General features: G+C 35.3%; 5 protein-coding genes, 2 long non-coding RNA genes and 1 other non-coding gene across 9 annotated transcripts; 4 read left to right on the top strand and 4 right to left on the bottom strand.

Moving 5' to 3' along the window:
• Positions 1 to 4,789: 4,789 nt before the first annotated feature.
• On the top strand, positions 4,790 to 7,391 carry LOC120284155 (protein FAR-RED IMPAIRED RESPONSE 1-like). Its single transcript, XM_039290950.1, has 4 exons — positions 4,790 to 5,812; positions 7,040 to 7,111; positions 7,188 to 7,274; positions 7,383 to 7,391. The coding sequence occupies exons 1-4, from the start codon at positions 4,790 to 4,792 to the stop codon at positions 7,389 to 7,391; spliced, it is 1,191 nt and encodes a 396-aa protein (XP_039146884.1).
• A 2,334-nt stretch (positions 7,392 to 9,725) lies between these two features.
• LOC120283515 (probable protein phosphatase 2C 47) lies at positions 9,726 to 11,585 on the top strand. The gene is made up of 4 exons (XM_039290212.1): positions 9,726 to 9,805; positions 10,000 to 10,458; positions 10,547 to 10,741; positions 10,818 to 11,585. Exons 2-4 carry the CDS (start codon positions 10,264 to 10,266, stop codon positions 11,580 to 11,582), a joined length of 1,155 nt encoding a protein of 384 aa, XP_039146146.1. The 5' UTR covers positions 9,726 to 9,805; positions 10,000 to 10,263; the 3' UTR covers positions 11,583 to 11,585.
• Positions 11,586 to 18,289: 6,704 nt separating this feature from the next.
• On the top strand, positions 18,290 to 19,328 carry LOC120283373. The gene is made up of 2 exons (XR_005543249.1): positions 18,290 to 18,791; positions 18,946 to 19,328. It is a non-coding gene; the product is annotated as an uncharacterized LOC120283373 (long non-coding RNA).
• On the bottom strand, positions 18,621 to 23,424 carry LOC120283371 (uncharacterized protein At4g15970). Of its 2 annotated transcripts, XM_039290041.1 has the most exons (6): positions 23,105 to 23,424; positions 21,579 to 21,678; positions 21,313 to 21,431; positions 19,824 to 20,305; positions 19,597 to 19,715; positions 18,621 to 19,397 (listed from the first exon to the last, which is right to left on the bottom strand). In XM_039290041.1, exons 1-5 carry the CDS (start codon positions 23,354 to 23,356, stop codon positions 19,682 to 19,684), a joined length of 987 nt encoding a protein of 328 aa, XP_039145975.1. In that variant the 5' UTR covers positions 23,357 to 23,424; the 3' UTR covers positions 18,621 to 19,397; positions 19,597 to 19,681. The 2 variants fall into 2 exon arrangements, with proteins under 2 accessions (XP_039145975.1, XP_039145974.1); XM_039290040.1 differs by having other exon boundaries at positions 21,313 to 21,678.
• A 3,878-nt stretch (positions 23,425 to 27,302) lies between these two features.
• LOC120283301 (NADH dehydrogenase [ubiquinone] 1 beta subcomplex subunit 7) lies at positions 27,303 to 30,268 on the bottom strand. Its single transcript, XM_039289944.1, has 2 exons — positions 29,873 to 30,268; positions 27,303 to 27,617 (listed from the first exon to the last, which is right to left on the bottom strand). The coding sequence occupies exon 1, from the start codon at positions 30,208 to 30,210 to the stop codon at positions 29,878 to 29,880; it is 333 nt and encodes a 110-aa protein (XP_039145878.1). The 5' UTR covers positions 30,211 to 30,268; the 3' UTR covers positions 27,303 to 27,617; positions 29,873 to 29,877.
• Positions 30,269 to 31,169: 901 nt separating this feature from the next.
• On the bottom strand, positions 31,170 to 35,260 carry LOC120250652. The gene is made up of 3 exons (XR_005533051.1): positions 33,414 to 35,260; positions 33,086 to 33,315; positions 31,170 to 31,855 (listed from the first exon to the last, which is right to left on the bottom strand). It is a non-coding gene; the product is annotated as an uncharacterized LOC120250652 (long non-coding RNA).
• Positions 35,261 to 38,061: 2,801 nt separating this feature from the next.
• On the top strand, positions 38,062 to 41,887 carry LOC120250674 (protein SET DOMAIN GROUP 40). Its single transcript, XM_039259504.1, has 6 exons — positions 38,062 to 38,252; positions 38,327 to 38,477; positions 39,669 to 39,800; positions 39,884 to 40,024; positions 40,110 to 40,367; positions 40,983 to 41,887. The coding sequence occupies exons 1-6, from the start codon at positions 38,107 to 38,109 to the stop codon at positions 41,601 to 41,603; spliced, it is 1,449 nt and encodes a 482-aa protein (XP_039115438.1). The 5' UTR covers positions 38,062 to 38,106; the 3' UTR covers positions 41,604 to 41,887.
• Positions 41,888 to 43,566: 1,679 nt separating this feature from the next.
• Positions 43,567 to 43,692, bottom strand: LOC120250962. The gene has a single exon (XR_005533289.1). It is a non-coding gene; the product is annotated as a small nucleolar RNA SNORD14 (small nucleolar RNA).
• Positions 43,693 to 56,097: the final 12,405 nt, after the last annotated feature.

The following is a 56,097-nucleotide window of genomic DNA, read 5'->3' as shown; positions in this document are numbered from 1 at the left end:
GCACATGTATTGCTTGGAGACTTATAATTACAGATTTTTCCCAACGCTTATCCAATTTTATTTCTTTGTAGTGCTTGTTGTCATCTCCAACAAGAAATGAGTCACAAACATAATCCATATGTATTATTCCTAAGAATACATCATCAATTCCCTATCGGAAATAGGAGGCACCTCTCCTGAAATGTAAATCAAACCGCCAGATCCAAAGAATCTAATCAAATGCTGATACTATATTAAGGGGTTTAGTGACCTATGGGATTTATACTCTAACAAAATAATAAAACTTTTATTAATTTTAAACAATATAAATTAAATCAAATATTTTCAAGAACTTCAAACATATAATGATGAAGAAGAAAAGGAAATGTTTGATGAAGACTAATAGAGAGAAATTAAAAGAAATTGAAGTTATATTTTAATGGAATTAAATTAGGAAAAGCTGATATTTTTACTTTTAGCCTCAGAAAATTTAAATTTATTATATATATATATATATATTTATATATATAACTCTTTAAATTGATTAGATTAAAAGATTTAAATTTTTATGTATTTTAGCCCTTGTAAATTTGTGAATTTATTAATATAAATGTATAACTCTTAAAAGATTAGATTGGTGAATTTAGATTTTTTAATTTCAATCCATGTTTTAAATTTATTTAATATATAGTATATATATATATATAAGAGTATTGAAAACCGATATTCAAATTTAGCATTGTATCAATTCCAATATGAAAAAATCAGGTCCAACATGAGACTAATTTTAATAATCGCGATGATACAAAATTAGCACTTAATTAAAAAAAGATTAGAATCAATATGATGAATTAATTAAGGTACTAGAATACAACTGGTGGACGTACAACATTATGAATTAATTCTCACCTTCTGCCTATCAGTGAAGTGCCTGCCTGTGGTTGCCAACAACTCTAGATCTTGTGTAAGCAGCCAGAGGAACCTACAGTTCTATGTTCTCTTGTTGACTACAATCAGGCAGTCGGGATAGATGCAATCATTTTGTGACCATCCCAACAGCTGTCAAGAGCTGCCCCCATGAGTTCCTTTCTTTCAGCACTCCCATCAAGGGCACCAAATGCTCACAACCTGCTTACAAGAAATAAAGCTCTCAATGGAGCAAGACAGAGATGCAGCGACCTTGATAGGAGAGACAGAGGGAAAATCAGTTTTGATGGTTTAGGTTAATCTCATAATTAAAGATACATATAGAAAATTAAATAACAATTGATGATCAACATGATACTAATACATACCTTGGAAGACCCCTTCATCAGCAAGAATGATAAATGCGGAATTTTGATGTGTCCTCATTATCTCTAGCGTGTAATCATGCAGTCTGGTTATTTGTGACTCCTCATCACCATCTATGATCCTGTTCAATACACATAAAACACAAAAATTCATAATTAAGCACACTCAAGTTGCATAACAAAGAACAATGAAAGGAACACATTTAATTTACCTAACTGCAATACATTTTGCCTTGTAAGCTTTTAATCTATTGATGTTCACTTTGATTGATTCTTCACAGCTTGTACATACTAACAATTTTCCAATTGCGGCTTCACCCTAAATTGCTCAAATGTCTAGCTATCCAATATGCACTCACATGTCTATTGCTATGATCCCTAGCACATTCATGCTTCAAGACACTTACCTTTATCTGTATTGTATTTTTTGTCATCAACTCATAGGTGATGCCCACAAATAGAATGGGCATCCCTTCACAAAAATACCTTGCATCTTGTCTTAGTGTAGGCCTAAAATCTCATCACATACATGTTCTTTATACTATAATTTTTCACTGCATCCTTAACCTGCTTGAAGCTTCCGAATTTCATCCCAATTTTAAATTGTGCGTTCTTCATGTCAACCTCTTCATTAAACTCAATGTATCTAGGTCTAGGAGGGGCCAAACCATCTTCATCTGTTGAAGAACAGGAATTAAAACCCTCAGAATCAGCATAATCAGATTCGATAATGTCTTCTTCTTCACTAACATTTGCAACTTCACCATCACTAACAACATTTGGGCTTGATCCACCAACATTAAACAACTCCTCTTCTTCATACTTATCACTGAAATTATAGTCTGAGTCTTCAAAATCACACTCTTCATCTACATTATGCCTTCTGCCATGTCCACTAACTAGAATGTCTTCCAAATTCTCAACAGGTGCAACATCTTCTTCCTCATCAACAACAGGTTTTAAAAGTGCTATCCTACTGCATTCACCTATCCCCACACCTTCATTAGTCAAAGGAGTACAGCCAAAGTCACAGGCTACTGGTTGGCCACTACTAGGGAGTTCCACACAAACATAAATCTCCCTACTATGACCTACTGAAAATGCCATTTTGAGGGCATCTAGGTCAGTTCTAACCTCCTTGTAACCACTATCATGGCTTGATGTGTCTAACCACCATACTGCAACAACCCCCAACCTCCAAATTTAACTCTCTCTGGCCATGGATATTATATCTTTTGATATTTGGTCAAGAAAACAATAGTCAATATATCTCGCCATGCCTCTATTTCATCAACTTTGTAATGCATCCTTATGATAAATAACTCAGCATCAGGCACTTTTTGGAAAATAACTAAAGGTCAAGTGGTTGTGTAGGACTAGCTAGGCTATACAAAATCAAATACTAAGGCCCCAGTTACAAGGAATTCTCATGGAAATTAATACATGACATGGTTGTAAATGCATCCTAATTTTATTTTGTTGTCCAATGTTATGAGACAACATGTACATTACTACAAATTGGAGATATGAAATATTAAAAGGAAGTAAATAACAAATACCATCTCATGAACAACATTAAAAAAACAAACAAACAAACAAATACTATACATGTATAGAACTGCAGATTGGAGACTTGAAATTCACAACCAAACAACTAATTTATGTATTAATTGGCCATCAAGATTGAACATTTAACTTGGTTCCACCCATTTAAACATCTAAATTTGTTCCAACCAATAAAAAAAATTGGTTCAAACCAATTAAAAAGAAAACCAAGGATTATTGAACAACAATAAAAATAAATAAATAACAATTACTGTACATGTATAGTACTGCAGATTGGAGACTTGAAATTTACAACCAAACAACTAATTTATGTATTGATTGCCCAATAGGATTAAACATCTAAATTGGTTCCACCCATTTAAACATCTAAATTGGTTCAAACCAATTAAAAAGGAAACCAAGGATGATTGAACAACAATAAAAATAAATAAATAACAATTACTGTACATGTATAGTATTGTAGATTTGAGACTTGAAATTTACAACCAAACCATAATTTATGTATAAATTGTCAACTACACTAAGTGATGAAAAAAACAACGAGGATTGAACAACAATTAAAAAGGAAATAAATAACAAATGGCATCTGCATGTTTACCAACAAAACCAAGTAGGATTGAACATCTAAATTGGTTCCACCCACTTAAACCAAGTAGGATTAAACATCTAAATTGGTTCCAACCAATAAAAAAAACTAGTTTCAACCAATGAAAAAGAAAACAAAGTATGATTGAACAACAATAAAAAAAAAATATAAATATATACGCAAAACTATTGAAGAATGGCACAACAACCAAACATATCTCCATCCAGACAAGGATATAAAAATCCCAATAAAAGATGCATAATTAAAACCACATAACAACCAAAATAGGGAACACCATGGAGTATTCATTCATCAGGGAGGAAACTTAAAGGCAAAAGTAAAAAAGAAAGAGCAACGATATATGCACCAAATTCAATTTCCCGAATTCGGTGTACGAATGGCGTGGCATCCACTTTTTTTTTAATAAAATAATAAGTAAAGTAATGTTATAGTAAAGTCATCTTGTCCCACGTGACAACCATTTGTTTCTTTTTTTTTAATAAAATAATTATTAAATTAATGTTATAGTCAAGTCATCTTGCCACGTGACAGCCATTTGTTTCTTTTTTTTAATAAAATAATTAGTAAATTAATGTTATCTCTTTGAAAGAGAGAGTCTGAAGCAAGTCATCAAAATCGCCGACCGTCTCCCCCACTTTTATTTTTTATTTTTTTAAAACAAAATATTCAGTAAAGCTTCATGCTTCTTTCAAAGCCAACATCACTCGAATTCATTGCCAACCCCGATCTTTTGTTTTCCTAATTCTTTGCTAACCCATCCTCACCTGAGGTTAAGAAGGGCTTCCATCATTAGCTGGTGAGTAGCTTTTGGTTTCTTTTGATCCATTGTGGTGAGATTTTATTTGTATTTTAGCTGTTATTATGGATTTTTTTTTTCTATTTTTTGGGGATGAATGATGTATTTGTCTTGGTTGTCTCTTGAGAAGATGTGATTTTGGTATTTTGATGAATGATGGAGATAATTCTTTGTTGTTTAAGATTTTGATTCCTTTAATTTCATATTAAATTAGATTATGCAAGATCATCTATCACCATAGCAACTTTTTGGTGCTTGAGTGACTCTCTTATGGATCTGCATTGTTGATCAGTGTCGTTGTTCAATAATCTGAACAAGTTTCAAAGTTATGGAACTCTTTTACATCAATTTTCAAGTCTGCTACTCTTATTTTTGAGATAATTTTTTGACACTAGAATCTAAATAATCAATTCAGCCAATCAAGTTAGATATTAGGGAACACCATGAACAACACCAACAAATAATTCATGTATATGATTATTATTTTTTGGATCTCATCAAATATTTGGTTTGCATAGCCACGTAATCCAAAGTGGTGTTTGGTTAAATATGGCAGAGGCAGAATTTGAGCTTGGGTCTTCTAACCCAAGCAAGAATGGGATAGAAGGGTCTTCTAGTTTTGAAATATTAAATAAAGTGGTACACCTTGAAGATTCAATATGTGAAACAGTTATTCCCAAGGCCGGCATGACGCTTGACTCAGAAGAAGAAGTGTATAATTTTTATGTTGAATATGCTTGGCATGAAGGGTTTGGTATTACCAAAAGAACAACAAAATCCGGAGAGGATGGAAAGTTAAAGTATTACACACTTGCATGTGTAAGGGGTGGCAAAAGAAGAATATCTTCATCACAAAATTCCTTCAATCCAAGGCTATCCACCAAAACAAACTGTGAAGCAAAAATTAATGTTATTGTTGCCAATGATGGAAGGTATACTATATCTCGGGTCCATTTTGAGCACAATCATGCACTCAGTCCACAGAAATCTAGATTTCAAAAATGCAATAAAAAAATGGATGTGTATGTGAAGAGAAGACTTGAACTAAATGATCAAGCAGGTATAAGTTTGAGTAAAAATTTTCAGTCTTTAGCTGTTGAAAGTGGTGGGTACGAGAATTTGGCATATACAGAAAGAGATTGTCGGAACTATATTGCGAAAGCAAGGCAAATCAGGCTTGGTGTTGGGGATGCTGAGGCGCTTGGGATTTATTTCTCTCGCATGCAAAGGAGACATTCAAATTTTTTTTACTTGGTTGATATGGATGATAATGGCAGATTAAGAAATGTGTTTTTGGCTGATGCAAGGTCTAGAGCAGCTTATGAATCTTTTGATGATGTTATCTCTTTTGACACAACATACTTAACAAATAAGTATGATATGCCCTTTGCTCCTTTTGTTGGAGTAAATCATCATGGGCAAACAACATTATTTGGATGTGGTTTATTGTCAAAGGAGGATACCGAAAGCTATATTTGGTTGTTCAAAACTTGGTTGGAATGCATGTCGGGGAAGGCCCCAAAGGCGATAATTACATATCAATGCATGGCTATTCAAGGTGCAATTAGGATGGTTTTTCCTAATTCTCATCATCGCCTTTGTCTTTGGCATATTATGAAAAAAAATTCCTGAGAAGCTTGGAGGACTAACTCACTATAAAGCAATAAAAAAGATTTTGAAGAGCATTGTTTATGAGGCAATAGATGTGCAAGAATTCGAAGACACTTGGTTGAAGATGATAAATGATTATAATATTGAAAAGAATGAATGGCTGAATTTTTTGTATATAAATCGTCAGCGTTGGGCACCAATATATGTTAAAGGAGTTTTTTGGGCAGGAATGTCTACAACTCAAAGAAGTGAGAGCATAAATGCTTTTTTTGATAGCTATGTTGGACCAACGACATCTCTAAAATAATTTGTGGAGCAATATGATAATGCATTGAAAAGCAAAATTGAGAAGGAAAACAAAGCTAATTTTGCTTCTTTTAGCTCAAATTTCTCATTGCTAATTGATTGTCATTTTGAGAAGCAACTACATGAAGCTTATACAAATGAAATTTTTAAGTTATTTCAAGATGAGTTGAGAGGAATGTTATTTTGCAATCTAGCACTTATCAACTCAAATGGGCCAATACATACATTTCAAGTGACAGACATATTTAAAGGGAAAGATGGTAGATTCAGAAGGCAAGTTGTGTTTACTGTTTATCACAATGAGGATGAGTTTGACATCAAATGCTCATGTCGTTTATTTGAGTTCAGAGGAATTTTTTGTAGGCATATATGCAAACTTCTTATTGAGAGGAATGTGAAAGAGATTCCATCTCATTATATTTTACCTCGATGGAGAAAGGATATCAAACGCTGGCATACATATGTGATGAATTGTTATGATGACACACACACTAGTGAACAAAGTGTGCGCTACAACAAATTAAATTCTCATTTTGCTAAAATTGCTGAAATTAGAGTATCCTCTACTGAAAAATATTTATTCTTGATGAAAACCATGGATGAGGCAATGAAGAAGCTCATGGATAATTGTTGGGAGACTAGTTCTAATCAAGTTATATCCCCGATGCTTTTAAATGAAGATCATGAGCAACATCAAACGATGTCTTCAACCGCGAAGTTCCTAACACCTTTAAAGGTGCGTAACAAGGGCCGGCCACTATCCAAAAGAAAGAAGTCAAAAGTTGAAGAAATTATTACTATAAATAAAAAAAAGGTATTCATTTTTAATATCATTTTATTTTCAATTTTATCTTTCTATCTAAATAATGTTAATTATTTCAGAAATCTCAAACGAAGGGTAATGTTCAAACTCATAATGAAACACAAGCAAAACTTTGTACTCAAGAAAGTGTGGTAATGTTATGTCAATTAATATTTATATTTGTTATGATCTTGCATAAAATTTTAATATAAAATTCTTTCCTCTTAGGTCAATTCGAATTCCCTCCCTCATATGCCAAATATGCATGTTGATAGCTCCACAATGCAAACTATTGGCAATGATTTTTCATCCAAGGTAATATACATTTCATGGTTGAAAAATAAACGGTTATGATTATAAGTATATCCATTTTTTTAGGTTTTTTTTATTGTGTGGTGACGCATGTTGAAATTTGTGTTTCAGGGATGCTGAAGGCATTTGTAATGCGGTTGAATTCGTGCTTCAAAATTTCATTAAAATATGAAATAGGAAGCTACCGGTTCCAATTGGTTGTTTAGTCGGAGCATTGAAGTTGTTTTGGTGATATATCACTCAATTTGTTGTAGTTTGTTTCAGTTTGTTGTATTTTGTTTGTTGTAATTTTTTTTGCAATTTGTTGTAGTTCTTTGTGATATATATTCCGTGGTTTATTATGTTGTTTTTGTGAAATTTGAGTGGTTTTGATATCACTCAATTGTGGTTTTCTGATATATATTCTGTTGTTTATTAGGTTGTTTGTTGTGGTTTTGTATATATATCACTCAATTGTGGTTTGCAATATGTTTATGTCGTTTATTAGGTTGTTTTTGTGATATAAATTCTAGGGTTTTGATGATTGCTGGAAAATGTGTTTTTTTGATATACAAGAATGATACTGCAGAATCAAGATTTTTGGGTGTGAATATAGTTTCCAGGTTATATAAAGCCTAAACCTGGAGAATATATGAAGCCTAAGATCCTTTAAAATGATACATACTGAAATTTTAGAATATATTACTCAAAACATGATGCCTCATTTCTCTTCCAAAGCCTGATTGAACTCATCCATATAAAATCAACTTGCATACTGAAATTTCAAAATATATTACTCAAAAAATGATACATACTGAAATTTCAGAATCTATACAAAATCTGAAATAAATTGGTGAATATCAAATTGAACTCATCCATAAGCCTCATTTCTCTTCCACAACAATCAGCTTGCATCTTTTCATGAATCCAATTAATCGCCTGCCACATTTACACACAGACACACATAAAGATAACAATCAATCTATCCAAACTATGTTTGCTGCTCTAATAAAATTCAATGTGAGAATGAATTCAGATTCACATACAAAATAAGCACCTTTAACACAAAAATAAAACAGTAGATTCTAAAATTCAAAAACTGAATAACAAATTCAAGGGGAAAAAAAATCAATTTCCATTTGACATGAACTAGCTATTATGAAATTTCTGATGCTAATCACACCCCAAGCCATGTTTGTAAAAAAAAAAAATTGAGATTCAAATTTCCGAGTTGCCAGACCCTGCCATTGTTTTCGGCCACGAGGGAAGAATAAAGCGGGGTGAGCGACGAGTAACCCGACCTTACCGTCATCTTCGGCCGCGAGGGAACGTAGCGGGGGAAAGGTGCGCTAACTCATTATCGGTGGATGGGAAAAAAGGAGAAGAGGGGAAGAGAGAGAGAAGAGAGAGGAGAGCAACCACCGCCGTTGGAAACAGGAAGATCGGCGACCTTGGCGGCGGCAACATTGGCAAAAGAAGCCATGGAACCTGCTGTACACCTAACTACTCTCTTTAAAAGAGATAAAATTAATTTACTAATTATTTTATTAAAAAAAAAGAAACAAATGGCTGTCACGTGGGGCAAGATGACTTTACTATAACATTATTTTACTTATTATTTTATTTTTAAAAAAAAAGTGGTTGCCACGTCATTCGTGCACCGAATTCGGGAAATCGAATTCGGTGCATATATCGTTGCTCAAAAAGAAAATAACATGACAACCAAAATAGTAAACCACAACAAGCATATTTAATTTTGACCATTAGATGGGACAATTACAAAGTATTTCTCCATATGGGGAAAGGACTTTAAAATAGCATAACAACTCATAATTAAACAATCACAAAAGAACTTCATGATCTATACACACAAAAATAAAAAACATACAAACAATGTTATCGTTAAAAGGCACAGTTAAACTTAGATTTCAGCCTCCATTTGAAGTAAACAAACACTAGAATAGCAACATGCGAAGGGGCCAGAAGAGGGTACTACAATACTCTGGCACATCATCCCACTCTCGTTATACCTCTTAGTTTACCGCTATTTTCACCAAGAAGATCTTCCTCTCCTTTTCCGGCTGCGAAGACCTTCCCTTCAATCTCACCCTCACAGAGAAGTTTGGAAAACACGACCAAAACCCTCTTCTCCTCTCCATCCCTATCCCGTCACTTCATTGCAATCATCATTTCATCAAAACTCTATCCATGAATGGCCAATAGGGTTGCTCAGAATCCTGTCACTGGATCCAACAACCCCAAAAGACGAAATCTCAACCGTCCAAATCAAATCTTATGTCAAGAATCCAATGGTCAAGCATCTCCCCAAAGCCCCCGCTAGCACAAAAACCGTAAACCACGTGGCCTCAACCTGTCAACAGGGAATTCCACCACTAATATTACGCCACGTGTTCTAACGACCAAAGTTTTTTTTTTTTTTAAGTGATGGCTTCTTTCTTTAGAGAAAAAGGTGGGATTTTGATTGGAGGCAATTGATTCCAATCCCTTTTTTATTTACTTCTTTTGCTTGATGTGTAGAATTTGAAGCTAATTTGGTTTGAATCTTGTTCCCATTCTGCCTTTTTTTAATATTTTTCTTTTCTTTTTTTCTTAGTTTCTTTTTTTTTATCAAACTATGGTTTCAATTGGCTCATGAATTCATCATTTTTGGTGGTTCAATGCTGAAATTTTTCTGTTAGATTTGATGCATTTCTTGCAACCTTAACCTAAAGGTTTGATTTTGATGCAGGTTTCATCTGATTGAGGATTGAATGCATGGAATTCTTTGATTTGATTCAAATGGTAGAATGATTCCAATCTTATTCCCAATTCTTGAAATTGATAAAACTTGTTTGAATTGTGAATGTTATTGTTTTGATATGAAACATTTTGTTGTTGAAGAAGAGCTCTCTAATTGAAACTAGACATCCAATTAAGGCCTAGATTGATAGATAGATAGATTGATTGATAGATAGATAGATACTTTGTAATTTGTTCATGTGTACATCAAGAAATGGCAACCAGTGCTTTTGTGATACTAGACAATGGATTTAGAACCAAAGATAATAATGTATCTTCAATCAATCGGGAAGAACCCGGTAAGCCAGAAGGTTTGAAGAAAACGTCGGCAATTGGAAGGCCTCCTCGGCATCTCCCTGATCTCCGGCATTGCAGGAGCTCTAACCAGTTGCCAACTTTATCTGATTTTGTATGTGTTATTCCACCATTGATTTGTTATGTGCTAGTAGTACATTGATTAATTAATTCTCTTTCACTTGTGAAATTCTTTGTTTTAGGATTCTGGTTTTCGAAGCCCTGGTTTGATATCGCCGTCTGATGCACGGAAAAATTTCTTGCCTGTGTATCGGTCGGGGAGTTGTTCGGAGATTGGGCCGAAACAACATATGGAAGATGAGCACATTTGTATTGATAATCTTGTTGAACATCTCAGAGGAGACATGGATTTTCCTTCTCCTGGTGCTTTCTATGGGGTAAATTCTATTCTGATGCACAATATATATTGAATCAATACTGATTCACATAACAATGTAGTGAGATTGATTGCAGGTATTTGATGGGCATGGTGGAACAGATGCAGCATCATTTGTGAGAAAAAACATACTAAAGTTCATACTGGAAGACAAAGATTTTCCGACAAGCATAGAAAAGGCTATGCAAAGTGCATATGTTAAAGCAGACCATGCATTTGCTGATCACCCTCATTTGGATTGCTCCTCTGGAACAACTGCACTCACTGTTCTCATCTTCGACAGGAAAATGCTCATAGCCAATGCCGGTGACTGTCGAGCGGTACTAGGAAAGCGCGGTCGTGCGATCGAGCTTTCCAAAGATCATAAACCAAATTGCATGAGTGAAAAACTGCGAATTGAGAAGCTAGGTGGTACTGTGACAGATGAATATCTGAATGGGCAGTTATCGGTGGCACGAGCCATCGGTGATTGGCACATAAAGGGATCGAAAGGATCGGTATGTCCGTTGAGCGCGGAACCTGAGTTGCAGGAATTAACATTGACAGAAGAAGATGAGTTCTTGATAATTGGATGTGATGGATTGTGGGATGTGATGAGTAGTCAATGTGCAGTGACATTGGCAAGGAAAGAGCTGATGTTTCACAATGATCCTGCAAGGTGTTCTAGAGAGCTTGTTAGGGAGGCTATGAGGAGGAATACTTGTGATAATTTGACTGTGGTTGTGGTGTGTTTCTCTCTGGATCCACCAATTAGGATTCAGGTCAGTAGGTCCAGAGTTAGGAAGAGTCTTTCTATGGAGGGATTGCATGTTCTTAAAGGAGCTCTGGATTGTGATTTCTGAGAGGGTTTTGATAAATACTATTTTTTTTTTATGAGTTTCTTTTGAGGCTGTAGGTTAATTTTGTATATTTGAGGGCACAATTGGTTTTTTTTTTTTTTTTGAGGGAAAGAGCCACCATGGTAGCTATTTTATTAATAATCAAAAAAGGTTCATACAAACAGACAGGTACAAACCACCAATCAAACAAAAACAAAACAATCTAGAAAACAGAAAGAAAAACAAATACACCCAGAACTAAAAAAGAAATCATGTAGCAAAACCAGATTGATGAAATAACTTCATTAGTCATTTTGGCTTTTTCATACCCATATGAAAGAGAGAAAGTTGAGAAGCATGCATCCCATGGCCAGCCAAAACAGTAGTAACCCGATTCCAGTGATGAGGTATAACTTCGATCTGAGGCTGATTCAAGTGGCGAAGAAGCCGAAGCAGACAATCCATAGAAGCACCCTGACGCCAAGAGACCAAGTCCTCATTACAATTAATCTTCCTCCAAAGGTCCTCTGAGCTGATGTAAATGTTAGAACAGCAATCCTTTGATTCGATGATATAATCAAAAGCCCAGCAGAGTGCCTTCAAGTTCATATCCAGACTGTCGGCCAGATTAATAGGGCAAAGACCTACACCACAAACAGTAACGTTAAAATTGATAATCATAAAGCCCATACCACCCTTACATGTAGCGAGATTCCAAGCCGCAGCAGAGAAAACACCCAAAGCACCAAGGCGAGGTCTGTTGTTCATCATATAATTCCCCATCAAATGGTTATTAGTGCTGATAGAAAAATCCTTAACATGAAGTATCACCAGATTAGCAATCTTGTAGATATCCGGATTATCTTGCCTGAAGATCCTGTTATATCTGCTTTTCCAAATTTGCCAAAGAGTAGCAGCAATAATAAAGGCCAAAAATAAAGAGTTACCATTGGAACTGAAGTCAAGCCAATCACCACCAGTAACCAAATTGAGAAGATTAACTTTAATATCAGCAAGAATTTCAACTGTCTTCCAAATCCGAACACTAACATGGCAAGATTTAAAGAGATGATCAAAGCTTTCTAAGACCAAACCACAAAACACACATGGATCAGGAGGACCAAGGTTTAGCCGATACATATATTCATAAGTTTTAAGTTTGTCATGCAACAACATCCAGATGAAAGTTTTAGTTTTAGGAGCAACTCTAAGTTTCCAGATATTAGACCAACCAATCCACTGCTGCTCAATCAATAAGTTCTTGTTAAGAAACTTGTAAATGTTAGAAGAGAGCTTAGTACCTTGCGATTCAGGAGACCAGACCCAGTGAGTGACTCCATCAAAACTAATCTTACCATGCGATATGATTGGAGAGTTCCAATTGAAGCCAAAAATAAGATTAAGAGCTGCCACATTCCAATTGCAGTTAATTAACAAGTCACAAATTCTAAGATCCTTAGTAGACATATCCATGTTAAGGAACACAGGTTTGAAGGCAGTAGGAATGTCAAAATTCCAAGGATGATATAAAAAAGAAGTAACAGTTGGGTTAAGACAGTTAATCCACGAGAAAGGTTTAAGAACATTAGCATTACCGCAAAGACCTCGGAAGAAAGCCAAAGCAGTTCTGGGGAGGTTTCATGGTCCAAAAATTATGATCCCCATACTTTAAATATAAGATATCAACCCAGAGAGCATCCTGCTTATTGAGAAAGTTAAGAAGATTCTTAGCCATAAGCGAGTGTTTAACCTTAAGAAGATTGCGAATGCCTAATCCCCCTCAGATTTACTCAAAGTAATAGTATCCCAATTCACCATGGGCATCCCATGACCATGATCATAATTAGCCCACAAGAATCTCCTAGCAATCTTGGATAACTTATTAAGGACAGTGTCAGGAATAGGGTACACCGCAAGATAATAAATAGGGATAGCCATAAGAATACTGTTAATCAAGACTGACTTACCAGCCTTAGAGAGTTTAGATTTACCCCAGTTGACCACGGTAGCATTAAGCCGGTTAACCATGAAATCAAAGTGAGCAATAGCAAGACATTTAGGGAAAATGAGCACACCCAAGTAAGTGAAAGGAGTTTTACCTAACTTAAACTTGAGAATAGTGCAGATACGAGTCGACACTCTTTTACTGAACCAATGAGGAAGGAAAACCTCAGATTTATTCTGATTCGGAACCTGGCCAGAAAGTTGAGCATAAAGACTTAAGCAAAAAACAATATTTCTAGCAGTCTTTCTAGAAGCAGTTGTGATCAAAATCAGGTCGTCAGCATACATAAAATGATTAAAATTATGAGTCAAAAAAATTGAGTAACAGGGGATAAGACCAAGAGATTGAGCATGGTTCATAATAGCAATAAGATTTTGAGCAACCAAAATGAAAATGTAGGGTGAAAGAGGGTCCCCTTGCCTAACCCCACGAGAAGGACTGAACCAACAAGAAGGTTTCCCATTCAAAAGAATAGAAAATGAAGTAGCTTCAAGACAAGCCTTAATGTAAGAAACCCAGATGCTAGGAAAATTCATTTTAGTTAACGTGGCTAGAATGATGTTCCAATTTAGGGTATCATAGGCCTTCTCAATGTCCACGTTGATAATCATCCTAGGGGGGAAGGTCCTCTCCTGATTAATAGAGTGAATTATCTCCTGAACCGCAATAATGTTGTCAACAGGAGAGCGACCAGGCACAAAACCACATTGCTCTTTACCAAGCAAGCAAGCAATAACATTTTTGTTACGATTGGCCAGAATCTTAGTAACAATCTTATAAGCAACATTGCACAAAGAGATCGGGCGATAATCAGAAGTAAATTTAGGGTGCTCTTTCTTAGGGATTAAAGTAATATAGGTTCTACCCCAAGCTCTAGGCATCACAGCTTTCTGAAAAAAAATACTCAATAGCAGGAACCAGATGATTCTCAATGTCAGTCCAAAAAATTTATAAAATTCAACATTCATGCCATCAGGACCGGGAGATTTACCATCAGGAAGGGAAAGAAGGGTAGAATAAATTTCATCTTTGGTAACAATCCAAGTTAAAGAAATCATCTGATCATTAGAAGTGTAGGCAAATCTGGAGGCATTGCTTCCAAAACCAAATCAATAGACCTGGAAACAGAAGAATTCCAAAGATTGGAAAAATGATCCATAAAAGCAGTTTCAATTTGGTGAGAATCACTAAGGCACCTACCATTGGAATCAGAAATGGTTAAATTGGCATTATGGTGTCTACGAACCCTAACATTTCTGTGAAAGAAAGACGAGTTCATATCCCCACTCATAACCCAATTTAACCTAGATTTTTAAGCCCACCTGCTATGATACTGTCTCAACAAAGCTCTGTATCTGTTCTATAAACCCCTGAAAGATATCGGGTCAAAATTGGAGCTTAATCTATCATCAACTTCTAGAGCTTGGAGTTGACCCTCAATAATCTTAATCTCCCTATCAAGAGCACCCAGACCCAAATGCCTAATCGCACAAACACTACGTCTAACCTGAACCAATATATGATAAAAGACATGCATAGGATTGGAGTGGGCAATGCTAGATAAAGCTTTACGGATTTCCGAAATATAATTAGCATGCTCCAACCAATAATTCTCAAAGCGAAAGATACCACGAGGAATATGATTAGCATCAGCAATATTAATAAGCATAGGCAAATGATCAGAGAAGATCTTAGGCGAGTATTTAATATGAATAGAGTTAGAACAAGCTAACCAAAGGTCATTGACCAGGCATCTGTCAAGACGAGCCCACCGCCTCGCAAGACCTTGTTGCCCATTACACCAAGAAAACGAAGCACCAGAAAAACTAACATCAAGCAAGGCATTATCAGAGATAAATTTAGAGAAGAAAAAAGCCTTTCTAGCATAGTAGTTAAATTTACTTCCCTTATGCTCAGACGATGAAGTAATAGCGTTGAAATCTCCCAAAACAATCCAAGGAAGATCAAGTTTCGGGAGCAGCGCGAGTTCCTTCCAAAATTTTCGTTGGATCGCAACATGCTGAGCATTATACACCACCGAAAAAATCCAAGGATGATCTGCAGAAGAAGAATATATTAAATGCAGGGCACGGTGAGAATGAGCTACAGGAGAAATCCTGCCAAGTGTTTTATGCCAGAAAATAATAATCCCGCCAGAATAGCCAAAAGCTGGAATTGCAACCCAATTCCAAAGCTTAGCAAATTGGCTACAAAGGCGGTAAACACGATCTTCATTAGCCCTCGTTTCCACAAGTGCAAAGATGTCCACATGATTCTCTTTCATGATCCTTCGAATCCTGTTAATCTTGTCTTTACCCGTAGAACCTCTACAATTCCAACCTATAATATTAAGTTTAACAGTCATGAGAAACAAAGACATCAAAAGAAAACTCAAACAATGATCAGGAAGCAAGAAACAGAACAGGCCAAAGAGGCAAAAACGAAGACAAAGGTTAAGAGATAGGAGAAGCGTTGTGGGAGATCCGAATAGGGTCTCCATCATCGATGTCCCCGTGTCTTCCTTTCTTTGGAGATATCGTCTGAGAGGAGCTTGCTTTCCGAACCAGATTTTCTTTCCTTAAACCCTCTTGAAATTGCCCAAGAGTTGTGGAATCGTCAATATCATTATTCATTACAATATCCTCATCAATGTCCTCCGAGTCTGCCATTGAATCACCAGAATCCTCATAACTTCATCTTCTGATAAAATGGCTTCTAGACTCTCCACCATCCTTCGATGTTTATCACAGTCACCCGCAGTCATAGCCAACGGCTCCTCAATGCCCAGGAGAAAGGTAGGTGACGACTCGGGAACAGCTAGGTGGAGTACGGAGCCCCGTGCCTTCTCTTTCTTCAAAGATTGAACCGTGGAAAGAAGCTGGCCTGCAACCGATCCCGAGCCTTGTATTAATGCTTTTTTGCCTTTTTTGTCCTTCATCGAAGGGCCAGGGATATCAAGAGATTCCAACCGAGAACCATCGTCACACTCCAGCAAAAGAGATGCCTCATTAGTATCAAAAGCAGCTGGCAGAACGTTCGAAATAGCAGGGGCAGGCGAACGGTCAAAGGCATGACGTGAAAGGCTACCACGACCCCCACCGCGTGCCCTGAAGCCGCCACATGCCCCACCCTCTCTGCCTCTGCTTTCCACGTGTCGCGTCTCCTGCACAGCATCGGGGAGAGACGCCTCGTGATTCAATCGTGCGATTGGGAAATCGTGCAGTTGGGAGAGCATCGTCCCTGTCCTCCTGATGCACGTGAGAGCCACGTGTCGAGGAAAAACCAGCACCTCCACAGCCCCGGCCTCTGTATCGCCGACGGGTAGCGATCATCCAAGACCCAAAGTCCGTCGACTAGTCCTCCTTTTGAAAACCACCATGATCCATGGTCTCCGCAGACCGAGCAGCTACTGACCTGACCTGTGATCCCTCCGGAAGAACGTCAGTTGACGCCTGGGGGTCACCTCTGGAACCAACCGCGGCATCCTCCATCATCTGGTCCTCCGGTGAACCTCCAGGTCGGCGGCTGCAACTGGTAGTGGCATGACCAATCAAACCACAGTGGTAACAAAAAGTAGGCAAGCGCTCATATAAAATCACCACAAACACTCTAGATTCACTATCTACAAGACAAAAGCCCCATTTTAGGGGTTGAGATAAATCAAGCTCAAGGCAAACTCTAGCATAACGGGCCCTGGAAAGAGACAGAGTGAATTCATCAATTTTTAAAAGTTTTCCGATAGGTTCAGTAATAGACTCCAAGGTTTCGCCATCCCAGAACTCAATCGGGAGATTGTGGAGCTGGAGCCAAACCATGGCTCTTGAGAGTTTAGTATGAGCAGGTTCGAAGTAAGGTTGCCAGGGAACTAGCTGCAGGGTGAGGCCCGTCTAGGGACCATTGAACAGAAGATGTTGCTTGGTGGACTCAGTCTCACAACGAATGAGAAGGTAGCCATTCGGCATATCAGCGATGTGAGTGATCCCGTATTGTTTCCAGAGACCTAACAAGGTTGCCTTCACCGTCTCGAAAGGAGGAGATTTCCCAAAGAGCTTGCCATAGAGGGCTAGACTGAAACGCCGATGTGCTTTCTGTTTCGCTTCCGCATCCACTCGAACTGAATCGGATATGGTGGCTTTAAGTGTAGCCAGAGTTGTTTCATCTAGGGGAGCCGAACCCGCCGGCCGATGGACTGCACTTCGCAATATCTGCCCAAGACGGAGGAGGAGGAGGTTTGCCAGTAGAGGTCATGTTTTCAAACACAATGCAAGTCCTTGTTGGGAATGGGAGTGTCTCAAGGGAGATGTGGTATTTTTTTTTATTTTTTTTTTTAAATTGCTTAAAGAGTGGGAAACATTTGTTTGTTTTTTTTTTGCCTGTTTATTCCATTTCCATTAAAGGAATAAAAATAATTTTGAATAGAAATTAAAAAACTATACCCTTTTCTTAGTTAAAGGACAAAATTCAATTTTTTTTTTTTTTTAAAGACCAAAATTAAAAATTAAAATTCACTTTCACTTTATAAAGAAGTCAACAAAACAATACATAGTACTAGTAGTACACAACTATTTGAAACTATCACTTATTTATAATCATAAATATATCATTATTTTCATTAAAAAAAATTATATATATAGAACTTTTCAAATTTTATGAACAACAAATTCAATGAACTAAACAGAGGGACAGTAACTGTAAGGTAAAATAAACCCCAAAAAAAAAAGTCTTCTGCGGTGCCGGTGATTAATTGACAACTATTAACCAAAAGTTACACGTTACTGAGCAAGAATAATCATCAAATACCCAAATTGCTAAATTGAAAGCTTGAAAAAGTTGAGCAAGCTGGTCTTTGAAAAGTGAATTAGATCCATGACAGTGCAGTACATCATGTACTACCAATTCAAGCGTCAAGTTTGGAGTTGTACTATTCAGCAAAATTGTACTGCTGAAGTACACAAAATACTAAACTAGAGAAACAAATACATCCACTATTTATATAGGCAAAATCAGGCTTAATGAAAGGCAAGAATGAGGAATAGAGCTAGTAGTAGAAGTGGAAGGGGCATGCAGAGGAGAGTCATGTGGATGCAAACTAGCTTACCCAAAAAAAAAAAAATATATATATATATATAAGAAGGTTTAGTTTGAGCCACAACGCAATCCTGTGTTTGCCTCTTCCACTCTTACTGCTATTCTCATCAACACTGATTCAGTACTGTCTTCATTTTAAGGTAGGCTCTGTTAAAGGTACAAAAGGCAAGAGCTAAGTATTTTTTTGCATGCAAATATATCTTTGTTAATTAGTGTAATATAAAAACCATTTTGCTATTCATTTCTTTAATAACTATCTACTTGGAAGAACGATAGAAGAGATTAATGAAATAGATTGCAGAACAAGTACAGCAAACAGAAGAAAAAACAAAAGGAAATGTACCACAATGCTGGTTCTTTTGGAGGTGAGTATTTAACTTCAGCTTCAGTTGTGCAGATTGTGAAGATGTTCTTTTGCGAGGCATGTTTCCATGGTGTATACTTTCAGATAAGAGCTTAAGAGTTGAAACTTCAATTCAGGTTGATAAACCTAGACTTTTATCTCTGGATATAATATGTATTGAAGGAAGATTGGAATTGTCAGAAAAGCAAGAGCAAGAAGAGCAAGCAATCAAACCGATCCAAAGGACAAGCAGTGGTTATTTTTTATGAGAGTAATCTGGTTGCTTCTGTACTAAATGTGCTTTATCCTTGCTTATATACACTTTTTTTGTTCAGTCCTCTGTTCTGGTTTTCTCAGATGAATGTTGTTGTTCAGATGTGCACAAAAATTGATGATTGTGTATCTGCAAAATGGAAATGAATAAAGCAAGGAGAGATGAATTAGTTGCAATCTTATGTGAATGATAAAGTTGGGATGAGAAAATTTATGTGCTAAGCTACAGAACAAAATGAGCCACCACTATGAATGCCAAAATTCATAGAGTTGAGAAAGTACAAAGCATAAGAAAGATAAGAAGCTCATCATAGAGTTTGTACACAAACCTTTGAGTAAGTATTTGACATTTTATAAGCTGGATGATAAAATCTGATTGCAGATATCAGGAATCCCTCTTCTCCAGAGAAACAATCAAAATGATGGGGTTCTGAAGAGTGCAGCAATGCTGAGAGAAGATAAACCAAAATATAAGTTCTACCATAACAAACAATTGTGTTTACTGCTAGAAAAGAACTTTTACTTGCAAATGTAATTAGAAGTATTTTGCGCGTACCTGCAATTTTGCGGCACCCTCCATGAAACAATACCAGAGTTTTTCATGTTATGTGGCAGAGACATAAATTCCCTCCAATTGTCTAGCATAATTCTAAGATCATGAAGCTTGCTTTCCAATCCAATACAGCAATTTGCATGCATTGTGCAAACTTTATTCAAATCTCTGCTAGGCTCACACAGCCCGCCGAAAAATGTGGTACTCAAAAATCTCATTGTCAATCCTATTTCAGTAACGAAAGGATCATATTTGATGGTATTGAATACATCCTGATCATGGTGCCCCGGAAATCTCTCCCTTGAAGAGTACCAATATTTATAGAACTCTATCGATCGATTGTTAGACTTGACATAGTTGAACCCTCCATTTGCTCTATTTCCTAAATCAGTTGAATTGCCGAAAAAGTGATCACAGGCTGTCTGAAAGTCTACATCTGAATAAAAATTTGGAAGTGGATTCCTGAACCACATTATATCTACATCCTGCAATATATCCAGGAAAGCAAATAGGGTAAGTTAGCACAATCTCGGGTCTTGGACTTTCCCAGCTGAAATGATAAATAAGTAATACCCACAGTTTTAGCCAGCAGCACAAAAAGAAACAAGATAATGAACTTATCATTGCTCAGGATTCAGTAAACAATTAATCATTTAGTGGCATGGGACAGATTTTATATGTTCATCAACTAATATCATTAATTAGTCCTAGCATCCCACATTACTGTTGGTAACTATGCACCGGGATCATTTTGCAATTAACTGAAATGCCATTTTTAAATCCATGAACCATTGGATTAATAAACTAAGCGTGCTTCAGTTCAGAACCATAAAAGCATAAAAAAGATATTTGAAAAGAAAGGAATTCAATAATTCCACACCATGATCATTGTGGATCAGATTATCTGTCTACGATTATTTAAAAAAACCTACAGATTTTTGCTATCCATCTCTTTAAACGAGATCTCAATTTGAACAGCTGTTTCATGATATATCTAACAAGACTCCCTCCTTTAGCAAGGCTGATTTAAATTCAAACCAAAAGAAGAAGAGTGTAGACCTTTTGCAACAGAAGAATTAGTTACAATAACCCTATGCTATGGTATCCATGGTGGGTGAGTCCCATTCTTCAATGAAAAAGTTAAGCCTTTATAGCTTCTGAGTTAAAGAACAAGTCCATAATGCCGGTTCTTTCCTTTTAGAAGGGCTCAAACAGCATATCAAACAATGCATTACACTTCTAAGACGCTTATACTTCAAAAGAATGAGGAAGAAACCTAGTACTTCATGCGCTAACATGTACCCCTTAGAAATTCATCATGTCGAGTTCTTGGGTAAGTTCAATGACACTTTCTTGGTGTTAAGTTCTGAAGAACCTATTTGAAGGCTCTAAACACCATAGCAACTAGGTCCCTATTGATTGTTAGTGAGATAACATTTAAGTTTTCATGCAAGAATATTCAAGGTGTAAACAAGAGAAAACTGGCAAATACCGTAAAAATGAAGCTGTATCCCATTTCAAGAATAGTTCGCAAGAAGTCTATCCTTCTCCACATCATCTCCAAGTATCCATTGGACATAAAATACTCCTCCCCTGAGAAATCTATTCCCTCTGTTGCAAGAGGAAAGCAATGGGTATGTAATAACAAGCACCGTTCATACGCCTTTGGATCCAAAGTAATGATTACCAGGTGGTTGAGTAGCACCCGGGTACCAATTCCAATTCGAAAGCTCTCAATGAAAAGATCAACAACCGAACCTGATCTAGCCCATGCAGAATTCAACGTAGTCAATATTACTGTTTTGTCTTCCATGGATGCCTCCTGCAGAATTTTATCCAATCTAAGTTCTACAGTATCCTACAAAAGAATCACATAGGCCTGTTATTAATTACATGACTCAAAAATAAACATTTCTCCACTTTCATAATGTGAATATAGAATTGAAGCCAACAACTTAAAAGAACAAACCAGAGAGATAGTTTACAATCAAGGGTCAAGTTTGAAATAAATTTAAAAAAGACCTGAAACTAATAAATTCGCAGAACACTTAATATATGCAGAGCTTTTGTTTTTTCTCCTAATCCCTATCAAATGCTTATATTGGTACTCTAAGACATTTCATTCTTGTTATTTGCAAGTCTGATAAACTTGTTTTTAAGATTATCATACCACATTTTCTGAAAATTCACCCAAATACAATAGCAGAGGAGGTCTAAAAACTTGAAGTTCAAAATTGATCTCATTTCTTTGGAATTGAGGCACTTCTAGCCTCCTCGGAAGAGGTATCAGATCAATAAAATTTAGATCTAGAGTGTCCTAGTTGAGAGTTAGAGTTAGCAAGACAATCAAAGTCTAAATTATGTGAACATGGTAGGTCCAAAATGCCAGGAGAGATGTGTATCTTAAAACTATCATAAATGAGTCATAGAGTTATAGAACGATCATTGCAGAAGATCCATGCTCCATAAAAGAGAAGACAAACATTCATCATGCTCATATTAAAAATCCCTACAGAAGCCCAGCCTCCATAAAAGCTGTGGATTGGATGTTGAGGAAGTCTTAAACACAGAAAAGACAATGAAAGAATACAATATGCCCAAGAAATTTCTCTGCTTTCCATTCAAACACTCATTATAAAACTAGTAAACTAATCATCTCCATACAGCCCAACGTGCGCAAACCAAAACTACTTAATAACACAATCCTAATAGCATGCCAATTTTTTATAGTATTATACAGCCAAATCAAAGCCTTGCCAAAATGGGCTCCAAATATCCATGACCAGTGAAATTTTCCCAAAAATTCCAAATTTTAGATGCTTTCAGAATTTCGGATACAAAAAAAGCAGCATAAATAGCCACCCAATAAAACCCTTTTCTAACATATCAGTCCAACAAACTCGATCCATGGAAAAAGCATGATACAATCGAAAACCTCTGGAGAAGAAACACATAACAAGCACTCATAGTCACAAAAGCCCAAAGTACACCACATTCCCAAACCTAAGATGGCCTCTACTCAAGCAACAGCATGAAGTTTTTGTGCATGGTGTGTAGGAAATCACAGGCCTGAAACTCAATTATCAATCTTAAATTCATCAAAACCCGCATAAAAAACAGATCACATCAAACACATAAAAAGCCAAATATTGACAAATTTAAAGAATAAAAAATAATAAAATTCCTATAAAATAAAGATCTCAAGCATGAAACACAACATTCTCATCACACCAGCAAATGTCCAAAAAAAAAAGGGAAAAAGATAGAAAAAGTAGAAATTTCACCTGAGCAGCAGCTTCTGAAAGCCAATCGGAGTCAGAAAGCAACGCAGAAGCGTTGAGATCCGATCGCAAGCTCCGGTAGGAATAATGGCGGTGATCGACAGCGCGGTAGAGCACGACAGTGGGAAAAGCGACAGCAGCGAGGAGAAGGAGGAATGTCAGGCACCGTCCAGTCGTCTTCCAAGAGGAGCCGGCACCACCGGCGGTTGGTGAGCGTGGCGAACGCTTACCGGAGACGGCGAAGGGTTTCCCCATTGCTACTCGCCGGAAGCCTCTCTCTCTCTCTCTCTCTCTCTCTCTCGTCGGCGCGAAAAGCTCACCGAGTGACGAGTGTACACGTTGTGTTTTGCAGGAAGGACAGTTGTTTTTATTTATTATTATTAAATGGAACTGTTTTTTTTTATTATTATTTTAATTTTTTAATTACTAACTTACTAGTGTTGTTGTCTCACATGGTAAAAAGTGTTACTTTATTTTTATTTTTTTTCTTTGGGTAACCTGTAACCCAAAAAAAACCTATTTTATTATATAAATAAATAATTTTAGTAATTAAGGTTTAACATTTTATTATTATTCATAAACACTTATTAATATGTTTTTAGTTTTAACATGCTTATTTTAATGTCTATTAATTAAATCAGATTTAAGTCTAAACCATTAACTCTAGCCATAGTAAAACATGTGGTCTTAAACATTAGCTTTAATACATATTGAACTTTTTTTTCAACATCTAATTATATGAATTATTTAAATAATTAAAGGTAAACAACATAAATTGTCTCTTACTTTTTGTGTATTTTTATTTCGGTCAACCCAATTTTAAAAAATTATGATTTTGTCCTTTATTTTTAGTTTTGTTATGATTTGGTCACCAGAGCATACGTTGTTAAGAGCGATCACATATAATATATGTTAATGTAAAATAAAAACACACAAAAAAATAAATAAATAATTAGTTAGATTTGTGTTATTCAAATCAAAATTTGGTGAATCACAATTCAGCTTTTTTTTAAATATTACATATTATTTTTTTAATTACCAAAATAAGTATTTTTTTAAAATAATTAAATATTTATGTAAAACAGTAAGCTAACTATCGTTTCACTTAAATATTAGTGGGAAACGGTAACCATGTTACCGTTTGCTTTTGAATGGAAAATGGTAACTATGGTACCGTTTTCAAATTTTTTTAAAAATAATATATAATATTAAAAAAAACTAAAACAAAAACAAAAAACCCATAGATGCTACTAGTTTTCTAATATAAATCTCCTTGAAACATTCCATTTTGGTAAATATAACTTAACTAACTATTAAGGTAAGCAACTTCCCTCCATTGGTTAAAAGCCTTTAACATACATTTAATTGTTAGTTTGTTTTAAATGAAAATATAAAATATTAAAAACCCACTAGTAGTCAAACACAAAGTGCGCAAAGGGCAAGAGTTCAACTTTTCTTTCTTTGTGCTATTTACCATGCTTTTTAGCCAATGTACATTAAGGGTAAGTACTACACTTGCATGTCCTTTTGCTTTTGTCCAAAAAAAAAAGTACATGCAAAAATACCTATAATCTCTCACTAGTTTCATACCGGCAAAAAAAAAAAACCTTCAATTTTGATAATGACATGAAAAACTTTGCATTTTATATAGTTGGTTCTGCAATTTCTGTAAACATCAAATCAGGATTTTAACTATTGTTTATAGAACACAGATGAAATTAACATTCTTATTGTTTTTTCCATTTCTCTCTTATTTTTCTCCTCCTTTCTTTTCTTCTTATTCTTCTTCACTATTGTTACTCTCATCTATCACCACCACCATCATTCTCATCCATCACTGTTGTCATTCTCATTTGTCATTGCCATGGTCACATCGGCTGCTACCACTACCACCCACCACCACCATTGTCACTCTTATTTGCCACGGCCACCGCCATCGCCACACCATCACCGCTCTCATCCATCATCACCATTACCATCGTGGACAACCACAACCACCTCCTTCTTCTCTTTCCATTACACTTGCAATTTTTTTTGGCAAAAAAATTATTACAATTCACTTATCTACTAGGTTGAGGTGTCAACTTACTAAATAGTGGTGTTAGTTTACAAAGCAACAAACCATCGGAGTTTGCCGGACTACTAGATAATGAAACTAATTTGTAAAAATCTAGATCCAAATATATATAAATTTAGACAAACAATTATATAATATAGCTTGGTAATTAAGGTGTTAGTATTCCTTTTTTTTTTTTTTAGAAAAACCAACAGTTCTCTTAATTGTTAGGTTAAGGTGCTAATTTGCTAAACAGTGACACCAATTTACAATGTAATTAATAAACCACCGGGGTTCCTCAAACTACTAGGTTATGGCTAATTTTCTAAGCAATGAGACAATTTTATTCTATCATTTACTCTCATCTTTCATCATCATCATTATCATCATTTTCTTCTTCTTCTGTTTTTTCTTCTGCATCCTCATTCTCATTCACCACTATTGTCACTCTCATTCGTCACCGCCATGGTCACCCATCACCACTCTCATCCACAGCCATGTGCCATTGTCATTTGTCACCGCCAGTTGCATCACTACCACCACCACTCTCATTTGCCACCATCACCATTCTCATCCATCATCACTATTATCGAAACGGACCACCATCACCTCCTTCTGCTTCTGCTTCTTCACACTTGCAGTTTTTTTGTTCAAAGCAATAAACCACTGGAGTTCACTGAATAGCTAGATAAAAGAAACTAATTTGCAAAAATCCAAGTCCAAATATATATAAATTTAGGCAAAAGCAAATCATATAGCATAGCTTGGTAATAAGGTGTTAATATTTTAAATTTAGCCATGATTCAAATCCTCATGCTTTCATGAGATGTCAACCTACTGGACAATAAAACCAGTTTGCAATGTAATAAATCACCAAAGTTCACCGAACTACTGGATTATAACTAATTTTTTTATGTGGTAGAACAATTTTATTCTATCATTTGCTTTCATTTTTTACCATTATCATCATTTCTTCTTTTAGTTTAGTGATCGCTTCATTTTCTTTGATCATGGCCTCATTATATATCATCATGATGTTTTTTTGGGAATATAGTAGGGTTGCAAACGAACCAAGCTGTTTGCATGCTGCTCAAGGCTCGGCTCGAAAAAAACTTGTTTAATAACCAAATGAACCGAGCTTGAGTAGATAATTGAGCTGAGCTCGAGCCTTAAACAACTCAGCTCGTTAAGGCTCGTGAGAAGCTCAGTACTGTACCATAGATACTGTAGCAACATAAATATTTTTTTAAATTAGTATGATAGTTATTTTAAATTGACTAAAAATACTGTAGCATATATACTGTGACGATATTACTGTAGCAATTACTATATCAGAATATATTGTAGCTACCCTAGCCGAGCTCGAGCTTCACAAAGGAAGCTCAAAATAGGCTCGGCTCGAGCTCGGTTCAAATAGTATCGAGCCAAACTTAAGCATAACAAAGCTCGACTCAATTGCAGCCCTAAAATATGGTGGTGAAGATGAAAAATTTCATGGCTCAATATTTAACGTATTTAACTTAGACATGGGTTGCCGTGTCATTACCTATTGCATTTATTAGCTGATGCCTCTCTTTGGAAATATTTTAATCCAAAATTTTAAGAAGCAGTCTCGAGGTCACCCGCAAAGTTACATGGACTTCATGGTCAACATCAAAATAGTTCCTTTCCCGGTAAAAAAAAATGTAAGCCCTCCTTTAACCCTCCAAGGAACAATGCAACTGATTCAGCTAGTGAAGAAAACATACACTCCCTCCATTCCAAAATACATGTTGTTTTAAAAAAAAAAATATTCCAAAATAGTTGTTCTACAATATCAAGACAATATTTATTTATTTATTTTTTTTAATTTTACCCATCTTCAATTTTTTTAGTTATATAAATAAAAAGAGTAATATTTAACAATATATGGTTTCAAGAGAGAGATAATTTAGTAATTTATTTGTTTTTTATGTTAAAATTTAAATAATTTAATGTTATCTTTAATTCTTATACAACATCTTTAAACGACATATATTTAAAAACGGAGGGAGAATATTTAATCCATGAATACTGCAAGACATTTCTAGTACATAGCCATGCAAATCATATAGTCGTATTTATTTATATTTCTTATTATTTTATTAAAGAATTAGCATATTCATTAAAAAAAATCACTAGACAACCACTAATTTATTGATGATGACGAAGTTCAATAACAACATTACTTGAGACCGACTTCCATGCACTCTATACGGTTTCTTGCATCAAAGAAGGCACCATGACACAGTTTAAACAGTTCTTTATTTGGCTCATAAAAGATGAAAGCAGCTTTGAAAGTAACCAATACACAGCCAAAGAGAATAAAGCAAGATAAATGGCAGTCAGTTCAAGCCATCCAATTCCACAAATTTGTTCAGTTGAAATAAACTGGTTCTAATCATCACCAGATTGGAAGCAAGTAATGGACTCCAGCTTCACCTGAAAAAAAAGGTGGCATGTTTTCACTGAAACATTGATCAAATAATCAGAACATAGCAATATAAAAACTAAAATAACAAGAAATAGTCTCTGATTATGGTCTACAGAAAACTTAGAAACTAATAATACTGAACGATAGTGGAAGTGGCAAGAAGCAATTACTTTAAAACAAAGGTTGCTTGATAACAGATTAGCAGGACACATAAATAGAATCTGTTGTCGTAGTTTAAACAAAAATTAAGAGTATCAACAGTAACAAATTCCCCTGACTCAAAACTAATGGTAGGTTTTGAAAAAGCTCAGTAAGGGATCAGACCACAGGAGATAATTGAATTTTGTCGCAAATGGTTAGCTACTTTACTGTCAACCGTGTGCTCATATTTGCTCAAGTGGATCAATTGGAATGATCATTGCTTCTTGGCAATTATCTTTTTCAATACAAGCATTGGGCAACTTAGATAATTTAGGGGAAGGATCGATGGGAGAAGTGGAAATCATAACCCAAAAATAAGATAACGATATAGTGTGAGAGAAGACAAGCAAAGAAAAAAGTAGCATTATCACTTTTTGCCATTCAAGCAACCTACTCAAAGATTTCGGCCAAGCCACAAACACATTAAGCAAGCTCCTTATCAGAATTTGTCCTGAGCTGTGAATTGATTTCAACCTCTGAAGTAACACAAAGTTATGCCATAGCATGACAATGGCTCAATTTTGTGTATAATAGAAATCCAACTAATTTATATCTCGAAAGATCTCAATGACTGGGCAGTCAATACCATTGACTAGATCAAGCAGTAAATAAGAATCCTAACAATCTGAAGTCCACTACCTGAAAAACTACCAGCATAATGAAAAGGATGAGCAAAAGCAAGAGAACCTATTAAAGTTGATGTCCTGCAATGCACAACCATTTTAGGTCCAAGTCCTTGGCAGAATAGCAGTGACATTCATTTAGAGAAGACTGAGAAACCCAATTCTTTCGCAGATGAAACAAGAGGCACATCAATATTAGATGACTTAAAACTCAAAGCCTTCCATGCTAAATCTTTTATAAACTAAATTTTTCTTTATTCCATCATACTCTTATATCAATCCTGTCAAAATCAAGGGAGGTTTGAAGCGATTCACAACAAAACTATGCTAAAGAAAGGATAGTGTGGCTAAATGGAGCCTGGAGACAGTCACCAGCTTGGAGTTTACAATGTTTAGTATAGAAGAACTTGGATATTGCTAATGGAAAAAGCAAGCAAGAATAGTGGCTCTAATCTAAAACTTTTAACGATTTCTCCCATTTGAAAATTAGCATACACAAGTTCCAAGTACTTCTAATTCCATCAGGACCTAAGTGATTAATTCCATCAAAATCAAGAATGGGAAGATTCGGCTCCAACCAATTCACAACACACAAATACACTGAAAAAAGTAGAATGTGCAAACTTAAGCTTAGTGACAATTTCAACCTTGCAACTCATGGTATCTAGTATACAGGAACTCAATTGCTGGAATTTGAATTATCACTGACTGACAAAGAAAGTAATATGCTCGAGAACTCATACAAAAATTGGTGAGACATTCACTCTCCGAGTGGGCCCAGAGTTCAAGGAATGCATGTGACCAATCTAATTTTTTTAACTTCACATATTTTTTAAATTAACAGCAGCAATGGTTCCCAGTTTACAACCATTCAATTTCCATGACAACCATCAAACATCATGCCTCTCTAATCAAACAGTAAACATTTGAATCATTTGATTGTGCATGAATAGACAGAAATTAAAGAAGAAAGAAAACATAAGAGAATTTGGTTTCCATTAAAAAGAAGATCAGCAAAGCTTATTGTCCAGCATTCCAGTTTTAATTCCTCCTTTCAACTATTCTCACTAAATCCAAACAAAGTCTTCTTGAAAATCTACTTCATAGTATTTTCATCATCCATAAAATCAACTAGAATCACAAACCTATCAAACTCAAAACTTTTTTGCTTTCAATATTGAGAATAGACAATATTCCATAGGCTAACCAATCACTCAGAAAGGCAAGATTAATTGAACTAGAAAAACTAAGTATTAATCTAAGTTCAGTATGCCCAACCATAAATCCACAACAAAGCACCAAATCTAGACAGACCAGTGAAAATTTTCAGATCGGAACCCTAGAAAATCAAGGAACGGAATCACAGGATTTCAGAAGTTAAAAGACAGAGAAAAAAAGAATAATCAGATTAATTAAAATTATGGGAGATTAGTGCTAACCAAGCTCATGAATTGGAGGTGGAGGGGATAAGAGGGATTGGGGAGCCCTGGGGCAGCTTGCCGAGAGCCTTCTTCTTCTTCTCCTCAAGCTCACGGATCTTCTGCATCTGAAGCATCCGCTCCATGACGAGCTCATACTCACACTTCTCGTAGGCGTGGCGCTCGGGCTCGCACTTCCACGGGAGATAAAACTCGGCGACACGGCACTTGTTGAGGGGGATGAGAAGGTGGGCACACTGATCGCGGTTAGGGATGGCCAATTTGGCTTCCATCATCTCTTCCTGCGTTGCTATCATCGGCTTCGATGATCCCAGCTTCACCTCCGACGACGACGCCATTGATGATCGCTCCAAGCTTTCTCTCTCTCTCTCTCTCTCTCTCTCTCTCTGAGGGATGGGTGGTGATTTATTACTAATAAACTCCTTGAAAAGGCTAAAATTTCAGAAAACTTGCTAATAAATCCCTGGTGAATATGTTCTTACCAAATAGTCCCTCAACTCGTAATTTTTCTTCTTCTCCAACGTTAAATGAACTGATGCGTTCATAAAGCTCAAAGACTAGGCTCGTTAAAGGTTTGACTTAATTTTTAAAAGGGTGTTTAGTTCAAAAGTGATCCACTGAAGTGGTGGAAGTCTGAAATTCCTACTTCAATGGAAGTAAGATTTTCAGGAGAAGTAGTCACTTTTGTATGTTTAGTTGTAAAGGAGAAGTGTTACATTATAGCCCACTTCATATGTTTAGTTTATGGAAGTGAAAATCCTGAAAATTTGATTTCACCACTTGCTTATGAAAAATGATGTTAGAATCACCATTTCAGTGGATGGTAAGATTACCCCTAAATAGTGACACCTATGTTTTATTTGGGTTTGTGTTTTTAAAAACCAATTTTGATGTTTTATGTTATTTATTTGTTATACTTAAGTTTATACTAATGGAATTTTTTTTATTGAAAACCTTGTTCAGAGTTTGGATTAAATTTTTAATTAAATATAGTTTAGACATTGAAAATGTCAGATTGTGTTTGACATTGTGATCTAATTTGGATTACAAATCCTTGTGAGTTTCCTAAGTAAATTTATATACATCTCATGTAAATATTTTAACATAATTGTGAGTTTCCTAAATAAATTTTTATACATCTTATATATTACCTCAAAAATAAAATTAAACACGGCACATTCATGTTTAAAGGATTGACATAATTAAGGATCTATTATAGCATTCGAAATGTACACCCCATGTATACAAATATAAAAATAAAAAAAGTTCACAATAAGATAGATTGCAACCATTCAAATGCATAACTCATTAAAATATGGAAATCTCTACAAAAATGAGACTTATGTTCTTACACTTGTATATAAAAGGTCCAAATGTCAACAAAGTCCAGACTCATAAACCCCATACGGTACAAGCTAACCTTGCCAAGAAGATTTTGTACTTACAATTATCAAATTCTCCTAACATGCAAGTCTTCAAGTATCTATGTCTTGTTCAGCCAAAAGCCTCCCAGTTGCTACTCTGTGCATCTTAAAAAATGGCTCAGGGGGCATAAGCCCATGTACCAGTAGCATTTCATTGGCATTTTTAAGTCCACCAACACACAATATGAAAAAATAAAAAATAAAAAAAAGGGAAATTACAACCAACAAGCAACAAGGTAAAGACAGAATTCGATAAAACCTACAAAATATAGTTTTGTTTTCACAAAAGTGCATCTTGCCGGTTGAGCAAATTCAGTAACAAGTTGCAAGTAGGCTGCAAAAGGCGTTGTATGGCCCATTGCCCCACCGTACTCACAACCTATTACGAGCCCGACAACACGTGCTATGGTTTTAAGATGCAATTGGCCGCAGAGATTTGGCCTGACAATGCATCAAAATAACCCAAGAGCACAGCAAAACACCATTTCATCGGGGACAAATGCCTCAATTCTTTCGTTGACTCTTGGTCATCATCGTTGCCATTAAAACTATACCGTAACTACATGCAATTAAAACAACAAAATGCACAAAACCAAAAAAACACAATTAGTCAAACAAAAAATAAACCATATAGCAAAGGAAACATAACAAATAAAATATACACAGGCACAAGGAGGAACAAAGGTAACCAGATACATTTGGTATGAAAGACATAGCAAATATAGTTATAATTTACAAAGCAAAACAGATTTCGCATGCTATGAGATCAAGAGACAAAATAAACATGATACATGCATAACACAAATACAAAAGCATACATAACATAAACAATCGACCAATTTGCATGCATGTCAGAGCACAATAGACAAGTAGTAAAGGTAGAATAATATGATACCAAGATGCATCACAGGTAAACCCCATGCTAGATAAGGACCATGAGGTCCACAAAAGTATCATCAAAGTCTGATAACATGCATGCATAATAGATCAAACGTAGTTTAAAACGGCAGAATATGGATGCAGATAATGCATAAAGCAACGGAAACAACATAAGTGAACCAGAAACTAGACATCCAGGCAGCATAATTCAACAACGCATAACATGTTCACGCGAAGCGGGAGAGATGCTTCTCAATCCAAGCTTGGCACATATACATCCTTTTGACTATAAACCTTCTCCCCTCATTCTCACAATACTGAAGATAATCGAAAACATTCTCAAGAACTTGCTCATTGTATCCCTCCACCTCAATCACCATTGAATACAATGTCTCCGACCAATGTGTAGGGTTTTTAATAGCATTAGTCATTTCCCCAACCACAGTAACAAGTTCAGCCATCATAGAATTACCCTTAGGTGCCCTATTACGCTAGGATCTATACGTGGATGATATCACGTGGCTACTGGTGATGGGTGGCACAAAGTTCCCATCCCCATCTCCATCACTATTAACATTGTCAACATGTGATTCAGCATTGTCGTTATCAATGTCAACATCCTCACCTGCTGTTTTTTCAGCAAAATCAATATACAACGGCGTTGCATATGAACCTGTTGCATTGTCCTCGCCACAAATAATCCTAAGACCTTCATAATTCTCAATGGGTTTGTTAATGAAGGCCTTTGCAAATGCATGTGACTACGCATGAAACAAGAAAAATCAACAGGAGGGAGAAAAATCAACAACTGGTGTTATTACATAACCTGCAGCTAGTTAATACATAGAAAAGCTTAAGTTGGAGAAATTTTAAATAAAATATAAGGATGTTGTATTATTTAATTCTCAACCTTCTATTAGCTTGAGGCCTTTAGGATGTGGCCGCAACAACGCATCCCTTAAGACGGTGAAGTCGTTTGCTGAGCCTTCCCACCCTACTATCACATAAGTAATTTTTGAGATTAGGGTTCACCACTGCTAGCACGTTTTGTGTTGGTCCCTTCCTACTACGAAATCGAGGCAACTCAAGGGACAGGACGGATGCATCAATGTGCGTATCGTCTAACAACCCAATGCAATCCTACATGACATGTAAACATTGTATAAATTTATTTTAATCCTTTTTAAAATGTTTAATATATATATATATATATTAAGTTTCAGATTTTGCATATTTACCTTGAAATATGGGTTCCGACTTGGGTGATTTTCGATTTCTGGATGACAAGTGCCAGGTGCTTGGACAAAATCATCATGTATTGCACAAAGGGCTCATAACACATTGTTGAAATATCAGCTAATTGTTTCACCCGATTGAACAAACTCTATTCGCATGATTCTATTCTTCGTATTATGACCAACTATATGGAAGAATATCACCAATTGTTCCTCTACTAAAACATGCCTCGTATCCATGAGCAAATGCTTATCACTCATCATGGATGATAAGTGCATGAAAAGACCTACATCCATACTGAGGTAGCTAACACAATAGTCACATCCACTTCTTAGGATTCGATTCATATGGTGTCATCTAGTTAGGTCCCTAAACATTGATGGTTGTGGGCAACTTGATAACCTAGGCAACTGCATATCTTCAAATAAAAAGGCCACAATGACAACAATTGTTGTAAAGGCTGTTGCGAGAGTCCTTGCCCACTTATCAACTACCCAATCATCCATCTACAAGAGCACATTTAGACGTTGACCCATTTAAATTGATATTGCTAAACTACTTGGGGTCAAAAAGACCTAGGACAAAACATATCCAAGTTTGCATCTAGCACATTATACCAACAATAAAATAAAATAGAAACCAGGTCATACATTCAAAGTAAAAAAAACAACAAGCAACAAATTGGCACCTAACAAAAATATACATACTAATAAAATAAAAAATAAATGCATAATCAATAGAAACAAGAATCAATAGAGACACATAATCAATGGAAAAATACATGGTAAAACAAAAAACAATCAGTGCATATAACATATTGAAACAATTAACATGCAAATTCATGTAGAGTGCACATTTAAATGGTATAGAGAAGGCCAATTGGAACATAATGACATGAAATGGAAATAAGCAAAGGGAAATACGATGAAGAAAGCAAAAGAATTCAAAAAATATATATATAGTGTGTGGATAAGAATAATACAAACCAAGAGTACAATGTCTCACAGAATCACAAGCATAACAGAAATGACAACCAGAAATAATGAAGACCTGAAGATATCATTGCAATGGTAACACTTCTGGGGAAAAACCAAAGACATAGACACAAAAAGAATTAATGCAAACATGTATAAGAATTCAAAAACAATGCACGAAATTAGATTAAATATGAGGATAACATCAACATAACAAACAATGCAGATATATGGATGTAACAAAGATAACAACTGTAGTTGTTGCTAACCTTGTAAAGAAGAAGACACTAACCAAACATAGCAGCTAGTTATTTGCGTCAAGGGGAAGAGATCTCCAACAGAGGGAGAAGCATGAAATAATGGATTAAAAGTAGAAATTACCCAATTGGAAATAGGAAAATATTTTATAGATCAAAGGCATAAAAAAACCTTCACAAATTAATCCACAACAATTTGAAATGAAAATACCATGCAGTAACTTACCATTACAGATCTGAATATAAATCAATGGGAAAACAACACATAACAAGCATGCACAAAACAACAATGAACAACATTTAAAAGGACTGTTAAAAATCCCAGACAATAAAATGCATCCAACCTACCAATGGTTTTTGAGGAATAACACACAAATTCAAGGTATCCAAGTGTAGGATCAAACCCAAAAAAACACAAATCCAACAATACATCTATTTGGCAGACTGAAAATAGTGACAACGAGATGTAAAAAACAAGAAAAGATGGTATACAAGTGCATGAGCGAACCCTAAAAAAATAAAAAATATCGAACCATACGTCTGTAAAGCAGACTGAATATCTTGGCAACAAAATGCCAAAAAACAAGAAAACATGGTATAGAAGTGGAGGAACAAACCCAAAAAGATCCAACCATACATCTGTTTGGCAGATTGAATATCTTGACAATAAGATGCCAAAAAACAAGAAAACATGGTATACAAGTGCAAGAACAAACCCAAAAAACAAAAAACAAATCCAACCATAGATCTATTTGGCACAATGAAAATCTTCACAACAAAATACCAAAAAAACCAAGAAAAACATGGTATACAAGTGTAGGAGCAAACCTAAAAACTATATCCAACCATGGATCCATACGGCAAATTGAAAAATCTTGACAATTAGATGCCAAAAAAATAATAAAAACATGGTATACAAGTGCAAGAGTAAACCCAAAAAGATCCAACCATACATTTGTTTGGCAGATTGAATATCTTGACAATAAGATGCCAAAAAACAAGAAAACATGGTATACAAGTGCAAGAACAAAACCCAAAAAAACAAAAAACAAATCCAACCATAGATCTATTTGGCACAATGAAAATCTTCACAACAAAATACCAAAAACCAAGAAAACATGGTATACAAGTGTAGGAGCAAACCTAAAAAAAAAACTATATCCAACCATGGATCTGTACGGCAAATTGAAAATCTTGACAATTAGATGCCAAAAAATAATAAAACATGGTATACAAGTGCAAGAGTAAACCCAAAAAGATCCAACCATAGCTCTGTTCAGCCAAATGAAAATCTTGACAACAAGATGCCAAAAACCAAAAAAACATGGTATACAAGTGCAGGAGCAAACCAAAACCATATCCAACCATGGACCTATTCGGCAAACTGAAAATCTTGACAACAAGATGCCAAAAAACAAGAAAACAAGGTATACAAGTGCAGGAGAAAACCCAAAACCCCAAACAGATATAATATACTTTCTTAGAGAAATGAAAACAAAACAAAGAGAAACAACCGTCTACTTTCTTTGCACAATGAAAATAAAGCGAGAACAAACAAAGAGGGGGACAACACCCACTTCTCGGTGACCCGGCTAGAAGAGATGCCTCTGAAGGTGTACAAAGAAACCTAGAATCAACGAGGAGGCGATAGTTCACAAGAAGGAGAAGGCGAACCACCAGCGAGGATGCGACATTCGCAAGAAGGGGAAAAACGAAGAACCCTGACGAGAATTGAGGGAAGTGGGTGATAATCACATGAATGCTTTGGGTGAAGTTTCCATTTCGGCCAAGTAGAAAAAAGAGCCGAAGTGGGAGATGGGGAAGTGGGAGCATGTTGGAGGCGCCACATCAAGATTTCACCCACTTCCCCGATAAAGCAAACAGGTGAAAGTGTTGCTGAACTCTTCATTTCCCTCACTTTGGGCTACACCCCCGGCGAAACAAATACTCCCAAAAGCTCATAAGGTAAACAAGCCGAGTTTGAACACCACTAAGCTCGTTAAGGCTTGTGAACAACTCATTTATAGGATCATTAAAAGCTCAATTACAAGAATCCTTAAAATGCTCATTTATAGTATCATCAACAAGTTTATTTATAAAAATAATTAATTTAATTGTTTATATATCATCAACAATTTCATTTATGTAAAGTATTTATTAAAACTTTTATAGCAATATTAATATCCTCATCTATGGGATCATTAATAATTATGTATTGCAAAAAAATATTACACAAATTTTAAAGTATAAATTTAAGAAAAAAATAAGACTAATTTATAATTTTTATTATAAAAAGATTCAATATTAATTTTAAAATAATATTTTTTAATAATAATAATTATGGTGATGTATTATTTATGAAAAAAAAATGACCGATCTTTATCAAGCAAACGAGTTGAACTTGAGGGCTTTACTATTTATGAAGCTCAATGTAGGATCGAGTTCAGATAAAGGAAGCTAGAGCTCGGCTCAAGCTCGATTAAAATAATGGCGAGTTGAGCTTGGCTTTGTTCAAGCTCGAGCCGAGCTTGATTAAAATAATGGCAAGCCGAGTTTGAAAATGGCCAAGCTCAACTCGGCTCGTTTACACCCGTAGATTTATCTCTATGAGGTTTACAAACTACCATAACTGATGCACATCTGTATATGTCTGTCATTTGACCAATAGAGTCTGTCAATCTCATAAAAAAAAATTGCATCAGGGATGATGGAGAGGTCGTTGGGGATGCCGTTCAACTTACTCTGGATGCGGGGGTCATCCTGGGTGAAATAACAGTTAGGGCGGAAGCTTGCTTTGAAGAGTTAGAGAGAAGATAGCATAAACTAAGAAAGAGAGAGAATGTATTCACATAGTGATTTCTTTATTGCATAAGAGGGATGATATACAAAGGAAGAGAATGGTGGTAGAGATATGGATGAGAGGGGATGAGAGGGGATGAGAATGAGGATTTTAGAATGGGGATTTTAGAATGCCCACTCCTTACAAACTAAGGGGCCTTATATAAGCTCCAAGACTTAACCCTTAAATTATATTATTTATGACAAGACACTTACTAAACTATAAACATGACACTTATTAAACTTATCTATTCCTAATAAGACACTTACCAAACTCACTTATTACAAGCACGTCATTCAACAGTAAAACTACTGTTGCTACAGTTCCCAATGAATGAAGATAGGTTAAAAAAAATTATTGCATAGTTGTTTTTAATTTTGATAAATAAGCATTGTTATGAAATATTAAGTTTTTCTAGCAATTTCTATTTATTTAAAATTTCTAAGCATTTAAGGTGGTGAATTATCAAGCAATACGCAAATATACCGATGGTTCATCCAGTTTGGTTTGCTTTTTTGTTTTTTCATTTTGGTCTCATTTCTAATTATTTATCCAAAACCCTAGAATTTGCGAGGACAGAGTGTGTGTGTGTGTGAGAGAGAGAGAGAGTGAGTGAGAGAGAGAGATGGAGGAGAGCTCAGAGCTTGAAGCGCTGCTGAGATGGGCGGCGATGGTGGGCATCTCCGACTCTCCGAGCAGTTCAGCACCTCCATCTCGGACCTCTTGCTTGGGCCACTCCCTCGCCGTTGCGTCCTTCCCCGACGCCGGCGGGTGTGCAACTCTTCTACTGGTTCTGATTCTTTTTTATATGTTTACTCTTGCTCTGATTCTTGATTCTCTTGCAGGAGGGGCTTGGCGGCGGTGCGAGACCTCAAGAAGGGAGAATTGGTGTTGAGAGTGCCAAGATCGGCTCTGCTGACGAGGGAGAGGGTGGTGGAAGCTGATGAGAAGCTGTCTGATTGCATCAGGAGGCATCCGTGCCTTTCTTCGACCCAGGTAGAGATCTTATATACCTTGGATTGAAACCCTATAAGTTTCTGAAGAATTTGCATACTATTCGAATCAGTGATCAACTATGGTGATTTTTAGAAATATGAAACTTAGAGTTGGATTCTTCTATAGAAGAGATGTGCCACGGAAAAACTTTTTTTTTTTTTTTGCAAAAAAAGAGAGAGAAAAAGAAAGAGAGGGAATTTATGTGGATACTTGTATTGGAGAAAGAATCGGCATTCAAATCGTCTAAAAAATTGAAATCAGAATAAAAATAATGATCAAAAGAAGCTGAATTAGTGAGGAAATAGAAAGAAATTTATAGGAAACAGGAATGCTTACCTTGATGGGTGTTAGAATTTAGAAGACAACTACTCCTAGAAAGAGATGTGTTATGGATCTTTGCAGTTTTGTATGGTTATGCGAGATTAATCAATTAGGAAAACAGTCCACATCCAAATCATTTATGGCCATCTTTCAGAATAGGAAAAATAGAGTGAAATCTCTCCAAAAAAAGGCTGTATTATTCCATGAGAGTCAAAATGGAAACATGAAAGAAATAGGTATGATTGCCATGAGGAATATTAGATGATGATTATTGATATGCAAGTTTGTTGTTGTGTATGAATTATAATGTTGGAAAGGAATTAGCATTCAAACTATCCGTATACTTTTAATTTTTTAATGGAAATAGGCAACCATAGAGTAAGATTTTTTCCCAAGAAACTATACCGTGCGGGAGTTGGGAAAACAAAAGAAACTGAGATACAATTTTTAAGAGGTTCCTTGTTGTACAAAGAAGAGTGTATACGTTTATGCATGTTCATTTGTCATTTTGCTTGTTTTGAGAAATATTAGATGATGACTGTTGATTTATGCAAATTTGTTGTTGTTTGTAAAGAATAATGTTGAAGAGGAATTAGCATTCAAATCATTCTGTGAAAGCTTCATGAATACAAGCTTACCTCTATATGTGAAGGGCTGTTTCATAAATTACATGGAATGTCGGTCACTGATGAGTAGCCTCATGCACCTATCTTTTACCTTATAATATGTGATAACATCATGTCATGAAGTGTTTTGTAGTCAAATAAATGAAGTGGCCTTCCTTTTGTTGGTAATTGTTAGCCTTGTCCAGCTTAGTGATTTTCATCCCTCTACTTATGAGCTTATGTGGTTATGTATGTCCTTGTACAGATACTGTCTGTATGTTTATTGGTTGAAGTGGGTAAAGGAAAGAAATCTTGGTGGTACCCCTACCTAGTACAGCTACCTCGCCATTATGACACACTATCAAACTTCACCCAGTTTGAGATTCAAGCTTTGCAAGTAAAACTCGGTACAGCTACTTGTTCTTGAATACAATTTGGGCATACTTATGAGCATACCCTTTAGAACTTTCTAATTCCCAGATTGAAGATGCCAAGTGGGTTTCTGATAAGGCTGTTTCAAACGCCAGATCAGAGTGGAAAGAAGCTGTCTTAGTAATGCAAGAAATTGATCTCAAGTCTCAACTGCAGAGTTTTAGGGCTTGGCTATGGGCCTCAGCCACTGTGAGCACCTGGTTCATCTGAAAATTCACCATTTCCTTCTTATTTCCTTGATTTAATAGTTACCATTGTGTCTCTCTGGTTGAAGATATCATCACGTACATTGCATGTACCATGGGATAGTGCTGGTTGCTTATGCCCTGTCGGTGATTTGTTTAACTATGCTGCACCAAAAGAGGAATACAGCTCAGATGCTGCTTCTTTGTCTGAACACAATGATACAGAAGGGGCATTAGATGCCAAACAGCCTGATAGTTACTCCGTGAGGCTAACAGATGGAGGATATGAGGCTGAAACCAGTTCATACTGTTTTTATGCAAAGAGATACTACAGAAAAGGAGAACAGGTAACCAAGTTATTTACTCGAAGCAGGAAGCTTGATAATTTCAATACCTGTATGGTCTTTGCATGATCTTTGATTAAACATCTCTTAGTTGGAGTTAGAAGTAATTAATGTAGTATGTCATGTGGAGCTCTTCACTCTAATGCAGCAAATCCAGCAATGATGATTAAGTCATTAAAATTTTGACATCTAAGGTTGGTCAGTCCAGACTAGATAAGATGGATGATAAGCCCTTGAATTGGTGACTATTGCCCAAAAAACAAAACAAAAGCAGAAAACCAGTAAAATGCCCTCAAATTGTTGGTATAAGTCTTAGGCAGATTTTTCCTCCAAATACTTGCATTGAAAATAGAGTACATATGATTGTAGGAAATGTGATCATATTAGAATCTTTCACTGCCCCATTCAGACTTGTGCCTTACTATAAAATGTAGCACATTATTGTTTTCTTGAAAACCATTGTACATACCATATGTGGTGAATGTGTTGTGTATCTTGGTAGAAGCAGTTGACCGTCAATTCATGCTTTTCTTAAACAATAGCCATGAACAATATGATTTTGACCCTGCTTTTCCATTTGAAGAATTATAAATCACAATTCTATGTCTTTCTTTTCAGGTTCTTCTAAGCTACGGGACATATACAAACTTAGAACTTCTAGAGCATTATGGTTTTCTTCTTGATACAAACCCCAATGACAAGGCTTTTATCGAACTAGATGCTGATGTGTGTAGAATCAGTTCTTGGCCAAAAGACTCTCTTTACATCCAACCTGATGGGAGCCCTTCTTTTGCATTACTCTGTGCTCTCCGCCTGTGGGCAACGCCAGCAAACCATCGAAAGGCAGTGAAACATATGTTTTACACAGGATCAATGCTTTCAGTTGAAAATGAATTGTTCATCATGAAATGGCTGGCAAAGAAATGCCAACAATTGCTGGGAAGGATGCCCACCACAATGGATGAGGATAATTTGCTTCTTCGACGTATAAATATGATGTTGGATCAACCCTCATGTGTGGAGGGTGTTGAGGCATATTCTTGCAGGGAGCTTGAAAGCTTTCTTCAAGTGAATTGCTTGGTGAACCAGGCAACTGAGTCTCAATTGTCTGTTAAGGCTAAAAGATCATTGGAGAGATTCAAATTGGCGATAAAATGGAGATTAAGCCATAAAACCATGCTACTTAATTGTGTTTCTCACTGCAAGCGAATATCTGATCGCCTCTCCAGCCAGCATTGAGTCAACAAGATGAGGGGTGAGGGTTTGCATAAATCTCATGCTGTCCTTTTGCTGCATTATTTATCTGACGTATCTTTTGTAGTATGCTCATAGATTATCAAACCGAATATAATCTTCTTCTTTTTTTATCAAAATTTGTTAATTATCTGCATTCCTCTTGTTAGGATTGTAAATTGTACTTTGCTTCGCTCAAACTCAAAGGCAGACTTGTAAGAATAATTGAAGCACAAGCTTTATACACAATTTTGGCTCAATTGTTAAATTATCAACCATTAGCCTTTGGACATGCTTATCTTTTTCAAATAAATATCGGTTTAGGAGCGATGTGTTATTTTTACCGAATAGATTTTCTGAATAACGTGGATGTCCAACTTGTCATCTACATCTTCATCCACATTATTATTTTTTTTAATAAACTTCAAATTTTAACTTTAAAATTTTTTAAATTCTTAAAAAATTTTAAAAAATTATAAAATTATATCTAAAATCATAAACCCAAATACTACAAAATCTATACTCTATAAATCTAAAAATTTAAACCCTAAACATTAAATCGTAAACCCTTACACGTGGATGCTAACATAGATGCTAACTTGACATCCACATCATTTATACCTAATAAATTTACAGATTTCCCGAAAAACGTGGCTACCAACTTGTTATCCACATCCTCATCCACTTCATTAAATTTTTTATATAAACTTCAAAACCTTAAAAAAATTTTAAATTCTTAAAATTTTAAAAAAATTATAAAACTATATCTAAAATCATAAACCCAAATATTACAAAATCTATACTCTAAAAATCTAAAAATTTAAACCCTAAATAATAAATAATAAACCCTAAACCTTATATCCTAAGCCCTAAACCCTAAAACCCTATGTCTTAATCCCTAAACAAGGGGTTTGTGCTTTCTAGTTTAAGGAGGGTTTTCAGTTTATCATGTTTATCTTTTACGATTAAATGTTTAAATTTAGAATTTAGATAATAAAAACAAATTAATTTTTTTTAAAAAATAGAGATAAAAAAATTACATGAATGTTGCTTGACATCCACATTATTAGAAAACCTATTCAGAAAATCTATTCGGTAAAAAAATCATTAATTTTTTCAAATCACTCATTGTTTACCATACATAAAAAAATTCAAAAAACATTATATACATTTTTTTTTTTTCTTTTCTACTTTCAATCAATAATGCAGTTTATTAAATTATTTTAATAGATTTTAAATAAACCATAGAATAGATAATCTCAAACAAAGAAACAATTTATAATCCAGTCTCATGATCAATTTTAATTTTAAATTTCAGCTTCTTTTTAGTTATCACATTAAACTAATTCACATCAATTAAAAAAATTAATTAAAATTAATTAATTAATTATCTATATTTAATAAAATAATTTATTATTTTTTAAAATTACTCTTATTTAATGTTTAATTAATTTCATTTTATTGATTTCATTTTACTAAAAATATATTAAATTAAAAAAAAAAATTAAAAAAAAATTATTTAACATTTTAATGTGACAAAAAAAAAATTAAAAAATATAACTTAAAAAGAACGAAAGTGTATTATCAATATTTAATGTTATGCATAACATTGTTTTAACTTCTGCAACTTCTATCTTGGTAATAATCATCGAAGATTATGATGACCTAAAATCTATACCATCACCATGAATGTTAGTGTTGGTCAATTAAATTTAATGAAACATGTATTTGGATGCAAAAACAGCCAATGACCTAAGTCTGCCTTTAGCAAAGGCTGCCGAGTAAAAATAATTAGAGCATGTCATACAACCATTCCACTTTTTAAAATACCTCAATTCTCTTATGAATTGTGATTCCTCAATGCTGGATAGAAATATTAGAAACAACCGCAAAAATATACCCCAAAATAAAAATTTAAAAAAAAAAATCCAGAAAGTTAAAAAAGACTCGAGAGAAAGCAGCAAAAAAAGGCCTCAGACATCCAAAGGAAGAGTTAAACATCAAAGGCTCTCAAGCCTGGCGAAGGCGAAAGCACTCAGGCGGCCACTGCAAATGTTTGGAGAAACAAGCCTTTTCTTTTTTATCATCATTGGTATTTGACAACACAAAAAAATTTCATCAAACAATCAAAAACTTACCCTAAAAATAGCCTGTTGAAGAATTTACCCAAATCTGCAAAGAGGTAAACCTTAATAGTAAGAATTTACCTCTTAATTCTTACAGATAATGATGGAAGAACACATCTGGCGTCGCTCTCATACGCAGCGATTACCAATTAATAAGAGTCTCGCTGGTAATCAGTTCCGCGACGCAGCAACAATCAAGACACTGAAAAACCCAATCAATACTTTTAAGCCTTAGTTCTCAAACCATCAATAAATATGAACCTTCAAACCCCCAAAGATAATTGATACACATGATTAAAATCCTCAAAAATTCAAAATAAATAAATAAATCGATATTAAAAACCTTTTTTTCTCAATAGAACAAGTATCCTAAACATTAAACCCTAAAACCTACTAAAACCCCAAATCAGAAACTGGCCGCAATCAAGAACCTCAAAACCCTAATTTAAAATAAAAAAATTCATCAAACGCCTGGAAATCAGAACAAGAACAAGAGACCCTTTACGAAATCAATCGAGAAGCATCAAACCCCTTTAGCTCCTCGAGAACAAGAACAAACCCTAGCTTCTCGCCAACAAGCATACACTCATGCCATCGCCGACGAAGCTAGTTACTCAGCGGTATTTATATGGAGCTCGAAGGAGCAGTGAAAACCCTAATGACTATTCTAGAAGCAATCGAATGGTCAAGATTTTGCCACGTATGCAATTACTCACAATGATCTCACGTTCTTTTGGAAGTAATCCAACGGCCAGTGCTACACCACGTGTACGCTCCGGATAAAGTTACACGGCCCAAATTTTATTATAGGCCTTCGGCCCAATATATTAACAAAATTTATAATATCTAATACTAAATAAAATTTTTAAATTTGTGAATAAATATATATAATTCAGCATTTGTTTTACTTCGCTAATGTCTGATGGTCAAAGCCACGTCAATTCTCAACCTCATTTGTTTTAAGGTCAATCATTTGGGTATCGTCCTGGGTCGAGAATTTACTTTAATTTAATCCGAGTCAATTGTTAGAGCGGGAAAAACTTTATATATATATTATTCAATACTCATAATGTACGCAGCAATCTGGAGACTCAAGTCAATACCTGATTCAAATTTTTTGTCAAAGTTGTTAAGCTTCAAATCGAGAATTGACCTTGCCTCACTCAAAATTCCTTTCTCTTTATAAAGATCAAAAAAATCATTCTAGAACTGGGGTTGACAAGGCACTAAAACTTAACGCCTTGCCGCTCTTTTTCTTCCAATAATTTTGAATCATCATTAAACCAAATCTCGTCCATCTCTGTGAGAATTTCTATAATGGTTTTGTTAATATTGAGAGTATCTATTGGGCTAGCATTGCATTAATCCCAAAAAAAAAAAAAACAAACAAACAAAGAAACAAAGAAACAAGCAAACAAACGGAAGAACCCATCGGATTATTGCCCAATTAGTATCATCAACTTCTCTCCCAAAACTCTGCCAAAAATATTAGTCTCATGCTTAGTAAGGTTTTTAATTCACTAGTAGATATTTCACAGTCTGTCTTTATTAAGGGAAGATGCATCCTAGATAAATATTACTATTGCTAAGGAATTGATCTTCAATCTTCAAAAATGCAAAATCCTAGAACATGTAATTAAGATGAATTTTACTAAAGTATTTGACATTGTGGACTGGGACTTGTTATTTGACATACCAGTTGCATAAGGTTTTAGACACTGATATATTGGATGGATGAAAACTATTCTAATCAAATCCAAGGTGAACTTTCTAGCATAGATGTCCATGGGCCATGCTGGCTCGGGTCAGGTTCAGACTAGGTCAAGACCTAATAGTAATGGTAACCATGCTTGCCCAGCCATTACCCAACCTTGTCATTCGAGCATGTACTTTTGTTCAAGGCACATCCATATTTTTAAACGCATGACTGAGGCTCACACAAATTTATTTATTTTTAATTAAATTCTATTAAAAAAATAGAGTTTATATTTTAAAATAAAATTAATTTAATAACAAATTAAAACTAATTGAGTTTTATAGAAAAATTAAATTATACTATAATTTTTGCACCTTTAAACTGAAGCATACAAATAAATTGTCAAACTTTATTATAAATAATTATAATAATAAATTTATTTCTTTGATTTGTACATAATTTGGGTTGCCCTTGAAAGGCCCAAACAACATGCCCAATATTTTTGTCTAAATCCTCTCATTTTTTGGGCGTGCCTTCGTGTATGGGCAGGTAGGCTAGCTCTTGAGCAGGTCTACTTTCTAGTCAATGGCACCCAAAATGGGTATGTGAGATATTTCCAGGGCTTGAGGTGAGGTGATCCCCTCTCACCTCTTCTATTTGTCCTGGTAACATGTACTTAGCTTGATATTCAATCATACCCTAAACATTGGTGTCCTATACAAAATCCTTCTAGGTTATGCTAGGAAAATGTGCCACCTACGATATGCTGACAATGTGATCTTACTGACTAATGGTGGTATAAAAGACCTCAGAATTATAAAACTCATATTGTATCTTTTTGAAGATATGTCAAGCTTGGCTATTAACTTTCAAGAAATCAATATTTTCTCAGTTTAAACTAGGTAACACCTAGAGGCCTTCTTAGAGCAAACCCTCAATTGCTCTATGGCCTTGTCCTCCTCCTAATCTATCTGGGAGTCCCTATCTCGGGTAGGCGACCTAAAAGGTGGGAGAACCTAATTCTACAATCCGATCCAGACTGTCTATTTAAAAATCTAAATTTCTGTCATGCCCGAGCACGGCAAGCCTGCAACATGATGCGGGACGTATTGAGGAGATGGCATGCGCGTTCATGCGGAAGTGGGACTCGAAGTAATAAGGGTATTTTAGTAATTCACCGGGCAGTGGAGTTTTTAGGTTACTTGGGCCTAGTCTGATGGGAAACGGACCAACAAACACAAGTCACAAGTCATGCATGATTTCGGCCAAATTCCATCGTTTAGGGCTCGAAAACCCTGATTTTGCTATTTTTAGTAATAATTGATTTCGACATTTCTTTGGCTAGAAATCTCTGATTTGTAAGCCGTTTATGGCGTTAGTCTTTATTTTGTTAACTCTTTTATTTCTTGCCGGTATTTGAAAATTTACCAATTTTGGTATATTTTCGAATTATCTCCGTTTTAGGATTATTTTCATATCTTTGATATTTTTTCCTATTTAATGTAAGCCTATGGGCAAGAGGAATTCAGTTTTGTAATAGTTATTCTCTTGAGTAATAAAATTTACTCTCTTTCCAATTCCTGGCTATCTTTGATCAACAGGTTTTGAAGGCTTGTACTGGGTATTCGTGCGCGAATCAACAGTTCGAGTATATCGCTACATCACAACATGGACAAACGGTCGCACACCCACTTGGTCGAGACCCAGTGGCATGCAAGGCCTCACCACCTAAACAGAGTAGAAAAACACAAAAATCAAAATATACACATAGCAAAATCACAAAGTCTTAATAACTAGGAGTTTAGGGTTTTGATGCAAGCCAAGGTCTAATAAAAAATAACTACAACAAGTGCTAAGACACTTACCACCCAAAAAAGGGACACGCGCTACTTGACGGCCCGGCTATGCTAGCCCTTGCGAGACCTTACTCCTAATCTGAAAGAAATGATCAACTTGATGAGCTTCAAAAGGCTCAGTAACTAATCCACTAAAACAAAATACAGATTTACATAGTTCAAAGATTTAAAGAAAAATCATTTTGCAAAAACCTGTACCAGGTACATATATGTACATAAACTAAATCTCAAGTCCAATACATCAAGAAAATCCAAATACTAGCATTCATAAACATTTAGCAAAATACAGAAATAAAACAAAGTGGTTTTCCAATCATTCAAGTGTCTCCAACTTACTACGCCCATTTGTTTTACCTCAAAGGGACCCAATTCAGAAATATCATAACCCATTTGTTTTACCTCGGTGGCCTGAGTCAGAATTAATATACTTCATTTATTTTACCTCAGTGGCATGAATTAGAAATTTAAAACAACTATTATTTTGTCGACGGTGCGGTGTAAAACTATAGTCTCAATTATAGAGTTCATGGTGACATGGTCAATATAAACCCCTATTGACTGGGTTAGAACATAGCTACATTGGAGACTAATCTAATCATAAAACAGTTTTGAAAATCAAACTTTCCAAGGATTTAAACCAAATTTTTTGAAATAATTAAATAAGAAAACAAATAATAAAACATATGAAATTGTACAATAGATGTTAATATAGTTGTGTAAATAGTTGAACAGATAAACCATTACTAAAACCATGCTTTTGAAATAATTTAACAAATAAAAAATTAACTAAATAAAGAAATTAATTTAATAAACATCAATCCATTAATGCTTTAAATTAACATTCAGCTAGTATTTACAAACTCACATGTTCTGCTTTTAAAAAAAACATCAACTGATATGTAGCAAGTTAAGAGCACTAACATAAACAGTTTGATAAAACAATGATTTAACTAAGAAGAAGAATTAAATTAAAACAATCAATTTGGAATAGTGCCTTGAGTTGAAACCCATTAAATCCACACTAATCAAAAGTTTTAATTAGAGACCTCAATAGAATAATGCTCTCAATGTCTGTAAGGTTAAGAAGAAACTGACGAAATAGTTTAATAAAACAAACCATTAACTAAAGCTAAAAACAACATCACGGAGAAAGGCAATGGGGGAATTGTTGGTAGTGGGAGGAACTCATGTATACATATAGAACATGAATGATTAAGTATTAATAAATATAACAATAGTATAGAAATTAGCATTGATCTATTACTTACTACAAGCCAAAATTTAACAACTACACAGGATTTTCATTATGGCTTCAGTGAAATAAATAACTCCAAAGTATGTCTTTCTAAGCTCTCATTTCGGAAGTGAGAGATAAAACCCCAAGGTTTGCAGGATCTTATTTGACAAAACATCCACCGATTTAAGCTCAAGTACCCAACCTAATAACAAAATATACAAACTAAAATTTACACATATAAAACCAGAAAAGATGGTTGGAAATATATATATATATACTTACTTGGAATAGCTCCATTCCAACTCACTCCCAAAAGCTAAGACAATCATCCTTTAAAACCCTATCAAAGGCATAACCAAATCTAATTGCTCAATGCTGAATTAAAACCCACTAAGCATTTGACTACACCAACAATGGCATGAATTAATGAGAAGATCCCAAACATAGCTTACTCAAAGCAAGGCAACCATTAGGCTAGGAAAAACATGTTGTCATAGCAAGAAAGTGATACACTCATGCTTGGATATACATGATAAGTGCTTGTGTAAAAGTATTACTAAGTATACTTTTCTTGCATTGAGCATCATTTTTATTAGATTTTATGGCTCATTCGTGTGTATTTGTGTTCTTTTGTGCATTTAGGGTTGTGAAGACAAGTTTCGAAGAAAGGAAGCAAAAATAGATTATGAACGTGATTTTTGAGCAACCTCTTGTACCAAACTAGGATCAAGGCACAAGTTGTGATCATAGGCATATGAGTGTGTGCCAACCTCCAAAATGTGCAAGTGAATTTACAAATTGGAGGGGCACAAAGGCAGTCACACACATATGCTCCAACTTGTGTAATATTGTCAAGAGCTTCGTCAATGCGTTTAAAAGTGAATATGCGACATGGTTTATTGTATGGATGTGTGCCCAATCATGTGGCCTTGTTGAAGAAAATGAAATCGGAAGTACTGTAACAAAAGTAATGTAGTAAATTACTATAGCAGTTATTGTTCATAGCGCACAGAAAATGAGAACCCTGAAAATTCACACGCCCATGTGGAATTTCCACATGCGCATGTGAAACCCCGATTCCAGCCCTTTAAATACCGCTTCACTAGTTTGTTTTGGGGATCTCTTTGCCTATCCTTTGGAGAGAGTGCGGCTAGGGCTTCGAGAGGTTTTTGCTTGGACTTTAGAGCGTTTCTACGGCATTCGACATTGATTTTCTTCGAATGAGAGTTATTTGGGGAGCTTCCAATGGCTTTGATTCGGCGGGGTATGCCCTAGGCTCGACGAAGGAATCTTTGAAGAAGAAGAAGAAGAAGCGGCTCCTAAAGACCATCACCACGGAAAACAATGGGGTTATCTTTAAGGAGTTTTTATATTCACTTTTAATTTCATCTTTGATTTTGTATCGCTCCATGGAGAACTAAACCCCTAGTGGGTAATTGGACTTGTAAACCCTATGATGATTTTGTGATGATTTTGTTTCAATAACTTCTATTATGTTTTTTTAATTGATGTTTTAATTGAGTTTCAATCTTCTGTGCTTGTTGTTGTGATTTTCCCTTAGAGTGACACTAGGGTTGAGAATCCATCTAGGTAACCTTATGAATGAGTGACACTTCATTAGGTTAGACTTAGTAAGATTGAAGAGGGTTGAGAGGATGAGTCGAGATGTAGCAGAACGTCTCTTTTCCTTTCCGACGTGATTTATCCTACCTCCATGTTCCAAGAGTTTTTTGCGATTATGATAGAGTTAAGTGCTAAGAGACTTACTCCACTGGGCTTAGTTGTGCTAGCAACAGAGTGAAGTGTTGAGAAATCCTTAATGTTGGGGCTTAATTATGATTAGAGATCTTTCGCCTGGACCAAAGGGTTAGATCTAAATTAGAGAATAGGGTTTATCACTTGGAGTCCCTAAAACCTTAAGCAGTCCCACACAGTGTGAGATGTTGAGAGCATCCCTTTCTGCCGGGGCATAGTGTAGAGGGCTAGTCACGGTTGATCTTAGGTTTGGGACCGTGTGTCTTTAGATCTCAATGACTCATTAAACTTCAATTATGAGGCATGATATTAGTTTTGCACTTGAAACAATAGTCCTAGGGTGAGCATTGCCCGGGTACCCCATTTTACTATTGGTTACTTTCTCCAATTACTCTTGTTTGCTCTCTTTTCTTTCACTCTTTTTTTTTATTGTCATTAATCATTTGAATCGCAATCATCAATCGATTTCACTTTAGCCGAATAGCAATACTACATGTTTCTAGACATCTATTTCCTGTGGATTCAACTACCCACCCGTTGGGTACTTTATTACTTCGACAACCCGTGCACTTGCGGTAGATACACACAAAAGAGTGTGCCAATACATCTAGGCATATGCATCTAAGGTTCACAAAATCTCAAAGCAATTACACTAAACAAGCCAATGAAGAAAACCTAGCATGATCATCAAAGTAAATGCATAGATAGCAACAAAGTCTCCAAGGGCATTTCAACAAACACCTTATATGCATGATTAAAGACTAAGTGTTAGCATCACTTTGGAAACAATCATGCTAAGAATAATACAAGCATTCCATAAAACACTTAAAGAAATGATTCCATCCAAGCAAGGATTTTCTAAGGCTTAGCACATCTACAACCAACACAAGTCTTACAACTCAAGACCTCTTTAATGCTTGGGCCTTCTAAAATTTTCATGTCAAGGAATGGCTTCTGGTGTGGTAAAAGGATATGAAGAGCATGGTTATAGAAAGGTGAAGTTTAGCTAGGTGATGGGGTAAGAGAGAGGGGGGTGCTCTTTCTACAGTGGAGGCATAGCAATACAGGGTTGAAAAAAACAAAGCATGGTTGACCATGCTTTGACTGGTGTGGGACTCACAATTCCTTTCCTTAAGGGCAGATTATTTGTTGACTCATCCAAAGGAGAAGGAGAGCATGGTTGTGGAGAGGTGAAGTTCAGCTAGGTGATGGGGCAAGAGGGGGATGCTCTTTCTATAGTGGAGGCAGAGCAATACAAGGAGGAAAAAACAATGAATGGTTGACTGTGCTTTGACCGGTGTGGGGCTCACAATTCCTTTCCTTAAGGAGCAGATTAACCCTTGTTAACTCAACCTCTTCCTCCATCTCAACTTATTGGAAGCCTATCTGTAAACTCCCCTAATAAGTGATCAAAGCTATTGATTGAATCATAAGGGACTTTTTTTTTGTCAGGGCTAGATGTTGACCACTCGGCTTACTGGCTAGTAAGCTAGAAATGACTTTGGAAATCGTACAACCAGGAGGTTGGGCATTTTAAACCTTGAGGAGTTTAATAATGCCCTCCTTGGCAAGTGGTGGTGGAAAATCACTAGTGGTGTTCATTGGTATGGCTCCAAAGTCATACAATTTAACTAATATCAGAAGTTCAACACTTGAAATCTTTACTGCAAACATCTGAACAAGAAATCCTTATCTTTAAAATGGTATATTAGGTCGTCCTCCCCAGGTTTAGGGCCTATATTTATATGGAAATTCACTACGGCTTTGCCTTCCTATTCTTGTTCAACAAATGGCTCAACAACAACACACCAATGGCCTTTTGGCTGGAGTCGTTGAGGGTAACATCACAACCATAGGCGAAAGGAGAGGATGGCAAGGGTGTGCTTGAGCACCCCCTTGCCCCCATGAAAATTTTTATATATTATATATATAATGTATGTTTAATATTAAAATATAAGCAATTATAATTCATATATATAGTTATCTTTTTATTTTTTTATTTTTTTAAATTCCAACTCATGCTATTTAAGATAAATTAAATAAAAATTATAAAATTATTATACTAAAAAAAATCGATGTTCAGTGATAATAATAAATAATAACATAATATGGGTGCTGAAACCTATATCAATTTTAAATTTTAAATTTTAAATATTTTTTATTGAATTTATCAAATTAAAATTATCAGAAATCTTTAAGAAATATGTAATCCTTATTTCTCAAGTTCAAATACAATTTTTCTCTCTTATAAGTTAAAAATGTAGTACAACAGTAAAATTTAACTCTAAATCATTTGTTGGTTGAGTCGATTGATGAGTTTTTTCTATTCGCTCAATCTCTTCCAATTTTTCTGTTTTATGTGAGACTTATATTGTTTTTTTTATCTAATTTAATTTGATTCATTAATTGTTTTATTATTTTTTATGAATTTTTTTATATTTGTTAAATATTTGTTTTGTTATTTGTTATGAAAAATTTATTGTGCAAATTATTATGAAAATTTTTTAAATATTTTTTTATTAATCGTTGTGAAAATTTTGATTGTTCATTAGATTACAAATTAAATTAGATTATGAATTTGCATTAAGTTGTTTTTTAATTGCATTATTTGTTACTAGTAAGTTGTGTTAATTGTTAATTATGTAGGTATAATAGTTTTTTTTACATTTAACCCAAAATTTTTAGATGTATGTATATTTTATATAGATTATTATTACAATCTCAAGTTTGAATTAATAGAATTATTCAAAATTATAATATTTTTTTTTTAAATTTGAATTCAGCATCCCTTTAATTTTGTTTCTAGTTTCGCCACTGATCACAACCATCTGATACTATCAAGGATTTTGTGCATATGTCATATTCATGTTCAATTGTGCCTCATTCATTGATTGTAGAGGGACTCAACAAGGTAACACTACAACCTTAGGGTGCTAATGATCAAAAGCTATGGTGCCTGATAGTAAATGGTAGATTCACTATTAAATCTTTCTATAGATTCTTAAATGATTGTTATAGTTGTTGCCAAGTGACTTCGACAATTTGGAAATGATCTTTGTGGTATCCTATCTTGATTTTTGACATCATGCCTTTTTCAATTTTTGTGCATACATTAGGGGTAAAATAGTCATTTAGCACTAGTGACATTTTTGCATGATTGCACAGTAGGTTGTGTGTGAAAACCAGCCAAAAATTAGGGCAAAACGATCTTTTGGACTCATTTCTTTTATTTTCTATTATTAAGTGCATTTTGGTAATTTTTTTATTTAAAAAAAAAAAAAATCGAAAATTTGAATGAGAGGATAAGAAGCCAACGTAGCTTCCTTCCTTTCTCTCATTCTTTCTTCTTCTTCTTCATTTCTTTCTTCTATTCCACTGAACACCCAAGTTTGAAAAAAAAAATTCGTCGTCAAGTTTTTCCAATGAATCAACGCTCCTATTCTCTTTCTCTCACTCTCCTTAGCTTAGTAAGGCTTCGATCCAAGGTTTTCTCTTTGTATTTTCTTCGTATTTAATCGTTTTTAAAAATCTTTGAAACCATAGAAATAAACATTGGTTTGAGTTGTTTTTGGACTCAAATCGAAGCTAGTGTCGTTGTTATTCATTTGTGTGAATGTTTGTAAATAAATTTTGTGATTTGGTGTTGTAAATCGGCAAGAAACCATTGAACAAGGTCCGGTTCACTGTAGCAAATTCTTGGTACTGTAGCAAACCGAAAGTTACTGTAGCACCGAATAACTTTGGCCTTTTTCTTGCATTTATTTGGTCCAAATCGAAGCCCTTCTTACTTGGAATCCATTGGAACTAATTTTACTTCGGTTTGAGGTCGTTTGGGTCCAAAATGACGTCGTTTCCCCCTAAAACCCTAGAGTTACATGTTCGACATATAACAATGCATTTGCATGCTTTTTGTTTTCATTCTTGTGTTCATTGGTTCTTAGATTCCCTACTTGATTCTAGGTGGCGAGGCATCCTCCAAGGGAAAGAAAATTACTGACCAGTGAGCGCGTCTTGAGGCAAGACGACTGGTTCTGTGAGTGGTTCAATTTGTAATTGCATAGATTTAAGAAGAGTATTATAGTATTTCTTTATGTGTTTCATATGATAAGTCAGATTTCATTTGATATATATATATATATATATATATATATATATATATATATATATATATATATATATATATATATATATATATATATATATATATATATATATATGGATATTTTGAGCATGGAGTTATTTAGCAAAGATGATTCTAGTATACTTATACATATTTATTTTGAAAGAAACATGTTTACAGGTATGCATGGAATATGATTTGAGGTATATATATTTATTTGGACATTTGGATGTTGGATTCCTCGAGTTGGAATCGGAAAGAATTATATTGTGGCATTTGGTTTTGATGGTGACTGCAGACTTTACTCTGACACTGCAGTGTGCGGTTCCACGGTCGGGCCTGATGGGAGGTGGCGTCGTTAACCCTGAGTTTATCCTGGTCAAGAGGTGCACGGAGCCATTGACAGGAGAGTCTTTTATGTGAGAAACCCGGGGTCACCATACGGGGATCTCAGTGGCCAACACCAAGAAAGGCAACATTTTGAATTCTAAAAATCTTAAAACACCTTGGTGGTACCGTAGTTAGTCGCGGCTACGATTAGGTTGGGAATTATTTGAGGCCAGCCTGTATTTTGAGTAGTGCTCAATGTGTTGGAAAATGCTACTTACTTGTACTATTTATAAATCATTTTGTTATTTGTTAGTCTATGGAATACTTTGAAATCTTTTTATATGTTATTATTATTGCGGTAATTACTATCGGAAATGTTGTACTACTCTATTATATCTATGCTGACACCACTCACTAGGTAACGTCTGTTACTCACCACTCGCCTTTCTTCTTTCTCAGACTACGACATTGGACTGGGTTGTGCTGGGCAAGCAGTAGAGTGACATACCTTTTTCCCTTGTTTAGTTTAGTGTGTAGTGTGCATGTAAACTTTATGGATCCACTAGACTTGAGTTTTGTGTACTGTTTCTGTATTTGTACTTTTGGTTGTATTTGGAACCTTAGCTGGTCCTGTTGTGGACTTTGTATATTTCTTTAGTAAGTTGTGTTAGCAGGGTTGTTTCGGGCCTTACAGTGACTAGGAGGTGGGACGTTATAGGGTCCACTCTTTGTTGTCGTGGCGATTGCCACGTGCCCAGCTAGGGTTGGGGTGTGACAATCTTACCCTCATAAAGTCAACTTGTTCAACTGGCTTGCTGGGGATAATCGCATACACACTCTAGAGAATCTGGCTAAAATGGAATATAACAGGCTCTCATCTACCATGTGTGTCCTCTGTCATTATGCAAATGAATTGGTATGTGAACATTATCCCATTGCTGAGTGAATTTAGAACTATTTGGTTCAAGTTTTCAAAGCTTTCGGTTTCCTTGAAGGAAGTATGGTGCTTGTGGAGGCCCCAACTCCATCCCTAGACTAGGGACACTTGGGGCCACCTAGTTAGGGCCTTAATCTAAAATATTCGGCTAGAAAGGAACGCACGTATCTTTCATGAAAAAGACTATGTCATGCTCTTCAATTTTTGTTAAAATTATTCGCATGTTCCTGTCATGGATTGCTAGAGCTCATGATACTAAGAAAACTAAATTAGAAGACTCAATGGTGACTACTAAGCATAGCCTAAACTCTAAAGTTCCTAGACCATCTATCCGACTTAGGTGATAGTGGAGATATGACAACCAGCTAGGGGGAGGGGATGTTTGCCCCTTTTACCATCCTTGAGTCCATCTTTGGGGGGTTTTCTTCTCTATTGACTTTCTC

Source organism: Dioscorea cayenensis, chromosome 19 (genome assembly GCF_009730915.1).
Source record: "Dioscorea cayenensis subsp. rotundata cultivar TDr96_F1 chromosome 19, TDr96_F1_v2_PseudoChromosome.rev07_lg8_w22 25.fasta, whole genome shotgun sequence".
Classification (NCBI taxonomy): domain Eukaryota; kingdom Viridiplantae; phylum Streptophyta; class Magnoliopsida; order Dioscoreales; family Dioscoreaceae; genus Dioscorea; species Dioscorea cayenensis.
Note: the sequence above shows the minus strand (reverse complement) of the source record. Positions and strands in the feature narration are given on the sequence as shown.

What these genes read in the sequence shown, in the direction of transcription:
- LOC120283301 (XM_039289944.1), bottom strand. Translation starts at nt 30,210, where the DNA reads ATGGCGTCGTCGTCGGAGGTGAAGCTGGGATCATCGAAGCCGATGATA.
- LOC120250674 (XM_039259504.1), top strand. Translation starts at nt 38,107, where the DNA reads ATGGAGGAGAGCTCAGAGCTTGAAGCGCTGCTGAGATGGGCGGCGATG. An exon ending in TTGAGATTCAAGCTTTGCAA is followed by an intron (nt 39,801 to 39,883) that starts GTAAAACTCGGT and finishes TCTAATTCCCAG; the next exon opens with ATTGAAGATGCCAAGTGGGT. An exon ending in ACTACAGAAAAGGAGAACAG is followed by an intron (nt 40,368 to 40,982) that starts GTAACCAAGTTA and finishes CTTTCTTTTCAG; the next exon opens with GTTCTTCTAAGCTACGGGAC.
- LOC120284155 (XM_039290950.1), top strand. Translation starts at nt 4,790, where the DNA reads ATGGCAGAGGCAGAATTTGAGCTTGGGTCTTCTAACCCAAGCAAGAAT. An exon ending in TTCAAGGTGCAATTAGGATG is followed by an intron (nt 5,813 to 7,039) that starts GTTTTTCCTAAT and finishes TAATTATTTCAG; the next exon opens with AAATCTCAAACGAAGGGTAA. An exon ending in TTTGTACTCAAGAAAGTGTG is followed by an intron (nt 7,112 to 7,187) that starts GTAATGTTATGT and finishes CTTTCCTCTTAG; the next exon opens with GTCAATTCGAATTCCCTCCC.
- LOC120283515 (XM_039290212.1), top strand. Translation starts at nt 10,264, where the DNA reads ATGGCAACCAGTGCTTTTGTGATACTAGACAATGGATTTAGAACCAAA. An exon ending in TGCCAACTTTATCTGATTTT is followed by an intron (nt 10,459 to 10,546) that starts GTATGTGTTATT and finishes TCTTTGTTTTAG; the next exon opens with GATTCTGGTTTTCGAAGCCC. An exon ending in CTCCTGGTGCTTTCTATGGG is followed by an intron (nt 10,742 to 10,817) that starts GTAAATTCTATT and finishes GATTGATTGCAG; the next exon opens with GTATTTGATGGGCATGGTGG.
- LOC120283371 (XM_039290040.1), bottom strand. Translation starts at nt 23,356, where the DNA reads ATGGGGAAACCCTTCGCCGTCTCCGGTAAGCGTTCGCCACGCTCACCA. An exon ending in TTTCAGAAGCTGCTGCTCAG is followed by an intron (nt 21,679 to 23,104) that starts GTGAAATTTCTA and finishes ATTCTTTTGTAG; the next exon opens with GATACTGTAGAACTTAGATT. An exon ending in AGGGTGCCGCAAAATTGCAG is followed by an intron (nt 19,716 to 19,823) that starts GTACGCGCAAAA and finishes ATCTTCTCTCAG; the next exon opens with CATTGCTGCACTCTTCAGAA.